This window comes from Miscanthus floridulus, chromosome 2 (genome assembly GCF_019320115.1).
Source record: "Miscanthus floridulus cultivar M001 chromosome 2, ASM1932011v1, whole genome shotgun sequence".
In the NCBI taxonomy this organism is placed as follows: Eukaryota; Viridiplantae; Streptophyta; class Magnoliopsida; order Poales; family Poaceae; genus Miscanthus; species Miscanthus floridulus.
Window position 1 is genome coordinate 175,236,750 of NC_089581.1, and position 69,041 is coordinate 175,305,790.

A 69,041-nucleotide genomic window follows, 5' to 3' on the forward strand; every position below is an offset into this window, starting at 1 on the left:
TGCCCATCGATAGTTTCTCAGATTTGAGATCGAAAATGTTTATGTGCCGAACTGCCGATGTGTCATCCTTATCGTATAGACTAGAAAGTGCTGCGCGGCCTTGCAAGGGCCAAGGGCGGCCACCGGCGAGCCCCTCCCACGCCAGCGTAGCGCCGCGCGTACACTCGGCGCGCGGGAGAGGAAGCCAGAGGAGGCGGCGGAGGTGTCGGTACTGGCCTCGTGGAGGCTACGATTCGCGAGCGCCCGTTTCTCCAGCTGAACAGGCGACGGACGGGTCGGCGTCCGAACCGACCCACAATCGGACGGTCCAGATCGCCTGATTGCTCGATCCGACGGCTCGCGGCTTAACGGGCGACGTGGCACGATGGTTAACCGGCTTTTGGTTCAGGAATCATATCTAGAGATGGGCGGAGGTCGCGATCGTTGCAGAGCTCGCGGGCGGCCATGGCGCGCGGCCTGGGGAACTTGCGAGCGAGGCTCCGGCGCGACCGGGGAGCTCGGCCTCCAGAGCTCGCGGCCGACCATGGGGCGCGGCCTGGGGAGCTCGCAAGCTGGTCTCGGGCAAGGCTCCGGCGCGGCGAGGTGCGGGGATGCGGGAGAGAAGGGGCGCTCAATGACGGTGAATGTGAGTAACAGAGGGGTTGATTGGGTGCACGCAGGAGCCCATCCTAAGGCCCATCCAAGCATCGCTCGGTGCACTTGGCCGTGTTTGGATGCCTGCCTCGCATCCTTTCCCTGCTCCGTCTCATTCATCTTCACCCTTCCGTCCCACATGGATTCGTCTTCTTGATTCCCACTTCTCTCGCGATGTAGGACGACGTGATGCACCCATGATACAGAGGCCCATGTGTCGCACACTCAAAACTCCCATCCATGCATGCAACCAAACAAGATCTCATCTCATACTGGACCAACAATAAAGGCAACCAAACATGGCTGGGTGCACGGTTTAAGCATGCATCTCACCATCATGGACCGGCTCTCCATCCCGGCTTCCCATCACCAAAGCAACCAATCACCCCCTGTGGGGGGTACGACCCTAGATACCCACGGCAGACCACATGGGCTGCGCCCCCAGAGGCGGTTCAGCCCACAAGACGAAGCCTTGCGGGGCACGACGCTGCTCGGCGCCTCCCGCAAGACACCGGAAAGATATCCTAAAGATACTATGAGATCTGTTAGGATATGTATGATCTCATGATTTCTGTAATCTATTATTACTTTACGGTTATCTCCTAGATCTAACCGACTTGTAACATTGTCCCCTGAACTATATAAGGAGGGCAGGGACCCCCCTCCAAACCCACGTAATATCATACGATAGCCAATACAATCCAACAGACCACGGGAGTAGGGTATTACGTTATACTGACGGCCTGAACCTGTCCAACTCGTGTGTCTCTGTTGCCTTCTTATTCTTGATTACATGCATATCTGTCGATCAATCTACCTTCGTGGGATATCCCTTGGAGGACAGTCGATGATATTCTGTCGACAGTTGGCGCGCCAGGTAGGGGTGTGTGTGCTGTTTCTATGTCGAACAAGATGGTACGTTCCGCAAGCTCGTCGTCCCTCCCACAGCCTGGCCAGATCTTCACGGTCAGATCGATCTCATGGATCATCAACGCTGACGGAGTCAGAGAGCTCATCGAGCCAGTGCATATCAATGCTGCACCGATCACCCCAACACCTGAGACTTGCAGATCCGATCTCGGAACCACCTCTGAAGTCGCCTTCGCCCGCCCACTCCCCCGCTACCAGAGGAGGCGAATCAACAACGACGATCTGATCGCATCGATCGATCAGGTCGGCCAGAAGCTCGCCAATTGCCTCTCCATCACAGAATCGGCTCTGACCACTCTAGTCCAGCGTCGATCACCCTCTGATCTAGATCTCTGCTCGGGAAACTCCAGGGGTCACGGACCTACCCTTCGGGCTCACCAACACCGTCGCCGCCTATCAAGATGCCCTCAGGGGCAAATTCGCCGACCAGGTTGGAGATGTCCATCCTCTCGCCGACTAGCTCCCGCCGGCTATCAACATGCTACACGTCGGCCGATGCCCTGGAGCATCCCTCCAAACCATCTTGGAGGAGAATCCAGACTCCGAGTCCTAGGGCTCTACAGAGACTGTCGCCGAGACCACCGCCGAGCAACTTCCTCTCACTCCTTTTCGTGGGGGCGCAATCTTCAACGTCAGCGTCGACAGCCCCCCGTGGGAACGGGAAACCGAGGAGGACCGCGCCGCCCGTGTCAACAGGAACGTCAATCGTGCGTAGCGCCAAGCAAACAAGGCTGCACTTGCGATGGCCGAGGCTCAACTCGACTCGCAAGGAAGGCCACGCCAACTACACCGCAACCTCGATGATGAATTTGTCCGTGTTGACAGCCATGATGTCTACAAGACCCCAAGCACCAACCTAGCCGTGGCCACCAACGAGCTCGCCAGGCTCCCGCAGGCACCGGAGGTCGCCAAGGTTGCCGCCATGCTTAAAGCGGCGCACTGCCAGGTCAACGAGATCCACCAAGATCAGAGGCCTTCATACTCCACAAGCTCAATTCGTCGATCAGCCACGCCAAGATTTGATCGCCGCCCAAGTCATTTCACCGACCAGCACCGCAACGACAAACAACCCCTCTAGGGGGGAGCTAGGGGCAACCGCATCGAACACCTTCGCCAACACGACCAGGAGGTTGACCAGGACGTCTGAGTGCACCTCAATAATCTCTGAGATGCACAACGACGTATCGACGAGCGTCGCTTTGGTCACCATGAAGAAGAAATATGCCACCGCTAAGAGTACGAGCAAGAGTTTGGTAACCCAGACTCAGCTCTCAAGCCGCTCAATGTCGGTAATGCTGCAGACCACGGCACCGACAATCCCAAAGGACCCCCAGCTTTCACGAGAGCACTCCGAACACTCCAGTGGCCCCGTGGTTTCAAAATCACTAGGATCGATTCCTACAAGGGATGGATGAACCCCACACATTGGCTACAGGCATACGCCATTGCTGTTCGCGCCGCTGGAGGAGATACCAGTGTCATGGCGAACTATCTTCCCGTCATGCTCACGCCAACCACGATGAACTGGTTCACAAGCCTTGCCTCGGACTCCATTGGATCCTAGGAAGAGCTAAAAAGGTCTTCACCGATAACTACATGGCTATGTGTACTCGGCCGGGCACCAAGCATGATCTGAACCGCATTTACCAGAAGCCGTCTGAGCTCCTCCATAGCTACATCAGATGCTTTTCGAAGATGATGAATTCTATTCCTAACATCACGGAAGCTGAGGTCATCACCGCCTTCGTCCGAGGACTCCATCACCATGACCTCCGCTCTAAGTTCAATCATAAGCCGCTCTAAGTTCCACCATCTTCGGGGGCCTCGCCTCCGCCAAAAGCAGAAGAGAACGAAAGCTCACCGCTCATCGGGTGCTCACCATCAATGCGGAAGACGTGGCCGCCAACCCCAGCTATCGCCCCTGGTCTAAGGTCCCCATCACTTTTAGCAGGGCCGATTAGTGGGCGGACATCCCTTACATAGGGCGTTTCCCCCCATCCTCGACGCAACCGTCCAGAAAGTGCTTTTCAGAAAAGTACTCATTGACGGCGGGAGCGCTCTGAACCTCCTCTTCGCCGGAGCCCTAAAGGAGCTGGGGCTCGGGATAGGAGATCTCACACCCTCTGACTCCTCCTTCTGGGGTGTGGTACCTGGCAGGGCATCCAAACCGCTTGGAGAGATCACCCTACCAGTACAGTTCGACATGGCAAGCAACTACCGCGTCGAGCACATCAACTTCTACGTCGCCGACTTCAACACCGCCTACCACACCATACTTGGTCAGCCAGCTCTAGCCAAGTTCATGGTTGTACCCCATTATGCCTATCTGGTGCTGAAGATGCCTTCGCCTGCAGGAGTCCTAGCCCTGTGGGCCAACCTCTCCATCGCCTACGCCTGCGAGACAGAGAGTCTTGCCCTCGCCGAAGCCACCGACCTCTCCATCCAAATGGCCAATGTGGTCATCGATGCCAAGACGGTGCTCGCCGACGACCTAGAGATCCCATCGCTGGAGCCTCCTCGCGCCTCCGCCAAGTCCAAGGAAACCAAGGAGGTCGGCCTTAGCCTCGACGACCCCTCCAAGACCGTGAAGATTGGGGCTCACCTCGACCCCAAATAGAAAAGCACGCTCATCTCCTTCCTACATGCCAACGTCGACGTGTTTGCTTGGAAACCTATAGATATGCCGGGGGTACCACGGGAGAAGATTGAGCACTCCTTAAATGTCTCACCGACCGCCAAACCGATCAAGCAAAAACTTCGACGATTCGCGCCAGACAAGAAGGAGGCTATTAGGGTAGAAATAAAATGGCTCCTAGCTACCGGATTCATAAAAGAAGTGTATCATCCTGAGTGGTTAGCAAACCCTGTTCTCGTTTAGAAAAAGAATAAAGAATGAAGAATGTGTGTTGATTACACTGATCTTAACAAATACTGCCCTAAAGACCCCTTTGATCTGCCTCGGATAGACGAGGTTATAGACTCCACCGTCGACTGCGAACTGCTCTCCTTCCTTGACTGCTACTCTGGCTATCACCAGATCTCCCTCAAGGAAGAAGACCAAATCAAGACATCGTTCATCATGCCTTTTGGTGCGTACTACAATACCACCATATCCTTCGGACTCAAGAACACCGAGGTGACCTACCAAAGGGCCATCCAGATGTGCCTTGATCAACAGATAGGCCGCAATGTCGAAGCTTACATCGATGATGTGGTCGTCAAGTCCAAGACCGCCGATAATCTCATCACCAACCTCGAAGAAACGTTCGCCAACCTAAAAAGGTACAGATGGAAGTTGAACCCTTCAAAGTGCATCTTTGGAGTTTCATCCGGCATACTCCTAGGCTACATCGTCAGCGCTCGTGGCATCGAACCCAACCCCGACAAGGTCTCTGCCATCACCAACATGAAACGGCCAACGTGCGTCAAGGACATATAGAAGCTTACATGTTGCATGGCTGCTCTCAGCCGCTTTATATCGCGCCTCAGCGAAAAGGAACTACCATTCTTCAAACTCCTCAAGGCCTCCGAGCGCTTTTCCTGGTTGGAGGAGATAGATACAACTTTCGAGCAACTCAAGTTGTTTTTAACGAAGCCTCCGATCATGACGGTGCCTCAGCCAGACAAAACTCTACTGATCTACATCACCGCCACTTCTCGCGTCGTTACCACAACTATCGTCGTCGAACGCGAGGAGGCCGAGCACGCCTACAAGGTGTAACATCCGGTCTACTTCATCAGCGAGGTCCTTAATGAGCCTAAAACTCGTTATCCTCAAGTCCAAAAGCTGCTATATGCTATTCTGATCACGTCACGCAAGATCCGCCATTACTTTGAGTACTACAAGATCGCCGTGGTCACCGAGTTCCCTCTGAGGGACATTCTCTGCAATAAAGAGACTAATGGTTGCATCATCAAGTGGGCTATTGAGCTCAGCACTTACTCTATTAAATTCAGAAGCAGGCCTACCATCAAGTCATAGGCGCTTGCTGACTTCGTTGCTGAGTGGATCGAGATCCAAGAGCCCATCCCCGCTACTTGCCCCGAGCACTGGGTGATGTACTTCGACGGGGCGCCCTCAACATCAACGGTGCTGGTGCTGGCATTCTGTTTATTACGCCGACCAAGGATAAGCTCCGATATGTTCTTCGAATACATTTTCCAGCCTCCAATAATACCGCCGAATACAAAGCATGTCTCCACGGACTCCGTATAGCCGTTGAGCTTGGCGTCAAACGCCTAATGGTATACGGGTACTCCGCGCTGGTCATCAACTAGCTCAACAAAGACTGGCCCTGCTCTAGTGAGAAGATTGACGCATATTGCGCCAAAATCAGGAAGCTTGAAGGGAATTTCTATGGTATCGAGTACCACCACGTGGTACGAGATCAAAATCAGCTCGTCGACCACCTATCTAAGATAGGCTCTTCTCGCGCCGTGATTCTGCCTAGGGTTTTCATTCAAGACCTCTTTATGTCGTCTATTAAGGAAGAGAAGTGCAAGAAATTTCGCCCGCCGAGCAACTGGCACTTACAGTACCCTCGCCGATCGCCGATTGGAGGGAACAGTTTGTCAAGTACCTCACCAGCGCCGAAGTACCCGCCGACAAGACTGAAACCAAATGCCTAATCCGTCGAAGCAAGCATTACATGCTGGTGAACGAGAACTTGATGAGGAAAAGTGCCAAGGAAGGGATACTGCAGAAATGCATCACCTAAGAAGAGGGAGTGAAACTACTTCTTGAAATTCGCTCTGGTTCCTGTGGCAACCACGCGACCTCGAGAAACCTGGTCGGCAAAGCTTTCTAAGATGGTTTTTACTGGCCGACAGCCATCACCGATGCAGAAGACCTCGTCCGATGTTGTGAAGGATGCCAATTTTTCGCCCAACAAATACACGTGCCGACGCAAGAGCTGCAGACCATCCTAGCTTCATGGTCTTTTGCATGCTAGGGACTGGACATGATCGGGCCTTTCAAGCCAGTGCCAGGTGGTTTTCGGTGCGTGTACGTCACCATCGACAAGTTTTCCAAGTGGATCGAATACAAACTGCTTGTTTTAGCTACTGCAAAGAAGACAGTCGAGCTATTCGAAGATATCATCCACAGATTCGGTCTCCCGAACAGCATTATCACCGACCTCGGAACTATATTTACTGGTCATCATTTTTGGGAGTTCTACAAAGACCGATGCATCTCCATCAAATACGTCTCCGTTGCCCATCCTAGACCGATGCATCTCCAGGTTGAACGGGCGAACGGGATGATCCTTAATGCCCTCAAAAGAGGCTATATTAGAAAGAGGAAAAGCATCTGGGCAGATGGCTCAAAGAGCTACCAGCTATGGTCTGGGGACTGCGCACTCAAGGTAGTCGCCGTACTGATGTGTCTCTATATTTCTTGGTCTATGGCTCAGAAGCCATACTACCAGCGGACATTGCCTTCCGAGCACCTAGGGTGAAAATTTATGATGAAGAGCAAGCTGTAGCTGTTCAGATAGAGGACGTCGATAGGGCCAAGGAAGAACGCTTGATCACTTGTATCCGCACAGCAAAATATCTAGAATGCTCGCGAAGATACTACAACCGCAACATCAAAGGTCGTTCATTTGCTATCGGTGACCTCGTTCTCTGCATAAAACAGAAAACCAAAGAGATGCACAAGCTCTACTCCCCCTAGGAAGGGTCATACGTGGTCAAAGAGGTTACCCGACTAGGGTCATATCGGCTATGTGACTTGGACGGAATCGATATCCCCAATTCATGGCACATCGAGCACCTTATACGTTTCTATCCTTGAAACACTCCAGATATGTATTCTCCACTCTATAATCAATAAAGTTTTGGTCGCCATAATTTGTCTCCATTATTTCTCCATTACGATTTAATCTCCACTTGCGGTCACCAGCTCTCCTTAACGAACTCCAATATGAGATCGCCATAAACGCTCCACCACGTTTCTCCATATCTCCAGTATGTGATCGCCATAAACGCTCCGCTGCGTTTCTCCATATCTCCGAAATGTTTAGCCAATTACCGAGCAGCACGCATTTTGTTCTTTGCTCTATGGAGAAGACCCAGTCTCCGATCTCTCCCTACACGTGGTATGGGCTCCGCGCTCTACGTTATGGGTGGTCGGCTATGATTCCTTGGTGGCACCTGTTTCTCCTACACGTGCACGGGCTCCGCGCTCGATGTTATGGACTATGGGCTAGCCAAGGCCAAGAGTCCTTTAAAGAACTAACTGCTCGAACGCCACTTATACTACGTATATCTCCAAGTTATTTCGCCAACCGCCGAGCAGCACACATTTCGCTCTGTTCTCTATGGAGAAGACCCAGTCTCCGATCTCTCCCTACACATGCTACGGGCTCTACGCTCTGCGTTATGGGTGGTCGGCTGTAGTTCCTTAGTCACGCCTGTTCCTCCTACATATGCACGGGCTCTGCACTCGACGTTATGGACTATGGGCTAGCCAAGGCCAAAGAGTTTAGTGTTGAACTAACTGCTCGGACGCTACTTATACTATGTACAATTATGTTAGGGTTAACACTACAACGATTCTTCAACGAAAAATTGGCAAACTGCATAAACATGCACATGTCATTTTACAACATTTATACATATATATAAATGATTATCTGTGCCCTTGCGCATTTTAACTACCCTACTCAGTTATTACAGCATGTTCTCCGAGCAGATCATCGAGTTTCGTAGCATATTCTTCGAGCAGATCATCGGGCTTCGCCATTGCCGTCCATCTCACCGAACATGTCAACGTCGCCGGCCAGCTTCTTCACCACGTCTTCCACCTCATCTTCCAGCTATTGGTGCTCCATCTCGCTAGTCCCTCTGGCGAATCCGACCCCTATCGCTTGAAGGTCAATGGTAGGATAGTGGGACCGAACCACCGTAAGGGCGTGTGTAACGGCAGTGACAATGGCATCGCGGTTGAAGCTCTTGAAGTTCTCCCACGCCGCCTTGCATCTATCGATGATGGTGTCTGGACACGACAGCCTGCCGTCGGGCTAAGGAGCCACCTCCAGGTCGACGCAGTCGAGCACCGGCTTGACTCCGGCAACTACAGTGTCAAGCTTGCTCCTCTAGGTCCTGGCCTCCTGCTCTAGCACATCGAACTGTGCCTTGACCCTCCAACGATAGTCTGCAGGCATTGCAAGGGTTTGTCAAGCCAAGAAATTACTCCAGCAGTAACTCCGACCATGAAGAACTCACCTTTCAGCTCCTCGGTCAGCTTCTCCGCCTGACCAGCCGTCTTTTTCTCCTCCTCCTGGAGTTGCCCGATGGTTTGGCACAGCTGGCCAAGCTCTACATATTGCTCTATAGGCATAACAGTGGTCAGCAACAATATGATTGTTCAACAATGCAAATTAGAATCGCCGATACGCCATACCTTTTCTCTGCTCGGAGATGATCCTAAGCTGCTCGGACTTCCACTCCAGCTACGCGAAAAGACTCATCACCTGCACAGAGCTTCATTCTAGCTGCTCGGACTTGCCCTGCAGCTGCTCGGATGCGGTCGCCAGCTGTTCGGATAGGACCCCCTTTTGGTATTCCAGATCCCGCGCTTGAGACTCAGCAAGATCTCGCTCGTGCTGGGCCCTCTGGACGTTTTTCTCCATTAACTTCATCGCCTCCTTTAGCTTGGCATTTTCTTCGGCGAGGGGCTCCATCCTCTTGATCAGTTGGCGCCGTTGCTCGACAGTCCGAGCTATCCCCTGCAAACGCACCAAGACTATGAAGCAAAGCCGATCTATAACATCAAAGACGAGCATTGAGGCGTCGTACTAACCTTGATCTGCTTCATTACTCCAAAAAGGGTGGACTCCAGCCTCCTGAGCTCCCTGGTGGTGTCCTCCTCCTCAACGACCACCACTTCGTTGCCCTACTTGTGGAGGATTCGGATAGCTTGAGGTCGTGATTCCTCATGCTCGATCTCTTCCACCTCCTCCTCCTCCTCCATAGTGGGAGGCACCACTAGGGGCTCGGTGGCCGGACAACGGGTCCGACCACGCCTTCCAATGCCTCAGGGAGCGCCGTTTGCTCCTCGAGCGCCACCGGCTTATCCGCCGTAGACTCCGGCGTGGCGTCCGCAACTCTAGCTGCCGCCTTCAAAGACCCAGCAGCTTTTGTCGTTGCCACGGGTATCGCCGTCGACCCGTCCGCCATCGCCGTCAACCGTTCGCCATTGCCAAGTACATGAGCAGCAGCGGCCGACTCCTCCGTAGGCCGCTGAGCACCCGGGGACTTTGGGACGGGGTCTATCGGCATTGCCTCTTCCCTGGGACCAGCCCTCGGTTGCTCGTCAGTCTGGACGGGCGGGGTTAGATCCTCCATACGCCTCGCTCTGCATCAGATCAGCTCGTCAATCACCAAAAAAGATAAGGATATGATAGCAAAATAACTCTAAGGCAAGGATACTTACGTGTCAGCCTACCGGTACACTTTCCTGAATCGGCGCTGCCTACCCGAGCCCCAAGGCATGGCCCTAGGGTTGACTCCCGCGACCTCCACCATCGGCCTCGCCTCCTCTAGTCGCTCCAGGACTCCCGTCGCCTGCTGCTCGGGGACTCCCTCCCCTCCCTTCGGTTGCTCCTTCACGCGTGAGCTGCGCGGGGGCACTCTAGTGCTCGGAGGAGGAGCTACTAGAGCCCTGTCGTCATCCGACCACTTGGACATCGCCGCACTCCGCGTCTGAGTGGTCTGGTCACTGCCAAGCGAGATGTCGCCCGGCTTGCGGGGAACAGCACCCACCGTCTTCCTCTTCTTTTGGGCTGGCTCATCTGCTGCTGCCCTCTTTCCCCGAACTTTCTCCGACACCGGGGGGGGTACTCTCCGTCCGACCAGCGTCTATGCCTTCGGACTCTGATGAGGCGCTGGCCGCATCTTCTTCAGGCCGAGCCAATGGCCGGGCATCTACTGCCTGCGGCCAATCGCCCCTCGGCACGCCCGAGAAGTACACCGCTCTTTCCTACGAATGGATCTTTGCATAAGTGAATCAGTTCACTCCTCGGCAATGGTAATGGATAAAAAGCATCACGAACAAAACAAATGGAATGGTTACCTGAGGAAGCAGATTTATACAGTTGAAGGCCCTCGTTTGCCTTCACACGCTGAATGAGGCATTTGGAGCCACGGCCCGCTCTAGCACGTCATCCTTCGACAGCCTCCCCATGCTCTCCCGGGTGCCGTCGTTGTCGCCCTTGAAGTCAAAGCCCGGGTGGGCCCTCTCCTTGCAGGACTAGACGCGGCGCACTATGAAGCTCGCCGCCACCAGTCTCCTCGCCTTTTATCAGGTCGAGGAGCTCCCTCACCTGCTCCATGTCGGCACTGCTCGGCTTCTCCGACCAGCTCTTTTGGCTCTTCGGGATGTGGTCGAGTCACAGCGGATTACAGGATGGCTCTGTTTCATGTAGAACCACCTAGCGTTCCACCCCTTCAGCGAAGTATTCAACAGTATAGTGATGTACTCGCTCGCCATCCCGTCCTAGAGTTGAAGATATACGCCGCCGACCACCTTGGAACCGCCGCCGCCCTTCTTCAACCAGAACAGGTGTCTGAAGAGGTTGAAGTACGGGAGCACCCCTAGATACGCTTCATAGAAGTGGATAAAGATCGAGATGTGTAAGATGGTGTTTGGGTGGAGATGCATAGACTAATTACCCAGAACTCCAACAGATCCCTCAGGAAATGATGATAAGGAAATTCTAACCCACGCCAGAAATAATTCTCAAACACCACTACTTCATCAGTATGAGGCATTGGGAAGGGCTCACCGCTGGCTGGCCGCCATCCGGCGGTGACTCGGCCAGAAAGAACACCCGCTTCCACCATCCTGTTGATCTCCGCCTCCCCCATCCTCGATGGCACTCATTCCTCGTCATGGCTGGCTATGGCGGCCGCCTTTTTCGGCTTCACAGCTCCCTTCTTCGGTGCCATTTCTCATATCTGATTTGGGATTGGCGGTGGAAGCGCGCATGGATCTGGAAGTGTGAGGGCTGAGGAGGAAGACGAAGTGGCAAAGTAGCAGAGGTGGGAACGTGGGGTGCGGCGGCACATTTATATAGCACTCTCCCCCACTCTTTCGCATTCGAGGGTTTTTAGGAAACCGCTCCATAAATTGCGCCCCTCTGAATTCTCCAAAATCGCATGGTGGGCCGTTACCTGGGCTTCCACGCAACCGCAGCCCGTATTGCCCATTTATCGCCGTAATTTGTTACTGCTCGTCGAATATTCGCCGATTTCTCCGTCATCTGTTACGACTCAGTACTTACTACTATACAACCATTACTCCGGTTTTTTCTCCAGGATTTGTTTTCTCCAAGATTTCCTCTTGTGGCTTAGGGACTGCGTCAGCACTACGACTTGGTTCCTCACCGCACTGGGGACTTTTTTCTATTGACTGCTATTTCTGACCCTGACACCATATGACCACGCCACCTACTGTCAGGCTCAGGGACTAAGTGGGCACACTTCACCTTGCGGTGAACGTGTTTTTCTCATCTTGAGGCTACGACCGGGGACTGGCTGTCTGCTCGGCTGGTTTTCTACTTTTCTTCTACTTTGGACCCTGGCACCACGTGACCATGTCACCTACTGTTAGGCCCGGGGACTAAGTGGGCACACTTCACCTTGCGGTGAGTGTGTTTGCTTTAATCTGGAAGACTCCACGCCTCTTGAAACTGAAGAAGATTATCTCCCTTTCTCGTGGTCGGACTCTAAGTGGGCACACTTGGTCCACTGCGAAGAAATTTTCGATTCTGAACTTGAGGTCCTTACATCCTTATGGAAAGCCATATTTGGGTCACACTGCTTGGCGACGGTTCACGCTGCTCGGCGATGGTTCACGCTGCTCGGCGACGGCTCACAACTGTTCGGGAACTCATCACGGTGGTCGGACCATGAGTTTGACTGCTCGGCTTTGTTCGCACCTGCTCGGACAAGCTCAAGACGATGTTGCACAACGGATACAAGCCACTCGGGGACTAGCTGTGGGGGGTACGACCCTAGATATCCATGGCAGATCACATGGGCTGCGCCCCCAGGGGCGGCCTAGCCCACAAGACGAAGCCTTGCGGGGCACGACGCTGCTCGGCGCCTCCCGCAAGACACCGGGAAGATATCCTAAAGATACTACGAGATCTGTTAGGATACGTATGACCCCCATGATTCCTGTAATCTGTTATTACTTTTCGGTTATCTCCTAGATCTAACCGACTTGTAACCCTGCCCCCGGACTATATAAGGCGGGGGCCCTCTCCAAACTCACGCAATATCATACGATAGCCAATACAATCCAACAGACCACAGGAGTAGGGTATTACGTCATACTGACGATCTGAACCTGTCTAACTCGTGTGTCTCTGTTGCCTTCTTGTTCTCGATTACACGCATCTCTGCCAATCAATCTACCTTCGTGGGATACCCCTCGGAGGACTGCCGACGATATTCTGTCGACACCCCCAGAATGAATCGAATCGTTGCAGTGGTGGGTAATTTTCTTAAGCTCTATCAAAGTTGGATCTGCTGGAGCACCTCTCGAGGAGATCCACCAATTTGGTGAATCTAAGGACAGATTCACCAATTTGGTGGAGCAGATTCAAATCTGAAAATAGTTTGGAGGATGCGGGGAAATAGCTGCTCTAGGTTATAATTGACGGAAATGTTGCTTAAGAAACATTCAAATTGAAGTTGGTAAATAAGATTAGGCCTTTTTAGGACAATTAGTACAATTGGCTTATTGTTTAAATGGTCATCTATCATGTTACATGACGCTGTAGACTAATGGCTTCTATGTGGTTTGATTAGATTGTTTCCTCCAGGAAAAAAAAAAGATATAAATAGAAGTGTTGTCATAATTCAGCCATCCAGAAAACATGACTGCTTGAGACCCTATAGAAAGCAAAATTTGTATCTAGGGCACAGTGATAAATACGATACTTTTCTTGAACAGACAAATCACTTGAGTTCTTGGTTTATATATAAGCTTGTAAATAAGACATAAAGAAAACTGTGCTTCAAGCTATTTTTTCTTTCTCATGTTTTTTTTTATTTAGGAAAAGACCTAACTATATGAAGTTGGGTACAGACCAAACTGATGTTGATCACAATAAGGTGGATTTACCAAAATGTTTTGAATACACATTATATACATATATTTTGGAAGTTTTTTTGACACAGCATGCTTTATATATAGGACTTGCAACGAATATTGCAAACAACTCCCGCATAAGCATTAGCAAAACCAAATTATTTTTGGGCAATCGGTAGCACACCCTGTAAACATTCCTAGTATGCATGAGTGATGACACTTAACACAGCTGGATGACAGATCATGGCGTGTGCACTTCAAACGACACTCCAACTGCCTCTGGTATTGATTAGTGCTACAATCCATCCTCTGCATGGTTATGGGTGTATTGCTTCAAAGATCAGTAAGACGAAATCTTATTTTATAACACTGATCAGACCATTAGCAGTAGGAACCACAAAATGTAAACACATTTGAGTTTGCAAAGGCCTAAGGGATGAATACAGACCTCTGATGCCTGTATTGTCAAGTATCAGAAATTCAGAATACACAAGAGAGCTGAGAAGGCAGATGAAATTGCTGCATATTGCGATGGCACACATCCATCTTTACTGTATCCCAAATTACCATAATTTTTTTATTCAGATTTGCACCAACCTAATAAGTTTGCAAAATGAGCGAGCTGCCAATTTTTGGACATTGCACGGTATGATAGAAAACAAACATCTAAATTCACAGATTGGTAACAAAAGGAGACGGAAACATGGCAATGACTGAACCTGCAGGGCTATATGCAAAAAGGATATTAAGAACAACTCATGCTTTTGTCCAATCGAGTACCTGAGGCTTTGTCAGTATCACTAAACACGAATAGTCGCTATGCAAGAGAAACCTTCTGCAGGAAGGCAAGAATAGAAATCATATGTCCTGAACTATCAACAAAGGATTCATTCTTTGTTAAAAAAATTTAAAGCTTTAACCCTGGATTATCAGGAATCCTAGTTTAATTACAGATTATATGGACTTTTCAATCTTTAACCCATTACCTTGCGACGCAGGAAGCTGTATCTTGTCAAGGGCTTTACTGTTCTCCATGGCGCCACGGGCGGCTCGGTGCTCCGTTGGGTTGCTGAGCTGCGCCGGCGGCCATCCGATTTTCCTGTGCCATTCCTTCGCGGTGGCCCTGCTCTGTTTTTTCTATGGGTTGCAGCGGAGGTTCAGGTCCCTTTGGATGGGTGCCGCCGCCACTTTTGTCGCCGGAGCCGCAAGGCCGACGCACCATGGCACCAGCGCTTGCTGCAATTGACGGCGCGCACGGCGAGGCCGGACCCACGGAGCCAGGCGGCGAGTGGCTAGTGCGGCGAACGGTACGAGGTGGAGCCGAAGCGGCGCTGGTCTGGCGCGGTGGTCATCATGGACGGGGCCCCAGCGGCCCTTGGTACCCTGGCGCGGTCGCCGCCGAGGCCCGCGCGGGCGCGCCACGTCACCTGAGGGCGGCCACCGTCAGGAACCGCCGCGCCGACGCAGCGGGCGGCAGCTACGGCGGCCCCGCCGAGGGCTACTGACAGGAGCCGGCTGTGCCGGGGAGATGCGTCCGCGCCCGTGGCAGGGGCCGGTCACCACGGGGTCCCGCGTCGGGGGAGGCGCCGGCAGCGGCGGATGCGGCGCGCTGGCACATGTGGGGGCACGGCCACGCCGCCGCGCAAGGTTCAAGGGCGGCCACCGGCGAGCCCCTCCCGCGCCGGCATAGCGCCGCGCGTACACTCAGCGCGCGGGAGAGGAAGCCATAAGCGGAGGCGGAGGCGTCGGTACTGGCCTCGAGGAGGCCACGATTCGCGAGCGCCCGTATCCTCCGGCTGAACAGGCGACGGACGGGTCGGCGCCCGAACCGACCCACGATCGGACGGTCCAGATCGCCTGATTGCTCGATCCGACGACTCACGGCTTAACGGGCGACGTGGCACGATGGTTAACCTGCTTTTGGTGCAGGAATCATATCTAAGATGGGCAACCGGCTGGCACAGCCCGGCCCAGCACAGGCCCGACAAGGCATGGCACGACAGGGCCCAGTGTGCCGCCGGCCCGTGCCTCCCTGGGCGTCGTGCCTGGCCAATGGCCCAGGCACGGCCCCATGGGCCGTTTTCTGTGCCGAGCTGGCTCGTAAAGCACGGCCTGTGAAGCCTATCGGGCCAACCCGAGGCCCACTTGCTAGGGAGAGGGGTAGGGGGCAGAGGAGAAGCCAAGCATGTCGAGAACTCGAGGTTGTTGCCCCTATAGGCGCAGCTCCTGTTATCCCGTGGCCGCCCCGCGCTCGCCCTCGAGGCAGATCTGGCTGTAGGCGGTGGCTACGCACCCACTTGTGGTAGGAGAAGTTGGCGGCGGCCGTGCACCCAGGGGAGGGAAGAGGAGGGCAGCGCGGGCATGTCCGTCTCAGGAGCGAGGGAGGGAATGACTCGGTGGCGGGGCAGCGGCTGCTGGTGCTTGAGGCTGGTCGTCTGCGCACTTGAAGCCGCCAAGCTGGTCCCTACGTGGGGTGCGTGGAGGAGCAGGCCAGCAGGGCGAGGAGCAGGGTGACGTGTGGGGGTGCGTTGGGAAGTCGCGACTCGCGACTGTGAGTAGCCGAGCGGGAGGTGTGCGGCGTAGGGGAGGGGAAATGAAGTTAGGGTTACGGTGGAAGAGGGCGCTATGCTGTGGGCTCTTAGCAGGATGTGATGGTTAATGGGCCTCTACCGGGCCTCTCACCAATTTACGGGCCGTGCCGGGCCAGCCCGTGTGCTGGAGGTGCGGCCCAGGCACGGCCCTATGTACCAGGCCATGATAGCCCGGGCCCGCTAGCCACCGAGCCAGGCCGTGCTTGGATCGGGCCAAAAATGCGGGCTTCATGTCGGGCTGTCGTGCCAGGGCTGCATGCCCATATATACCATATCGTTTATATATACTCCCTCTATTCCTAAATAAATAAATAGATTCTGTGAGTTATCTTAAATCTAACTTTTAAAATTTTGACCGAATTTCTAAAGAAAAATCATTAAGACTTATGGTATCAAATTGGTATCATTAGATTAGATTTACCATAGAATATAGGGTTTAGGGTTTATTTTTCGTAAGGTGCTCATTTTATGTCATATATGTTGTTACTATCTTATACAAAGTTAGTCAAACTTAAAAAAGTTTGATTGTCACGGATTCTAGGAATTGATTTATTTGGGTACGGAGGAAGTATGCATGTTACAAAGGGATGTAAGCGAGTTTTGAGAGCCACATGTAAACTCGTATCCATTTTAATCCATGCGTCAGTTGGATGGATTAAAACGGATAATTAATTGGTTTTTATCCCAACCTCCAAGTCCCAACACATATGGAATCTGGTGGATATCAGAACCCACCTAAAACATCGTGTATGTAGTTTTTAGAACCAATCCACTAACATCTCTATTTAGAGTTGGAGAAATTTAAACCTAATTCAGTATTGGACCTTCTCTTTTTTACATATTATATAAGGTTTGTTGCAAGTCAAACATTTATAACTTTCAACATCAATTTGAAAAAAAAAACATATAGTTTGACAACATGTGAACTATATGTTATGACAATATTTCTCATAGTGAATCTTAAAATATACATCTTATGTTATTAACATATACAGATTTTTAAAAAATTAATGGTCAAAGATAGAAATGTTTGACTTAAGACAAAACTAATGACATATAAACAATATCTGGCTTTAATAAAAGCAAAATCAGCTGGCAGAAGGCAGAACGGAATGTTGAGAAAAATAAGGATAAAGTGCAAAGTGCAACAAGTACCAAGCCTACAGCTTATAAATATGGAGATAGATACAGAACATGAAATTTTGCATCAAATCAATTGCCACCACCCATGTAAACTGCAAAGTGGATGGTGGATCCCTTGCCAATGTTGCAATCCGCAATCGTGCTCGAGTCTGGAAGCCTGTTTCCGTACACCAAGTGATACGGATAGCCCGCTGGCAGTTGTAGTCCCACTTTCTCATTGATCTTGTGCTTCACAGTGGCAATGGTGTCATGATTCTCAACATCCCGTGTTATGGTCTTACCCGTGTGCAGCTTCACAAAGATCTGAAAATTGTTTTGCTGGAGCCTCAGCGAAAGTTTGCACTTGTCCTCCAGCTTGCTCTTGAACACGTCCGTCCGGGCCGTCTTGGATGTCAAGGTTGCTCTTAGCAGATCGACAGCCTGCGAGACATCGATGGTGACAGCCAAGTTAGACGTCCACGAGAATAGTGACTGAATGGATAGAATAGAATTATAGAAAGCACGCAGCTTACCTCTTGTTTGCTGATTGCAATGTCCATCTCCAATACCCTATCTTTTCCTCTATTACACCAATGCTTCATAACCAGCATTGCTGAAGCCTGATAGATAAGCAAATCATCATCTACAACGTATGTGCCGTTGTTAACAAACTGCGGACTACAGAAAAAACAGGTGCTGTTCTTATCATAGCTGCACGAATGGCAATACTGAACACGGCACAGGCAGAACCACTTCTGGGTGGATTGTTTAGAGTGAAGATTGAACGGGGAAATGCTGGGGTCCAACAACGTCTTTCTATAGTAGCCACGTTCTGCTAGTAACCCATTCGAGTCTAGATCAACTGCACTGCCGTACAGATTATCCAAACTGCATCCGAGATGAGAAGTTCCTGCAAAGTTCTTGATTACACAGGCCACTGGGTAAACCAAGAAACTGAGGAGCAGGTCCACGAACTCATGGTCGCATTCAGCGTACATGACTTTCTTTTCGTGACTGTCGTAGAACACCTGATGCTAAACTGTGCCCAAGCATCAGTTTCTTCATCGCTCGTATGATCAATGTTTTGACCAATGCTTTTTTTTTCTTCATCGCTCGCTCGAAGGTATCAGTGAATATAGTCTTGGACGAAAAAGAGGCCTTCAGCATAGATACGACCTATTTCAAGCACAAAACACAAGTCAAAATGGAAATTACAAGAGACAATGCATTTTTTTAAGTTAGTCCATACAAATGTGCTTTGCAACTTAAAGTACTTGCTTACTCCTAAAAAACAGTACTTGCTTACCTCTGCCCAGCCTACGCACACTTCGATCTCCTCAAAGCTGCGATCAATTCCACCGGAACTGATCGTCTGAAGCAGCAAGTGTGTATTGGCAGTGGATGCTGGCTTGATCACCAGGTCATCACTGATCACAAACCGCCGTTTCCCCTCGACCAATTTCCATCCGACTTGTTTTTGGTCGAACAGATGCGCCACTCTGGCCATGACTTGCCAACACCTGCAGTCCGAGCCGTGGCCCTGTAGGCTCGGCTCGCTCCTGACGATCGCACCAAGGTAGCAGCAGCAACCATGTTTCCCGTGCAAGGAGCACCGAATCTCCCTTTTTTATGAAGAAAAAAGTACAGATCAGTGCCGGCTCTGTGCCTCTGTGATCAGCAGTGCTGTTAAGGTACTAATGGTATGTATTAGATTCAAAGGCAGCGCGGATGAGATAACATACTTGAACTCCTCTTCATGCCGAGGCCTGAGAAGCATGTCGTGGCACGCGTCGAACCTCAGCAGCTTGCTTTCCCTGAGGCAGCTCACGCCCTGGCAGAGGGTCGAGAGGCAGCCGGGCGACGACGCGCCCGCGACGAGACGCACGGCGGACATTGGGAGCGTCAGAAAGCTCAGTAGCACTTCAACAAAGTCGGAGCCCACGTCGGCGAACAGGACGCGGTTCCGCGCCCTGTCCACGGCGAGTGATACGGACCTGTACCCTTCCTCGGTCGATCTGACGTTGTACGGGTGCGGGGAGGCCGGATGCAGGGCATGGCGGCGGGGCGCCGTGATCGCAAGGGGAAGGAGAAGAACAGGGCAGCGGCTAGGGCAACTCCCGGCTCCCAAAGGAAGCTGAGTAATTAGATTACTCTTGCTTAATTATCCAAGTGTTTTACAATTGATATTTATAGCTAATGAAAATAATAGAAATAATACTATGGGCCTTTAGGCCCCTAACCCATCCGGCTGCTATCAGCCATTAGCCACTAATGGGCCGGCGCCTTTGATACTGGACGCCGGTCATAACATCTCTCCCCGCGTCGACAAACAGCTCGTCCTCGAGCTGTACATCGGGGTAGAGGGCTTTGAAGTCATCGAGAGCTTCCCATGTCGCAGCATCAGTCGGAAGGCCGTGCCACTTGACCAACAGCTTCCAATGGCCGCGGCGCAGCTCAGCGTGCACGACCTGCTCCAGGGCCGGTAGCAGGCGCCCCTCGAAAACGGGTGGTACCACCGCCGGCATCGCCGGAGGAGCACCCCGCCACTGCTTGAGCAACCCGACGTGGAAGACATCATGGAGGCGTGCAGTGTCGGGCAGCTGTAGACGATAGGCCACCCGCCCAATGCGTTCCAGTACGCGGAACGGGCCAGTGTAGCGAGGACGAAGCTTGCCCTTGGCCGGCGTCGCGAGCGTGTGGGTGGGGCGGTGAAGAAGTCAAAGCAGCACCCAATCGCCCACAGCGAAGTCCATAGCCCGGTGGTGCTCGTCGTAGCGCTTGGCGTGTTGTTGCGCCTGGAGGAGGCGCTCCCAGACCTCGACCAAGAACGCGTCGCGGTCCCGGAGCATGGCGTCCGCGTCGTCCATCTCAGCCGCCCCTTCCTGGTGGGGCAGAAGGGAAGGCGGTGGGCGGCCGTAGACAATCTCGAATGGAGTCGCCCGAAGCGCCGTGTGGTACGACGTGTTGTAGCAGTACTCCGCCCATGGTAGCCAGTCGACCCATGAGCGCGGCCTGTCACCAGTCGCACAGCGCAAGTACATGGCGATCACTTTGTTGACGATCTCGGACTGGCCGTCCGTCTGAGGGTGAAAGGCCGTGCTGAGCCGCTGCTTCACACCTGCAAGGCGAAACAAATCCCTCCACAAGTGGCTGGTGAAGACCGGATCGCGGTCGCCGACGATGGAAGTGGGGAAGCCATGAAGCCGCACGATCCCCTCGAAGAAGGCACGAGCCACCGACGCGGCCGTGTAGGGGTGGCTGAGGGCGATGAAGTGCGCATACTTGGAGAAGCGATCCACCACCGTTAGGATCATAGATTTACCATGGACCTTGGGAAGGGCGTCGATGAAATCCATGGAGATGTCGCCCCACACTTGGGAAGGCACATCCAAGGGCTGCAGGAGACTGGCCGGTTGTGTCGTGGGTGTTTTGTTGCGCTGACACACACCACACGTACGGACAGTAGTCTTGTACAAGCTTGCGGTCGCCGGGGATGTAGAAGTCGCTGCGCAGACGCACAAGGGTCTTCTGGACGCCCTCATGCCCCGTGGTATGCGCTAGGGTCACCACCTGATGGCACAAGTCCTGTAGGTCGAGAACATAGACACGTTTGCCATGAAGGAGGAAGCCATCCGCGGTGGTCTAGGGCGCCTCCAGCGTCCCCGTGGCCTGCTGCTGCAGGAGGCCGCGTGCCACTGGGTCCTCCCGGGTGGCTGCCCGGATGTTGTCGTAGAGGGCGAAGGACGGCCCGGACAGGGTGAACGCTGCCACTGCGTCCTCGTCGCAGCGGGACAGCGCATCCGCCACCGAGTTTAGTCGGCCGGGGCGGTATTCCACCGTGAAGTTGAACCCGAGCAGCTTGCTAACCCACTGATGTTGCGGAAGAGTGGAAAGTCGTTGGTCAAGCAGGAACTTCAAACTGTAGTGGTCGGTGCGGATGAGGAAACGGCGTCCCCACAAGTATGGCCGCCAGTGTCGGACCGCCTACACTAGTCCGATGAGCTCGCGCTCGTAGGCCGTGAGCTTGACGTGGCGCGCGACGAAGGGTCTGCTGAAGAACGCCAGGGGGCCCGACCCTTGGTGGAGGCCGGCGTCGAAGCCGGCGCCTGAGGTGTCGCAGTCGACGACGAACTCACGAGTGAAATCTGGCATCTGCAAAACATGGGCTGATGATAAGGCCCTCTTGAGGGCGTCGAAGGCCTCCGCCGTCTCCGACGTCTAGGCGAACGCCTCCTTGCGCAGGAGACGAGTGAGTGGAGCTGCGATGGAGCCGAAGTCGCGGATGAACTTGCGGTAGTAGCCTACAAGCCCGAGGAAGCCTCGGACGCCCCGGGGTGAACGCGGCGTCGGCCACGAGGCGACCGCAGCCACCTTGTCGTTGTCCATAGCGACGCCATCGGTGGAGATGACATGCCCGAGGTAGTTGACGGAGAGCATCCCAAAGGAGCACTTGGACTTCTTTAGGTAGAGGCCGTGAGCCTTCAAGGCGGAGAAGACGAGGCCGACGTGCTAGAGGTGCTCGGACCACGAAGAGCTGTAGATCAAGATGTCATCGAAGAAGACCAGCATGAACCTACGAAGAAAAGGCCGGAGGACATCGTTCATCAGGGCTTGGAAAGTTGATGGGGCGTTGGACAGCCCAAACGGCATCACCAAGAACTCGAAGTGGCCGTGGTGGGTGCGGAAAGCGGTCTTCTCGATGTCCACCGGGTGCATGCGCACTTGGTGATAGCCCAAGCAGAGGTCGAGCTTGGTGAAGAAGCGTGCCCTGCGGAGCTCATCGAGGAGCTCGTCGACCACCGGGATCGGGAACTTGTCCTTGGACGTCTTGTCGTTGAGCGCGCGGTAGTCGATGCAGAAACGCCACGACCCGTCCGACTTCTTGACGAGCAGCATAGGGGCGGAGAATGGTGATGAGCTCGGCCGAATGATTCCCTGCTCCAACATGGCGGTGCATTGCCGCTCCAGCTCATCCTTCTAGAGCTGTGGGTACCGGTAGGGCCGCACTACCACTGGCGTGGTCCCCGGTAGGAGGTGGATGCGGTGGTCATAGGTGCGCATGGGCAGAAGGCCACGCGGCTTGTCGAAGATGGCCCCATGCTGCTATAGGAGCTGATCCAGCAGCGGCCGCTGCTGGTCTGTCGTGGTCACAGCGAGGCGCTGCTGGTGTGTCGAAGCACCCAAGGCGCCCATGCACTGCCATGTGACGCGTTGGTCGCCTCACTGGAAGGAGATGGTGAGGCCCTCGAAGTCCCACAAGAGAGGCCCCAAAGCTCCTAGGAAGTCGACGCCGAGGATGAAGTCGAAGCAACTGAGGGCGAGCCCCACACACGTGACGGGGAAGGACTCGCCACCGATGAGGACGGGCAGATCACGGGCGATCCCCTCGCACGGCAAACGCTCCTCGTTCATGACAGCGACATGGAGGTTGTTGCCGCCATGCGGAACAATCCCCAGGCGGCGCATGACCGTACCCTAGAGGAAAGTGTGTGTGGAGCCGATGTCTAGTAGGGCGAGGAGACATTCCCCGTTGATGGTGAGGGGCAGCAGCATGATGTGGTAGGTGCGGATCCCTGCAAGAGCGTACACGGAGACGACCAGAGCATTAGCAGTAGCTCCATCTAGTGGTGCCATGGGGTCCTCGGCAGCGGTGTCCGCGGCGTCCTCCGCCCCGGTGAAGACATCGTCGTTGATGTAGTCGGAGGACTCCAGGTAGAAGACACATGGGCAGATGTGGCCGCGCACGTACTGCTCATCGCAGTTGTAGCAAAGCCCCTGGTGACGGCGCCCGAGCATCTCCGCCAGTGTCAAGCGATGGAAAGTGCGGGCGGGTGTAGCGGGGCCGGTCGGGTTCGGCGCAGTGGGAGCGGGCGCACCGGCTGGAGTCCCTCCCCTAGCGGTTGAGCGAGCCGAAGGAGTCTACCGCTGGGGAGGGCGAGCGCCACGCTGTGCTGGTGCCGCGAGGGCCATGGCCTTGCGTTTGAAAGTGCGTGCCAGGTACATGGCCATCTGGAGGTCCCCGGGGTCATGCATCTCCACGTCCACGCGGATGTGGTCAGGCAGGCCGCCCACGAAGAGTTCCACCTTCTAGCGGGTGGAGATTTCCCAGGCGTGAGCCAGTACCGCTTGAAAACAGCCTACGAACTCCTCCACCGTGGAGTGGGAGGGCAGCCGGCCTAGCTCGGCCAGGCGAGTGCCGCGAATGGGCGGTCCAAAGCGAAGGCGACACAAGTCCTTGAACCGATCCCATGGTGGCTAGCCCTCGTCCTGCTCGAGGGCATAGTACCACATCTGGGTGTCGCCCGTGAGGTGATAGGACGCCATCCAGGTGCGCTACGATGCCGGCGTGAGTTGGCCTCGGAAGAATTGCTCATAGTGCGTGAGCCAGTTCAGTGGATCGATGGAGCCATCATACGTCGTGAACTCGATCTTGTGGAACTTGGGCGGCTCATTGCCCTGTGCTGATTTAGGGGCACCCCCCCATAGCCGGGCTCATGGTAGGATGGAGCCAGGGGCGGCACGCTACTGCCAGGGATGAGGAGGTCGTCCGTGCCGCCGTAGAGGGTGCCTGACACCGTCGGTGCACCATGATCGGTCATGTGTGACCTGGGGGGCACCGACGTGTAGACCGGCCCGGAGGAGTTCAGCGCCCATGGCGGAATCTAGGACGGCGATGATAGAAAACAGAGCTGATGGATCGGGACGGACGACGAAGTAGGCGATGGTGCCATCGAGAGCCCTGCGTTAGAGGGCATCCCGTAGAGGTAGGATACCGGCGGCGAGTGCTGGAACGCGACCAACGGGGGTGGCGAAGGCAGGAGCGGCTAATTGAAAGGTCCTTGTTTTGTTTTGGTAATTGAGTGACAACTTATGTGGACTAATTATGTTTATGTGAGATACACAGGTGATTAGTCCACAGGTACATGTGTGTGAGCAACATATGCCATGAAGGTGAAAATGGCTTGGAGATGTTGCAAAGCTCACACATGTGATGATGAAGGAGCTTATTGCACATGAGACATGACATTGAGTCATGTGATCAAGGTGGAGAAGATCAAGACAAGACTTGGCTTGATGGACCGGTTGCAAGCGTGAAGGGCAAGCCAAAGGCTTTGGAGTGATGGACCGTGTGGCGGTGAAGCTTGAGCAAGACTTGGCACCGATGGACGATGGCAATGGTGAAGAGCAAGTGAAGTTAAGATCGATGAACCAATATGATCACGTGATGATATGAAGTGGATCATATCATTGTTGATCGTGTTGGTACATGTGTTGCATTGACATTGGAGGAGATGGAATAGAATGCGCAAGGCAAAGATATAACCTAGGGCATTTCATTTCACCGGTCATAGGTGTGTAGAGAAGTTTATGACCGGGTTTAGGATAGATGGCCGTACTATCAAGAGGGGCAAACTTGTTTGCATATTGGTCATCTAGTGCCACTCGAGTGATCTAACTTTGTATTATCGCTAGGATCGAGTGGCATGGCAAGTTGAGTGGCTAACATCCTTTGGGAAATGATTGTGAAAATGCTAACACACTTACACATGGTGGTGTTGGCACATTTACAAAGGAGGTGGCGCTTTCGGGAAAATGGAATGCCTATTTTCTATTGCGCCGGATGCAAATTCTTGGTGGTTAGAACATTGGAGCAAGGGTGAAGAAGTTGGAAGTGAAAACGAGTTGATCGCAAAGATGCTAGCATCGGTCAACTGATCGGACGCTGGATCTGAATGCACCGGACGCTGGCAGGCTGCGTCCGGTCAGGCTGACGTACGGTAACGCAGAAGCTGGAGTGTGACCGGACGCGTCCGGTCGAGGTCAGTACCTTTGAAAGGTCCTTGTTTGGTTTTGGTAATTGAGTGACAACTTAGGTGGACTAATTGTGTTTATGTGAGATACACAGGTGATTAGTCCATAGGTACATGTGTGTGAACAACATATGCCATGAAGGTGAAAATGGCTTGGAGATGTTGAAATGCTTACACATGTGATGATGAAGGAGCTTATTGCACATGAGATATGACATTGAGTCATGTGATCAAGGTGGAGAAGATCAAGACAAGACTTGGCTTGATGGACCGGTTGCAAGCGTGAAGGGCAAGTCGAAGGCTTTGGAGTGATGGACCGCGTGGCGGTGAAGCTTGAGCAAGACTTGGCGCCGATGGACGATGGCAATGGTGAAGAGCAAGTAGAGTCAAGATCGATGAACCAATATGATCATGTGATGATATGAAGTGGACCATATCATTGTTGATCGTGTTGGTGCATGTGTTGCATCGACATTGGAGGAGATGGAATGGAATGCGCAAGGCAAAGGTATAACCTAGGGTATTTCATTTCACCGGTCATAGATGTGTAGAGAAGTTTATGACCGGGTTTAGGATAGATGGTCATACTATCAAGAGAGGCAAACTTGTTTGCATATCGGTCATCTAGTGCCACTCGAGTGATCTAACTTTGCATTGTCGCTAGGATCGAGTAGCGTGGCAAGTTGAGTGGCTAACATCCTTTGGGAAATGATTGTGAAAATGCTAACACACATACACATGGTGGTGTACACTTGGTGGTGTTGGCACATTTACAAAGGAGGTGGTGTTTGCAGGGTTGAGATGGGTTTGGGTCGGCGCTTTCGGGAAAATGGAATGCCTATTTTCTATTGCGCCGGATGTAAATTCTTGTGGTTAGCACACTTGAGCAAGGGTGAAGAGAATGGAGAAGATGCTGGCGTCGGTCAACTGACCGGACGCTGGATCTGCATGCACCAGACGCTGGAAGGCTGCGTCCGGTCAGGCTGACGTACGGTGACGCAGAAGCTGGAGTGTGACCGGACGCTGGCTGCGTCCGATCACGTTCGACCGGACGCATCCGGTCATGCTCAGGAGCTTACTAGAAATGACCGGACGCTAAGGGTCCAGCGTCCGGTCAGTTGAGTGTTGTTGCGTCCGGTCAAGTCAAATGACCGTTGGAACCGGGACACGTGGTCGTCTGTGAGCGACCGGACGCTGAGGTCCAGCGTCCGGTCAACTCGACCGGAGCGTCCGGTCGGCCCGACCGTTGCCCAGTGAAGGGGTAACGGCTAGTTTAGCCCTTGGGGCTATAAATAGAAGTGGCCCTCGGCCATGGCTGGAAAAGAGCACCTCAAGGGACTTAGTGTCCATGCTTGTGAGTGCTTAGGAGCCCTCCATCACACATATACTTGATAGTGATCATTCGATTGTGTGAGTGAGCGATTCTAGTGCGATTGCATCGTGAGGTTGCATCGAGTGGCACTAGGTGATCGAGTTGCAAGCCGGTGGTGCTTGTTACTCTTGGAGGTTGCCACCTCCTAGACGGCTTGGTGGTGGTCTCCATCGAAGCGCGCAAGAAGCTTGTGCGGCGCTCCAGAGAAGTGCTTGTGAGGGGCATTGTGCTCGCCCTGCGGGAGCCGCGAAGAGCAACTCTAGTAAAGCGTGTCATTGAGCTACCCTCACTCAAGGGGTAGGTTCTTGCGGCGCCCGACGTGCGGGCTTAGCGGGTGATGCTAATTAGCCGCCGAACCATCAAGTGAGCGGTCGACACAACAGGGACTAGCGTGTTGGCAAACACGTGAACCTCGGGAGAAAAATCATCGTGTCAACCTTATTCTTCCCGTTGGTTTGCATCCCCATTACACAAGCTTGCGTTTACTTTGATATACATTAAGCTTGTGTTGTTGCTTTTGTAATTAGTTAGCTTGTGTAGCTTGCTAATTACCTTCATGCTTGTGTAGCATAGAAGTAGCTCCCTTGCATGGCTAATTTGGTTTTAGTAACCTTGTTAGTCACATTGCTTAGTTTGTGTAGCTAAGTATTTGCGCTCTCTAATTAGGCATTGGTTGCCTTGTTATTGAGCATTGCTAGTGAGCTTAGTTAGCTTTGTGCTTTTGCTTACTAGCATGTGTAGGAGCTCCCTTGTTGCTTAAAGTACTAGTGGCATAGGTTTGTGTAACCTTGCTCCTAGAATTGTTTAGGAGAGCTCTAGCTAGCCTGGCACCTTTGTTGCATAATTGTTATCCTTACAAGGTGCTAGTGAACATATATAGTGGGGTATAGTCTTGGCTAGACCGATAGTTTTAATTCCGCATTTGTATCGGTTAGCCGACGCGATTAAGTTTTAGAAAAGACTATTCACCCCCCCTCTAGTCGCCATCTCGACCCTTCAACCTTACTGGAAACGACCGGACGCTGGGGGTTCAACGTCTGGTCAGCTGAAAGCTGCTGCGTCCAGTCAAGTCAAGTGACCGTTGGGACCGGGACACGTGGTCGTCTACGAGCGACCGGACGCTGAGGTCCAGCGTCCGGTCAACACGACCGGAGCGTCCGGTCGGCCCGACCGTTGCCCAGTGAAGGGGTAACGGCTAGTTTAGCCCTTAGGGCTATAAATAGAAGTGGCCTTCGGCCATGGCTGGTGTGGAGCACCTTGGGGGACTTTGTGTCCATGCTTGAGAGTGCTTAGGAGCCCTCCATCTCACACATACTTGATAGCGATCATCCGATTGTGTGAGTGGGCGATTCTAGTGCGATTGCATCGTGAGGTTGCATCGAGTGACACTAGGTGATCGAGTTGCAAGCCGGTGGTGCTTGTTACTCTTGGAGGTTGCCACCTCCTAGATGGCTTGGTGGTGGTCTCCGTCAAAGCGCGCAAGAAGCTTGTGCGGCGCTCCGGAGAAGTGCTTGTGAGGGGCATTGTGCTCGCCCCGTGGGAGCCGCGAAGAGCAACTCTAGTAAAACGTGTCATTGAGCTACCCTCACTTCCGGGGTAGGTTCTTGCGGCGCCCGACGTGCGGGCTTAGCGGGTGATGTTAATTAGCCGCTGAACCACCAAGTGAGCGGTCGACACAACAGGGACTAGCGTGTTGGCAAACACGTGAACCTCGGGAGAAAAATCATCGTGTCAACCTTGTTCTTCCCGTTGGTTTGCATCCCCATTACACAAGCTTGCAATTACTTTTATACATATTAAGCTTGTATAGTTGCTCTTGTAATTAGATAGCTTGTGTAGCTTGCTAATTACCTTCTTGCTTGTGTAGCATAGAAGTAGCTCCCTTACGTGGCTAATTTGGTTTTAGTAACCTTGTTAGTCACATTGCTTAGTTTGTGTAGCTAAGTATTTGCGCTCACTAATTAGGCATTGGTTGCCTTGTTATTGAGCATTGCTAGTGAGCATCGTTAGCTTTGTGCTTTTGCTTACTAGCATGTGTAGGAGCTCTCTTGTTGCTTAAAATACTAGTGGCATAGGTTTGTGTAACCTTGCTCTTAGAATTGTTTAGGAGAGCTCTAGCTAGCCCGGCACTTTTGTTGCATAATTGTTATCTTTGCAAGGTGCTAGTGAACATATATAGTGTGGTATAGTCTTGGCTAGACCGATAGTTTTAATTCCGCATTTGTATCGGTTAGCCGACGCGATTAAGTTTTAGAAAAGACTATTCACCCCCCCTCTAGTCGCTATCTCGACCCTTCACTGATGCGGCGGCGCGCCATGCTGCAGCTGCGGTGCGCCATACTGCGGCGGCGAGGTGTTGAAGAGCTGGAGCATGGTGTTCATCATCAGCCGCAGCTCGGCCAAGCCGTGGCTGAGATCGACGATCGCGTCTGTTCGGGCGTGAAGATGGCGCGTGGCACCCTTGGCGCGCCCTGCGCCAGCGGCTGCGAGGAGGTCGGCACCCGGGCCGACGTTGACGCGGCCGCCTAGGGCAGGACGCCGGAGGCGGAAAGCGCCGGTGTGGATGAGGGTGGAACGGCGACTGTGGAGGGTTGGATCGACATGGCTGATACCAGGTTGATACGGACCTGTACCCTTCCCTTGGTCGATCGGAGGTTGTACGTGTGCGGGGAGGCCGGATGCAGGGCACGACGACGGGGCGCCGTGATCACAAGGGGAAGGAGAAGAACAGGGCGGCGGCTAGGGCAACTCCCGGCTCCCAAAGGAAGCCGAGTAATTAGATTACTCTTGCTTAATTATCCAAGTGTATTACAATTGATATTTATAGCTAATGGAAATAATAGAAATAATACTATGGGCCTTTAACCCATCCGGCTGCTATCAGCCATTAGCCACTAATGGGCCGGCGCCTTTGATACTGGACGCCGGTCATAACAGCAAGCTTGATCTTGATGCTGCCGTCGGCCATGGCTTCACTACCCCGGGGAACCCTCCCAAACCCTACTGGTGTTGCAAGATGAGACGGCCGCCCGGGGACCTATATACTAGCAGTATTAACCTGTGACCGGAAGAACTGGCGCATCGGGAAACGACGCCGCCGCCTTGGGAGTTTGATGGTGGGAGCAGAATCCGAGGAGACCTTCCTTCTCTGCATTTGGGCGTGTTTGCTTTGTAACCTGGAAAAGTTGCCTGCGCCAGACAAGGATCTCAGGCGTTCATTTTCCTACGCCTACGGCTAGCGAGCTGCCTGGCCAGGCCTCCCCAGGCCCGTATAGTAACCAAACAAGCCTTTGCTGCACAGGCTGAAAATTCCAACAGTCGCAAAAAAAAAAGGCTGAAAATGCCCACTCCTCCAGTCCTCCTGCAACGGCAACCCATTGGGCTTTTCCTCGTCTGCGGCTTTCCTCCTTGTTGGCCCAGCATTTGCAGGCAGCCCAATCCGCGAAAAAATAGCTCTAATCCCCAGAGCTGGGCCTAGCCCACGCATCGGATGCCACCACCGCTCTCTCTCCTTCGTCCTCACGACGTTTCGTCGGGGTCTCTCGCCGTCGCTCTCTATGCTCTCCTCCACCATTTCCCCCCGGACATTTCCTCCTCATCCTCCTCCTGCTTCCCCGTCCGGACACTCGAAGGCCTCCCTGGTAAGCCCCCGACGACCCGACCCACCCCGCTGCTCCTAACCCGCGAGCCGTTCATCTGATTCCGCCCCCCGTCGTCCTTGCATGTCCCCATGATTCCGCCAAAGGTCTCGTTGTGTTTAATCTTATTATTTAGGTTGAGACGTCGTGATCTTCATGCTACCGCCGTACAAACCCGTGATCCTAATTGGTAGGGTTGTCGATGTCATTATCGTCGCATAATCGTGGCTTAGAATAGATAGACAGGGACAACAAACGTAAAGCGGCGAAACAAGCAGTCATGAGCGCGGTCTTTCTCTATCATTAATTATCTTTTTTTTTTCTCAACTGTTTAGGACCCGGTGGGTCCCGAAATACCCCCTCTAGTCAACTAACACGACTTCAAGTTTTTGTGGTTGCCTTTTTGACAATTCTTAGTTTCTCGACTCCCGGAATTCCAATCATTTCTAGTTGGTTAATTTTGTCTGCTTCTTGCAGTGAATTTGCTAACTCTGCCCCAACTTTGTTGCTAGTGCAGATGGATCCATTGGAAATGCAGGACGGCTCAAAGAAATCCAATAAGCCCAAATGTATTTGCCCCTGCCCCCTTTTTTATTTCGTTTGTCTTGCAAATGTATGCTGTGTTATCCGAGGAAATTTCAGGGTTTAATATTATTTGTATAAAATGGTGAGTGCAACATAATCTGTACATAAGACTCGGCCCCTTCCTATGTGCAGATTCTAAGTTTACGCAGCAGGAGCTTCCAGCATGCAAACCACTGCTAACTCCAGCAATTGTAATTAGCTTGCCCTCTCACCACTATTGTTTTGTTTTCAGATGAATGTTTGCTATATTATCAGTTAGACTTATTAGCACCTTTCATGAGCACAGGTCATTTCTACCTTCTTACTGGTTGGCATCCTATTTGTCCCAATTGGTCTGGCATCGCTTTCTGCGTCACAAGAGGTATATCAAAATATGTTTGTACTATGTTTTAAAAAAATATGTTCGTACTACACTTTGCATTTGTTTTTCTATTATCTGCTGCATTTATTTAGTCTGTCACTTGACTGCAATGTAGATTGTGGAGCTGGTACATAGATATGATACAAGTTGTGTGCCCTTGGTTGATAAAGTTGGGTTCATTCAGGACACTAAGACCGACAAATCATGCACAAGAACTCTAACTGTGAGTATGCCAGCAAAAGTTGCCCTTATTTATTGCTTGTGCTCTTAAGATACAATCCTTCATATTTTTATCCAGCAGAATTTGTAGTGGACTAATTGGTTGGTGTACGTCATCTAGGTGCCTAAGCATATGAAGAACCCAATTCAAATATATTACCAGATCGGTGACTTCTACGGTACATTCTTGAACCAAATGTTCTATCCAAAAAACTTAACTGCTTCAGTTCCTTTTGCATCTAGTACTGCATTAACAAGCATATTGAACCATGATATTGTTGAATTAAATACCATGATTATTTTGTTATGTCTACTGCATTAGAAGGGAGCCACGGACATTGAACTGCTATTAATTGACTTTGATGATGTCAGGTCAGCAGGAATTAATTATGCTGACATTTAGACCTTTTTTTTTTGCATTCTTTTCTAAGGTACGTGAAAAGTCGCAGTGATAAACAATTGCGGTATAAAGATGCTGCACACTTGACAAAAGATTGTGAGCCTGAAGTTTATGGTGCTGATGGTGCTCCAATCGTTCCATGTGGTCTCGTTGCTTGGAGTTTGTTCAATGATACATATACAATTTCGGTCAACAAGAAGGCTATTGAAGTGAATAAAAAGGATATAGCTTGGCCGAGTGACAAAAACAAAAAATTTGGCAGTGATGTTTATCCCAGAAACTTTCAGAACGGAAATCTTATAGGTGGTGCTAAGCTAAATGAGAGCATACCGGTATGTGAGAGTGTTTATGTGTCTTCAACAGTTAATAATTTCACCATCTCCATTTCATCTATTTTCTTCTTGTTTTGATCTAATTTAAATTATTGTCTTTCCATTTTTATCTGTCAATTGTTTAGTTAAGTGAGCAAGAGGATCTCATTGTTTGGATGAGAACTGCTGCCCTCCCAACTTTCAGAAAGCTCTATGGAAGAATTGAGACAGATATTATGGAAAATGATCAACTCACAGTGGTTATACAGAACAACTATAACACATACAGTTTTGGAGGGTCAAAAGCACTGGTCCTTTCAACTACATCTTGGATTGGAGGCAAAAATAATTTTATTGGTGTCGCATATCTGACTGTTGGTGGTTTTTGCCTTTTCCTTGCACTGTTTTTTGTAGTTCTCTACATGATTAAGCCAAGGTATAATGTATTGTTTCTCTCAGATGCAGATGCATTTTCTATTATATTAGATTAAGTTAAAACTGTTCTTAGTTCTGTGAATGTTGAGACGCAAATACTAGGAGGCGCCAAATAGTTTTCCTTGTATTATGAATATTGAGACCTGAATTCTACGGAGTAAAAACCAGCAACTTGAACATGCTATATTCTGTTGTAACTTCTGTTTTTTTTATTAAAACAAGCTGTCAGTTCTAATATTCACAGTGAGAAAATCACACAATTCTTTTCAGGACTCTTGGAGACCCCTCATTCTTGTCATGGAATAGGTGTACCCTGGACTATCCAAACTAATACATCGGAACCTTCTCTTTATAGAAATAGAAGAGCACTCTAATGGTAAGTATATTGCACTTGCATGGGTGTGCTATTGACTCCAGAGCCATAATATGGTGCATGGTGGAAAATATATTTGTACTAATTTTACCTCGCAACGCGATATTTGCTATAACACCTTGACCCCATAAGCTTCAAGAGCTAGACCTAGGTCAGAGTGGGCTGGTTTGATCAGTTGTTTGGTCGGGTTGTTATTTTTATTTCTATTTCCCAGGTGATTGTGTTTTGTCATGTACTGTGCCGCAACCCCTCTGCTTTGCCTAGGTGAGTCAGAGCGGTTGCTTCTAAGGGACATGTTTTCCTTCTCTTTAATACAAAAATAAGCAGCTCTCCTGCATGTTCAAAAAATTCTACTGTAACTTGAATAAAATACAATTATTTACGTCCTATTCTTATTTTCTTATTTTATAGTTCCCCTATTTGTATCACACAAAGATAGTAGCATCCGAGTCCAAGTGGCTTATGTTATTTTTGATGATATGATGTCTTATGAGTTTCAGTTCAACTCTGTTTATCAGTGTTTTATACTTGTAACCTAAAGTACTTGTGACTAATCATGAGTCGAGCTGTGCAAGCAGTTAGTAACTTAGTATCCCATTTTATAAATTTTTAGGACATATCATTCGAGAAAATACAAATTACAGGCAGATATCATATTGAAAACAATTGTTTGAGTTTCATAAGATGATTTATTGAATAATTACATCAAATTCCTTCAACATGGATACAGCGGGCTTGGTTTGTAATCACTTATTAAATGATCAACAGACCAACTAGTTGTTGCTGCTCAATATATTTGAAAGAAAGCTCAATATATCTTTCTCGATTGTGTAATCTAATCTTTGCAAATGCTTCTGTCCAGATCAGTTTGTCAGTAACCTAAATGCTTCCATCAACTGTTGCCACTGTTTGCTAGTACAGTAGCTTGACAACTCGTCGTGTTCATCTGGGTTCATCATTCGCAGGGCAGGATTATAGGCTCCATGGGTGTGGATATGCTCCTAGCGCACATTTCAGGGCCAATCTCTGTGACCCCTTCTTCCTGTGTAATTATAGTTCCACTGATCAACAACCTTGTTCTGGAGACGTCATGAATTAATTAAATGAAAGGAAAAGGTAGCCTAAAGAGAACACAGCTCATGCCTTTGCAAGATTCCTGAAGTAAATTGTTGTGTAGTTCCCTGTTGGGAAGAAAACTTCTATGAGATCTCCAAGAACCAACTGAGGCTGTGAGATAGCTCCGTCGTACCAATCTTAAAGTGGGGAAAAGAGTAAATGTCTATGACACCATTTCTTTGAGATGGAAAAATGCATTAGATCATTACATAGGTAAAATATATGATACTGGAGTTTTAGCAGTAGGATTGCTTCCATTACCAAGTGTCCCAGAAGCTCCTATCCTTTTGTCAAATCTCCATATGCTGCGGTTTGATACAAAACTATAGCCGGAGTCGTGGCTAACATTAACGTTCTCCAAAAAAGTGGATAGTTTGTACTCTGCAGGCTCCAAAGCATATGTCTGATCAATGACCACGTCCACTGTCTGGAATATTCGTGAACCAAGCTAGTTAACTGCTACTGAGTGCGGAGTCACTGAAAAATGTGTCAAGTAATAGCGCATTTGGTGTTTTGCAGGAATTTTTTTATTTGATACAACCAGTCAAGTTATAAATGTTAATTGTGTCAGGATTAACCCCTTTTCTGACCAAAAGAGAATGGGCCTTTTGTACATCACATGCAACAGTGAGCTCGTCAACTATTAGCATTACAGGGTTGTAATATTAGATTCTGAATGGTTGGTACTCACACAAAGAATAGCATGGAAGTTGTCCATGTCCTCTGGATCTGAACTATTAAATCTCTTATTTGTAATAGTTGCATCAACAATTTCTGCCCCTGCATCTGTGACATACTGTTCATGAAAGCAAACATGAACATCGGTGGTCCACTTTTTTTGTTTTTATTTGAGTACTACTCTTTAAGGAGGAGTCTTCAATAGAAAACGAGACCTTACCTGTAAGGTGTAACTTTCTTTAACAAATGTCCACATCCCCTACAACAGTAGATGGAGAACGCTTAATGATTACTAAGCATGAGTTATTCTAAAAGTTACTTTGGATGAGAAAGTTACAATTTTACTGGTTTGCAGTTGCATACCTGTGTGAATTCAATCCACGCTACTATAGGCTTGAATCTTGTGCTAAGGTTTGCAGCTGCTTTGCTTAAGCACAGGTAGTTTGTCTTTATCTGCAATGACGTACTGGAGAAATGAGACAAATAGTTCGCTAGGTGTGGTTTTATGGCACTGTCCAATGCCATAAAACCATACTTTATTACTTATTCATATATCAATTCAAATAAAGATACATGTAGTGGTCTTAACTGCATCATAGACAGCATTAGCCCTGCCTTCAGAGTTTGTGAAAGTTCCCAAGTACTTGATCCACTCAGCCCTCTGGAGAGAACCATTGAATATATAGTATATAAGTTTTAGGTTGTCCATAACTAGACAAGTTTCAGATTGAACTCAGGTTCCTTTTATTGCTTTACCTGCAATGGTGTATCCTCTTCTAAGGGTACATATGCTGCGAAGTTGCAACCTCTATCTTCATCTGTATCGCTTATGAAATGTGCGGTAAACTGCGAGAGTGTCTGTGCATCAGTTCTATTCACAAGCTGGGCATTTCCACTTGTATATGATTGGAGCACACACTGAGAAGCAACTTGGTTTGATGTTATTCCTTTCAAGTTTTCTATCACTCCAAGCAGCTGCATATATGTCAATGTACATATGAGGTCAATAATAATTTATAAGCTTAAAGCATTCACATCTGTTAGTCTCTCTTTGCTTTTCTGTTTCTTTTGCTGCTCTTGTTTCATTGTGTATGCATACTAGTTATTAGTGACAGCTAACTACAATTTTCTTAGCCTTAAGTTCGGAGTAGATGTGGAATCGAATATTCAGATATTTGTCTGAGTTTCTTTTCCCTTGCAGAAGGAGGAACCATTCCCATTGGACTATGCTGCAGAGTTTCAGTTTGTGTCCTGCATTGCTCACCTCAAAGAATGACACTGCAGACAAAGGTGGAAACAATATTACTCCGATCAGTTATGGATGTATGTACATATAGAGAGAGAGAGAAAAAAAAGGGTCAAAAGTACTTGGGCACTTGGCAATAAAATGGAGTTGTCATGAATTAGATTCTCTTGTACTGATAAGTATATTTTAGCTTGCGCTGACTGAACGAACTGATAATGACAAGTGAATGGGTTCAGCTGTGAAAAGTTCAGAAATGTTATTGCCAAGTTTATTCGGAATTTTGGATAACTTACTACAGGTTGGTATGTTCTAGCTGTACGTTACCCATTTTTGCAGCATGTGTGTTCAAGGTGGTGTTTGGACGAAGGAGTTGCACCATTTTCCATTGTTTCTGAGGTAAAAAGTTCAGAGCAGCAGACGGTGAGGAAGTACCTGGAGAAGTCGTGGTGTCGACGGAGAAGTTGGCGAGGGGGATTACGAACGACTTGATCCTCCCCGTGCAATACTTCGTCTTTGATGCCATCTTGGACGTGTTCTGCAGGTATGGTGAGCGCTTCCTTCACAGGAAATTGGCTGACGAAGAATCCGGTGACGCAATAGCTTATTACCTGCATGAGAAGGTAGCTCTTGCCGTCGCCGGAGTTCTTGATGACCTTTAAGCTCTGGCCGTAGTATATCCGAAACATCGTGGCGTCCTCCACCCTGGACATCGGCCCGGTCACCACAGGCGCCGGCGCGGCCTTGAGCTTTGCCGGCACGGCCGCGGCCGCTAAAGCGAGCGCCCACGGTGAGAGCGCCGCCCAGAGCAGCACCGCCGCCTGCAGGCAGCAGCGGCTACGAGCAGCGGTCATCGCCCTCAATGCGCGGCTCACGAGCTCTTCCCAGCTCGTGAAGAACAGTGATGGCTTGCCCCTGACGGGAACTTGGGAAGTGAAGGGAAGTGACAATGTGATATGAAGAAGAGCCCGTGAGCATGCACTCGGCCGTGACAGAGACCTTGGGAAGCTCTTCTTGTCACGGCGCGGAATTGGTAGGATTCCTGTGACTGCGAATCGACTGGATTCGTGAATTGGCAAGGCAATGCATGTGCTGCATGCTGGTGCATTGCGGTGCATGGCTTGCTTTGCGGCTTTCAGCCTCTAGCTTTTGACCTTGCTCGCTCCTTCCATTCCTGAATAGTGTACACCTCAATCAAGAAAAAGAAACATAATGTAAATGTATGATGCTAATGGCTTGTTTGGATATACTCGTATTCAGATTAATTCATATATGTTGGAGTTGATTGAGGTTGAAAATTTGTAAGGTGTGTGGTTATCTTTTTTTCCCTTTGACTATAAACTTTAAGAAATACTCGATTCGAAGGGGAAAAAACTCCCTCTAGTCAATAAAAGAAGGCGTTCTGTCTCAAACGTCTTCTGTTATTGAATATATATCTCACAACTATTGAATGTATCTCACAATTATTTAATCATACATATAATATAATTTGTGAGTTTGCATTAAAATTTTCTGTAAAAAGGAGCATAACAATTTTATATCGAAGTTCTTGTCCATATCCAAACTGTTATATAGTCAAGTATGAACTTATCAATTTGCGAGCAGAAAATAAAAAAAAAACAAAAGAAACAAAAGGGTAAAAAAAATTGTGGAGAAAAGGTGGGTATCACAAATCACGAACTTAACACTCAAGAGTCCACGGCCAATTCTTTCACCTTTCACTCAGTCGATGACTTGATGGTGGAGGCCATGGCAGTAGTGTATATAACGGTCAGAAACTTGCAAATGATATTGGATGCAACAATAATGTCCAAGTTTGAAACTGATGCTATATATGGAAAGTGTAAGGGTGTGTTTGGCAGCAAGAAATGTTTATCTCAGAAACGGTAAGAATCGTTTCTCTGGTTAGAAGCTAGAATCATCCAAATTATCATCATTTCTTTCTCATTTACTCTTCGAGATTCTAAATCCAAACAATCTAAATCCGAAACGTTTCTTGGAAAATCTAGATCTCTACCAATGCGTTGCATATACATGGCAAGATCAGGAACGTAACAAAAGCAGCAACGTTCATGGAGTAATTAGAGATATAATAAAAGCCCATTTTTTTGGTAATTGAACTCTCTCCCAATTTACAGCCAAATAGGAAGCCGGGAATCCTTGTCCTCTCTCCCAATTTACAGCAAAATAGGAAACCGACGGAAGTCAATCAAGGCACATAGGTGGACGGGGTGGCAGACGAGGGCGCGGTGCAGGACGCGCTGGTGGCGGCGCTATTGGAGCTCTGCGAGGCGCGCTGTCGTTCTGCCTCGGAGGATGCCGGCGGGTACTTCCGGAGGCAGCCGCCCGGGCGCTGGTGCGGCGGGCCGGTGGCGGCGATGGCACCCCCGGACGTGATTCTGCTGTCCGTGCGCACCATCACGTACCTCTGCGACGCCATGCCGGGGGCCACGGACGCCGTCGTCCGCCACGGCCTCCTCCCCGTGCTCTGCTCCCGGCTGCTAGGTAACCCAAAAGCTCTTACGACCTGATCGGGCGATCACATTTACCTGAGGCGCTTTATCCGACCATTCTGTTGCGTATGCAGTGCTTGCAAGCATTTGAGAAGATATCGCGGAGGCAGCCTACCCAGTGCTTGCAGTTGCAGGTGGGCATGATCAACGCTGTGCTGGCATTCATTGACTTCTTCGCGGCAAGTATTCAGGTTAGAATCTTAAACAAATCACCTTTGAAACTGAGAATTTAGTACAATTGCTAATTTGATGCCCACTTCTATGGTTCAGAGGGTTGCATTGTTAGCTGTCGCAAATGCCTGCAAAAAGGTCCCGGCAGATTGCTCCCAGTTTTTTCTGGATTCGGTCCCAACTCTGTGTAATCTTCTGCAATCTAAGGACAAATTGGTACTGTTGTTCCCCCATCTAGCTGAGATCATCTTGGCATGTAAAGAGTGCTCTGCTTTTGTTTCTAAGTGATGTCAATTTTCAGATAGTGGAGAAGGTTGCAGCGTGCTTGATAAGCATCGTGGACTCCTTTAGCGCTTCAGTTGATCTTGTCGACCAGCTTTGTTACCAGGGTGTTATAGAAAAAGTCCTACCTTTTATCCACACCGGTGGACTCATGGCCCGTAGTCCATCGACGTGCATTGTACGCTGCTCGATCTACAACTTCTCGCATGTGCTCGCTCGATATGTGTTGCGGGAGCTGACTATTGTGTCTCGTGGTTGCAGAACCTGATTGGGCTTCTTGCTAGGCTAGCCTGTACTTCACTTGTGGCAGTGAAGTCACTATTTGAGCTGGGTGGCTGTGGCCTGTTGGCAGGTTGGCCTTTCACATCTTTACTTCGAGCCAAGTAGTACTAGATGTGCATAGCTGTTGCTCGCTGCTAACAATAAATCTTTTATAGCTATTATGATACGCGCCCTTTTACAATGGTCGGAAATGCTTCCTAACGCTGGCTGATTTTTCTGATGCTTACCCAAAATAGTTATTTTTATTGATTTTATTCGTCCAAGAGCATTATGGTCATTTCGCACATCTCACTTCCGACCAGACTCCAATGCCGCACGGCCTCGTCGTACTCCCCCACCCCACCCCACGCCGAACTCCCCAATCCCGCACGCACCTCACCCTAGCTGCCCTCGCACGACGTCGCGCCGGCGGCCCTGTCCCGCCGCCGCCGCCGCCCCCGCCCCCAGCGCGAGGCCCGTGGTAGTCGCCTCTGTTACCGTCGAACTCCCCAATCCCTCACGCACCTCACCCTAGCTGCCCTCGCACGGCGTCGCGCCGGCGGCCCTGCCCCGCCGCCGCCCCCTCCCCCAGCACGAGGCCCGTGGTAGTCGCCTCCGTCGCCGGTGGCCCTGCCCCGCCGCCGCACTCGCCCCCAGCGCGAGGGCGGCGGTGGTCGCCTCTGTCGCCGCATTCCTTGAGTCTGACGGGTTCCCGCGCACCCTGGTCGCCGGCCTCGAGGTACCCACTCTCATGTACGCTTTTGGTGTTGCCGTTTTGGTGCGCTGTCGCTAAGGCGCCGGATTGGGGAATTTCTTGTTTTTTCATTTGTACTGAATCATCACATGTTATTTGCAGCTGTGTAATCCTTAATTTGTCTTGTGATTTGACATCTTCTATGAATTCATCTTCCATCACTAGTTACTGCCTAAGACTTATGGATGCCTTAAATATTCAAACCATCAAGTTGTACCGGTGCTTTCTGTGAATACACATGAATACATGAGCATGGAATGATCTGTGGTTTGCTTAGCTGTTTGTATTGTATATAAAAATGTGTTTAGACTCTGTAAATTGATCAAAAATTAGGTTAAATATATGAATTCAGTGACAAGTCATGTAAATTCCTATTGACAATATATTGAAGAGAAGTTTATGTTCAAATATACATCCTAGAAAATTGTGCCATGTGAAAATTGACATAATTATCACATTAATGCATTTTTTCTTGCATATATCCTTCCATGCTAGCAATGTGCGTAGAGGGTTTTATCTATTTTTCTAGGTTTTTAGTGAAGTTTCAAATCCATGTTCCTATTTCAAATGGTGGTAATTATTTTTGCACAATACACGTATGGTATGTTTGGGTGAGCTCCGGTGGATCTGGGTGTCTCTAGCTCCATTTTTTCATGGAGCTTGAGCTGTGGGATAGATTGGGGGTATTTGGGTGAGTCACCTGCTTTCTGATTTAGATTAGCTAATGTTAAATGCTTAAACCACTTTATTTCAGCCTGCAAACTCCATAGCCTGAGAATTATGGACCTGGCGCTCTCCCAGATAGGGCTTCACTTGAAAATGATGCAGTGTATTGTTGATATTATTCTTTGTGAACATGCTTTATTTCATTTCGAAAGAATGGTTGCCCTTTTATTTTAGTGTACTATATTTGAGCATTGCTTTGTTATTCTATTGTTTATCTACTTGCTAACATCTGTAGTCCTGAATATTTTTTGACATTGCCGTACGGATGCTTGCTGCTGCTAGTTATAATTTTTTTCCAGTACTTTGTTTGCTATATTTAGGCACTTCACCATCAGCGCTACTAGCTAGAGCAACTAAATGACTTGTATGTGAAAATGTAGCATGGAATCGTGCCTTAATAGAACTATTCCTTCAGACTTTTCTCAAATGTTGCTGATTGATGCAGGAGGAAATGCCAGATCTTGATTCTTTGCTGGAGTACAATGAAATTGTTAGGAAGATATTTGGTAGTGAAACAGAAGGATATCTATTTTATAACAAATACGCTAAGGGAAAAGGATTTAGTGTTAGGAAAAACTATTGTGAGTGGGGCAACAGCCACAGTGAGTGGGGCAACGGCCACAATGAGAGGACCCTTCGGAAGTTTGTTTGCAGTTGTGAAGGTTTCCACGAAGAGAAGGAGCTAAAGAGAGAGATTAAGAAGCGGAAGCCACAGAATATTACTCGTGTTGGATGCCCTGCAAAATTTGTGATTACATGGGATCAGAACACAGGACAGTGGTATGTAAAGGATTTCATCTATGAACACAACCATCCAATGGCAGAACGAGACCTTGCTTGTCTTCTGCGTTCACATAGAAGAATCAACGATGAGCAAAAAACTGATATTGTGGCGATGCAGATTTCTGGGATCCGCAAACACCAGATAAGGGACTTGTATAATTTCTGCCAACGCAATAAGGTGGAGACAGTTGCTGCTGGTGATGCTCAAACAAACATCAGTTACCTGACAGAGTGCAGACGTAGGGATACTGATTTCTTCTTTGACTACAAGACTGATGGGAAAGGGCACCTCAAGAGACTACTCTGGTGTGATAGTCAATGTCGTCTTGATTATGCAGCATTTGGTGATGTCATCGTATTTGAGCTCCGCACCAAGATGAACAAGCCATACTAAAATTAAGATTTGGCTCCACAACATGGGATTCGACATGCAATTGAACTAGCCATCACATGTGCGGGTGTCGTCAACACCCCCAACAGTTTGCTCATGTGAACCTAAATTAATAATGATTGCCAGCATAAAGCTGTCACAATAGCTGAAAGCCTAATCCATGCATCATAGTAATTAAACTAATGCTCGTGATCTACAATTTGTCAAACAATTCAGACCTAGATCTTGCAGTATAAGAACAAGATGCGAGATTTGCTTTGCAAGTCCAGATCGACTAAGAAATCAAGTGAAGCAGAAGGGAACGAGTACCTTCTTGGGGCCAGGTGTGACGCCGCAGAGCGAGAACACGTTGTATCATGCACGGGTGGGCGACCGATGACGACAGCAATTGAGGTGAGGACGGCGAAGGGGACCAATGGCAGAGGTGACCGATGGCAGAGGCGGCCGAGGTAAGGACGGAGGAGGTGGACGAGGTGACGGCGGAGGAGGTGACCGAGACGGCGACAAAGACGACGATGGTGCGTTGGTCGCGGACCGCGAGCCTCGTCCCGCGTCGCACAGGGAAGCGGCCCCCAGATGCGTGGGGTGACCGGGCGGGTGGAGCCCTTCGGTGGATGTGGGTGGGGATGGAGGTGGAGGGCACGTGCAATGACCATATTACCCTTCGACAAATAAAATAAACTAAAATGATTATTTTGCAGAGGCATTGGGAGGCATTGAGAAGCATCCCCAACCACTGTAAAAGGTCTCTAAAAATAACTACGAAAAAGAAATTGCCACTCTTTTATTTGAAGTCCTAATCCTCTCAACTTTGGAGGCGTTGAGAGGCGTTACGGCGTATATGGGCCCACCGACCATAGACACATCCAACGCCTCCCGACGCCTCCCTCATTAACGTCTCTCAACGCCTTCCCTCATATGGGCCCATGAAGGGTCGAGATGGCGACTAGAGGGGGGGTGAATAGTCTTTTCTAAAACTTAATCGTGTCGGCTAATCGATACAAATGCGGAATTAAAACTATCGGTCTAGCCAAGACGGCGGAGGAGGTGACCGAGACGGCGACAAAGACGACGATGGTGCGTTGGTCGCGGCCCGCGAGCCTCGTCCCGCGTCGCACAGGGAAGCGGCCCCCAGATGCGTGGGGTGACCGGGCGGGTGGAGCCCTTCGGTGGACGTGGGTGGGGATGGAGGTGGAGGGCACGCGCAATGACCATATTACCCTTCGACAAATAAAATAAACTAAAATGATTATTTTGCAGAGGCATTGGGAGGCATTGAGAAGCATCCCCAACCACTGTAAAAAGTCTCTAAAAATAACTACGAAAAAGGAATTGCCACTCTTTTATTTGAAGTCCTAATCCTCTCAACTTTGGAGGCGTTGAGAGGCGTTACGGCGTATATGGGCTCACCGACCATAGACACATCCAACGCCTCCCGACGCCTCCCTCATTGACGTCTCTCAACGCCTTCCCTCATATGGGCCCATGAAGGGTCGAGATGGCGACTAGAGGGGGGGTGAATAGTCTTTTCTAAAACTTAATCGCGTCGGCTAACCGATACAAATACGGAATTAAAACTATCGGTCTAGCCAAGACTATACCCTACTATATATGTTCACTAGCACCTTGCAAAGATAACAATTATGCAACAAAGGTGCCGGGCTAGCTAGAGCTCTCCTAAACAATTCTAAGAGTAAGGTTACACAAACCTATGCCACTAGTACTTTAAGCGACAAGGGAGCTCCTACACATGCTAGCAAACAAAAGCACAAAGCTAACGATGCTCACTAGCAATGCTCAATAACAAGGCAACCAATGCCTAATTAGAGAGCACAAATACTTAGCTACACAAACTAAGCAATATGACTAACAAGGTTACTAAAACCAAATTAGCCACGCAAGGGAGCTACTTCCATGCTACACAAGCAAGAAGGTAATTAGCAAGCTATACAAGCTATCTAATTACAAGAGCAACTACACAAGCTTAATATGTATAAAAGTAATAGCAAGCTTGTGTAATGGGGATGCAAACCAACGGGAAGAACAAGGTTGACACGATGATTTTTCTCCTGGGTTCACGTGTTTGCCAACACGTTAGTCCCCGTTGTGTCGACCGCTCACTTGGTGGTTCGATGGCTAATTAGCATCACCCGCTAAGCCCGCACGTCGGGCGCCACAAGAACCTACCCCTTGAGTGAGGGTAGCTCAATGACATGCTTTACTAGTGTTGCTCTTCGTGGCTCCCGCGGGGCGAGCACAATGCCCCTCACAAGCACTTCTCCGGAGCGCCGCACAAGCTTCTTGCGCGCTTCGACGGAGACCACCACCAAGCCATCTAGGAGGTGGCAACCTCCAAGAGTAACAAGCACCACCGGCTTGCAATTCGATCACCTAGTGCCACTCGATGCAACCTCACGATGCAATCGCACTAGAATCGCTCACTCACACAATCGAATGATCACTATCAAGTATATGTGTGATGGAGGGCTCCTAAGCACTCTCAAGCATGGACACAAAGTCCTCCAAGGTGCTTCCAGCCAGCCATGGTCGAGGGCCACTTCTATTTATAGCCCCAAGGGCTAAACTAGCCGTTACCCCTTCACTGGGCAATGGTCGGGCCGACCGGACGCTCCGGTCGTGTTGATCGGACACTAGACCTCAGCGTCCGGTCGCTCGAAGACGACCACGTGTCCCGGTTCCAACGGTCACTTGACTTGACCGGACGCAGTAGCACTCAACTGACCGGACGCTGGACCCTCAGCGTCCGGTCGTTTCCAGTAAGCTCCCGAGCATGACCGGACGCGTTTGGTCAAACGTGATCGGACGCAGCCAGCGTCCGGTCACATTCCAGCTACTGCGTCACCGTACGTCAGCCTGACCGGATGCAGCCTTCCAGCGTCTGGTGCATTCAGATCCAGCGTCCGGTCAGTTGACCGATGCCAGCATCTTCGCGACCAACTCGTTTTCACTTCTAACTTCTTCACCCTTGCTCCAATGAGCTAACCACCAAGAATTTGCATTCGGCGCAATAGAAAATAGGCATTCCATTTTCCCGAAAGCGCCGACCCAAACCCATCTCAACCCTGCAAACACCACCTCCTTTGTAAATGTGCCAACACCACCAAGTGTACACCACCATGTGTATGTGTGTTAGCATTTTCACAATCATTTCCCAAAGGATGTTAGCCACTCAACTTGCCACGCCATTCGATCCTAGCGACAATGCAAAGTTAGATCACTCGAGTGGCACTAGATGACCGATATGCAAACAAGTTTGCCCCTCTTGATAGTACGGCCATCTATCCTAAACCCGGTCAAAAACTTCTCTACACACCTATGACCGGTGAAATAAAATGCCCTAGATTATACTTTTGTCTTGCGCATTCTATTCCATCTCCTTCAATGTCGATGCAACACATGCACCAACACGATCAACAATGATATGATCCACTTCATATCATCACATGATCATATTGGTTCATCGATCTTGACTCTACTTGCTCTTCACCGTTGCCATCGTCCATCGATGCCAAGTCTTGCTCAAGCTTCACCGCCACGCGGTCCATCACTCCAAAGCCTTCGACTTGCCCTTCACGCTTACAACCGGTCCATCAAGCCAAGTCTTGTCTTGATCTTCTCCACCTTGATCACATGACTCAATGTCATGTCTCATGTGCATTTAAGCTCCTTCATCATCACATGTGTGAGCTTTGCAACATCTCCAAGCCATTTTCACCTTCATGGCATATGTTGCTCACACACATGTACCTGTGGACTAATCACTTGTGTATCTCATATAAACACAATTAATCCACCTAAGTTGTCACTCAATTACCAAAACCGAACAAGGACCTTTCAGCCCACCAATCATTGACACAGCTAACACTTCCTGACGCCTCCGCAACCATAGTAAAAAAGTTCTTATCTTAATGCTCATTTTATCCTATATTAGACAAGGGATCAACCAAAAAAGGATTCGACAGACACCAACTATACAGAAGATCTTGAAGATGACACCAACCGGCGCCATGCTCCACGACACAACGATCTTATTCACGCATGGTAGCTAGTGCTTACTCCGTCAGCTCGAGAAGTAACTTTGACTAAATATATATAAAAAATATTAATATTTATGGTATATAATTAATATCATTAGATAGATCGTTGAATCTATTTTCATAATAAATTTATTTAGAGATACAGATGTTGCTAATATTTTCTATAAATCTAGTCAAATTTATCGACACGCAAACCGTAGCGACAAATATTATGGATAGAGGGAGTATGTTTTTATTGCTTGAATAGGTAATATGTTTCAATCATGGTCTGCTCAAACGTCACACAATCAACTAATCATGTGATGGACACATAAAGTAAAGAGCAAAATGATTGTTTAAATAGATAATTGTCCGTACTAAGAGCAATAAACCAATAAAACACTAAAAAGGAACAAGTAAGATCCAAATAACTCTAACTAGAGTACCAATATATAATTATATTTTTAGAAACTTTTTAGAATCAATTTCATATTATTAAATTAAACTATTGAATTTGTAGATATTAAAACCAGTTTTTACTATTTTTATAAAACACATGTACAGATAAAAACATCTTTGGAACGAGGGCCAAATTTGTCAACTTCCATAGTTTGTTGCCAAAGGATATTTGGATGTTTAGTACTATGGTTAAAATTGGACTCTGGTATATCAATAGTAAAAAAATTGAATTTCTTCCACGGGAAAAGAATAATACCCGGCCACTTTAGCTCGGGCCAAGCGGCAGCCAAAGTCAAGATCAATTAACATAAATTAATTCCTTGTCGACTTGAATCAAATGTTAGAATTACATAATTTTATGACTCATCATCCATAATTCAATAGTACTGTAACAATACATGTATATAGTATGAAAACTAAAGTTGTAAGGTATATTTACATGTAAATATTTTTGTGCTTTGCACTGGAGAAAAAATCTTTCAAATTTGTATTTTTTATACAAAGTCATGCATTAATTTGATACAAGTTTAACAAAACATTGTCATATTATTGGCATCATCTTGAAAATAAAACATAAATAGATCTACAACGTTCTTGTTCTCATTTCCTATGAATATTCAATTATTTATTTTTTTCGTTGCAACGCATGAATATATTTGCTAGTAAAATAAAATCGTGGAAAAGTTGTGTTCGACAATTTTTCTAGGAGAAGCAAATGGCGCCGCTTATGATATATCTAGAATTTGTGTTATGCATGAGATCGCTTATAATTGGGTCGATAAACCCTCAGACATTAGTAAGATCTAGGACGATATAAGTGTTTTTTTATAATAATCAATAAAAAAGGCCTGATGCTTGAACATAGTATTATTAGCGATTAGTATACAGCTGGGCCTAGAGACGCCGGTGGATCAGACCATCTGCTCCATGCCCATGTAAATTTGCAAGGTATCCGATCCATACTTTTCAGAGTAGGGCCAAACAGGTTTCCCAGCTCCCGTTTCCCAGCTTGCTCTCCCTCTTTCTCTCTCTCTCTCTCGGCGACGAGCCTGGGCGACCGCCGACGCCGCCGCGCTTAGCCCAGGTCTCCATCGGACGCTTCGCAAGGTCTTGTTCAGTCCCTTCGCCGGCGACGAGCAACACTAGGTACGTCCACTCCTCTTCCCTTCCTGCTGTGCGAAACCGAGCACCCAAACCCTAAACAAATTTGTTTGTATTCGGATGAATCTTGTTGCTATCCTCTTTTTCATGATTCTTTGTTTTTGTGTGATTCTTCTGTTAGATCAGGTGCATGATTTAGCAGCGGCAAATATGGAGTCGGCAAAAGATTACTCCCTCTTTAGGTTGTTTGGTTGGACGATTTGATCCCGTCACCGCTTCACAGTGTGAATGGATTGCGTTGATTGCCGTTCGGACGGACCGGCCCGTAAATAGATGTCAGCGTGAATGGATACAGCGTAGTATATCTCTGTCACCCCTCCTCTCGCAGTGCTATTCGCTCCGTTCCCGGAGTCAGCTCCGCTGCCCCGTCGTCACCACTCACCCCGGTGTGCACATCCAACCAAACAAACCGTGTTAACCCTTGCCTTGTAATGGTTGGTGCTGGTTTCAGTTCCAACTTACGTTGCCGTTGCCTGTGCCGAAACAAAGTTTCTGGGTCGTAAACGGTAATGCAAATGGGATCTATCACGGCGCTAGTGGTTCCAGGTAATGGAAATCGTCGATTTGTTTGTTTCGTGACTGCGCAAGGGAGCCGGGCGACTGGGTCGTTTAGCGCCAGATGGTGAGCGGTATCTGCATTTCATAGGCTCGTTATGGTTCACGGTGTCATACGGTACTAACTAGACAAACCAAACAGGAAGGAGCGTAAATATATTACGCCGTGAACTGGTAAGGGGCCACGAACCCCAACCAAACAGCACTAGCGTATAGCTCTTGGCTTCTTGCAAAACTGTATGTATTTCTTGGCCTTTTATTACTCAGTTATATGCATTCATACCCATGGAACTTCCATTTTTTTATTTCAATAACTTGTCTCAGCATGATTAAATCATTCATCTTTCTGAACCTGATGCACTAAAATTTAAGTTTAAGAAAATGTTTTTTTGGTTGTTACTGAAAATTTAACATAGGCAAATAGAAAAACACAGAGATTAGCATGAGTTGGGTACTTTGCAACGCCTTCTCAGTTTGATTATGTATTTGGTTTAGTTGTAGAAACTTGCTCTCCTACACCAAATGAGATAACCTTACGTGACTTTCGGATTATAATTTTTTTTTCATAGCACTCTTTTGATTTCAGTTATTGGATCCCGCATTGTGGGATGCTTGCCAAAGGGAGGAAGGTAGCTGGAAGGGGTGAAGAAATGTCTGCACATTATGCGTTTGGACCACAGGATGATGATGCAATTATTAAACACAGGCTTCTGACTAGGACGACGACCACCAGGGGTGAACCGCCACTAAAGAAGCTTCAGAAGAAGTTCATGTCCTTTGCCACTGAGATCGAGAAGGACACAGATAACGTAAGTGACTGCGAAAGACTGTACAAGGCCTTTCTACAGGAAATTAACACCTTTGAGCTACCTCTTTTGAAAAGCAAGGCTGTGGTTGATGCAAACATTAGGGAGAAGGAAAGCTTTAATGAGCTGCAGGTTGAGATTGAGCGACAGATCTTGCAAGCTAAGACTGATATTGAGGACCTTAAGAAGCAACTTGAGCAGAGCAAGATCGAAAGACAGCACAAAGAAGAGTGTGAAGCCATCCGGAAGCTGATTTCTTTGCAGCCTCCACGGTCAGAAACTGAAAAACTCATTGCAGATCTTGAGAAGGAGATAGCTGATTTGGAGGCTGAGAATGTAGCATGCATAAGGACTTTGGAACTGAGGAAGAAGCAGTTTGCCCTTCTTTTACATGTGGTAAGTTTACACATAATGTATTTTTTTTTTTTATTTCAGTTTGTGTTCTCATTTATGTAATAGTGGCACATAGGTATAGAATGCTCAATTAAAATAATATACTCCCTCCATTCCTACTAAGTGAAGGGCGGGCCTGGTGCAAGCGGTAGAGTCTTACCGCCTGTGACCGGAAGGTCCCGGGTTCGAGTCGCGGTCTCCTCGCATTGCACATGCGAGGGTAAGGCTTGCCACTGACACCCTTCCCCAGACCCCGCACAGAGCGGGAGCTCTCTGCACTGGGTACGCCCTCCATTCCTACTAAGTATATAGAAAAATGCATGACTATCTACAACATCAAATTTGTTTTGTTAAATCCACCATGAAATGCCTTGATGGTGCATTTATTTGGTATTGTAGATATTAATATCTTTATATAAATTTGGTCAAACTTATTGAAGTTTTTTTAGGACAAAACTGTACTATCTTGGAATGGAGGGAGTATAAATCTGATGCTTTATGAATTTCTGGTTCTGATATCAACAACACATATAGTTTTGTTACGAAGTAGCAATCAGATTAGGATTATGATTATATAAGATTGATCTCTAAAATTTACACAAACGGCCACCTAATCTTGTGAAAATTTAATTTTCTACTCATGTCTCATTGGACTGTTTGACTGGCACATATAAATAGTAAGTGTACATTTATTTTCTTTGAAACCATAATAGGAAGTGTACAATTATTTTCTTTGAAACCATAATTCTCATGCAGTTCACTTCTGCAAGAAACCTCCTTGTATAGCATAATCTAATAACTAATTCAACCTTGTGGATTGATCTACGAATGTTTGTTCATGTGTTTTGTACCTTTTGCAGGTTGAGGAATTGCAGATCTCGGTTGAAGATGAGCAAAAGAGTATAGCAGATGAGCTGAGAGCCATTGCCGGAGAGCAGAAGATGAGCATAGAAGAAGAAGGGAGCATCGGTGCTTCAGATTCCATGGTTGACTGATCGAGATACATTCACATATGTTGCAGACCTACTTGCAAAAATCCATCACATGGTTTTTGGACAATATGGAATCCTAACGAGTTGGCAGGAGATGTCTTTTGCTGTGTCTTTGTACCTCATGTAAATCGAGCTGTATGCTAGTATGAATTTAAATTAAAGTACACATTGTTGTGCAACAAAGTCAGTTCTTACTATGTTATGCTCTCCAACTTCGTTTGTGCACTGAATAATGCTGCACCGTCGTTCTGGTTGAAGTGGAATGACCTCACACTCCTAGTAAGAGTTGGTAGGAGATGTCTTTTGCAGTATCTTTGTACCTTATGTAAATTGAGCTGTATGCTAGTATGAATTGAAATTAAAGTACACATTGTTGTGCAACAAAGTCAGTTCTCACTATGTTATGCTCTCCAACTTCTTATGTGTGCTGAATAATGCTGCACTGTCGTCTTGGCTGAACTGGAATGACCTCACACTCCTAATAGTTACAAGATTGACGAATCCATCTATATTATCTCTTACTGTAGCTCCTGGCCATGTCTCAAGGTGCATGGGACAAAGAGAGGGCCACAGGGCCCCTGGCCGCTGCTGTTGTTCCATCGGTCGAAGACTCCCTTACCCCTGTAATCAACAGCACTGTGCCAGCCGCTGGTATATGATTGTCATGGGGATGCTTAGAGAAAAACAATAAGGACCAACAGATCGATATAGTACCTCAGATATATAGATGAACTCAGCAAGTACACAATCCACCTCATTTGGATGGTCAACGAGCTACCTAACTGTACACTGGAGGTATTGAAGAAGAAAACGGCAGCCACTTTTTTTTTGTGTGTGCTCTAGAGTTCCTTGTCCTCGTGCTGATATGCTCGATGCTGCGAATGCTCCGCATTGATTGGCTGAAATTTGAGGATCTTTTGAACGCTGGCGAGATGGTTCACCTCCTTCGAGGGTGCTTCCTTACTGCTGCTAGCTGGTTTGTCTGTGTTTTCTTCAGAAGGTGCCATCTCATCACTTGTAGGTTTTGGTTCAGCTTCTGATAACAAAAGGAGAGCAAACATTGAATGAATCTACTATAAAGAACTGTATTATGTCAAAAAATAAAGTTTTTCCGACTGCACAAATGAGTTTCCCAATGAACCTACGAGTTGACAATGATTATAGCATGACTGACAAAGCCAGTACATACTCATGAAAATTATATTCACTAGTTCAATCATAACCTTGTGACAGGATCAGGACTGAGAGTTTTATGTGCAAATGCTGCCATCTCATATGAAATGAACATCTGAAATTCTCAGGAGACAGAAGTGGCATAATAACAATGCATCATATTCTGGGAAATTTAACAAGCCATGAAGAAATATTTGTCAAACACAAGGGCAGGGAGGGAGGGTAGTTTCAGAGTTCCTTACCACTTTCAGAGAATAGATAGCAGGTGCCAATAGTTTCTTCATATTCTCCGATCTGTCATTAAACAAGGCATTAGCATTAGGACTAGCGCGCTTGGTAAGCAGGTTAGACCCTGAAACTCTAATAAACGAATTGGAAATTTCAAAGCTTTTTTCATTTTGTAAAGAAGAAAATCATTAACATCTTGTTTTCATCGGCAACAAAATAGCTAATCAGTAGTAAATGCATGCTTGGTACTTTAAGGAATTATAAGTAACTTATGGGCTCCAAATACATCTTGTTTCCATCTTGTCCTGTTACAGCATTCAACGGCACAAGCTACAGTTATGACGAATATGTACTCCGTACTCTGATAGTCACCAAGAAGTGAACTCAAACTAGTAGTTGATTTTGATCCGGAAGACTGGCAATACAAGTACATGAAGGTATGTGAGACTTGATCTAAAGTTTGAAACACAGTAAATTAGATAGTATGTTCATGAAAATGCAAGAACTTACTAGCATCCTGTGCAGCTAAGCACAAAGTACCTACAGCAGTACAAGACCTGCTACAGTCCACAACCCAAAGGCACAGTACAGAGTACAGAAAACAATACCAGAACATGACTTACCATCTTCAGACTGTCACCTACTATCAAGGTAGGTGTCAATGTATCCAAACCCTGACAAACATGATTTTCACAACTTAGTAATCTAATGTAAAGGCAAATGAACAAAAAAAAATCCAGAGATAGTTGTTAGCTAAGTTATCAATGACTAAAGGATATAACAAGTTAATCCCATAGAGTAGTAGATCCGGAGAAAAACTAACTTACAGAGAGTACGAACGGAGCGGTCTCCTCACATTGCACAGGCGAGGGTAAGGCTTGCCACTAACACCCTTCCCCAGACCCCGCACAGAGCGGGAGCTCTCTGCACTGGGTACGCCCTTTTTAGAGAGTACGAACGGAGCACCTGGCGATATGTCTGAATAAAGACAATTGTCCAACTCTAGCAATACATACTCCTCTTCCTCCTCTTCCTCTTCACCAATTTCCTTATCTTTCTCAAGTGCTTTTGACATCTTAAACTGCACGGCAAACAAGACTGTTCAGTCCTATTCAGCACACAGGAGACGAGGCCAACCTATGTTATATACAACAATATGTCAGTACCGTACAAGTATTGTAGCCAATCTAGCGTTGATAGCAACTCAGTAAGATCTTCAACAATGTTCCCCAAAATACCATTTGCGATACAGTGGCAGATCATGTGTATTAATTTATGATAAATCAAAACAATGGCTAATTTTCATTTGCAATGAAACAGAATCAAACCAAAGCTAGATTGCAATGGAGCAATGATTGTACCTAGCAAGACAGCAACAAATAAGAATATCACCCTAACTCATGTCACTTGACCCAAGAATTTTGTAGCCAAGCACACAAAAAGGCGGCGAAAGTCCAAATTCATGACCAGATTTAGTTTCAACCTATTCAGCACAACATTATATGACACGTGACAAAACATTTAGCTTCTATATGGCTTACAAAATCCCAAATTGCTACTGTATTAGTTGATTTCAATAGTAACATGAAACCAATGCCAAAACCCTTCGAAACTAACAGTAACAGCAAGACCATGTTTGTAGCAACAGGTGAGATACTAGCATAGAATGATAACAACACTTCATCCTAAAAATCTATATCTGCTAATTTCATCGCCCGCGACATGCGGGATTGAACCCAGCGTCTAAAAGCCCTCCTCCTTACGTTCCTTTCCGGTCGAGGAACTTGAGCAGGTCGAGCGGGACGGTCGTAGACGGGAACGAAGACGGCCTTGACGGCGCCCTCGACGTGGTCGGTGGTCCACGCCCCCGGCGGAACGGCCCCGTGCTCTGCTTGGCGTACGCGTACGCCGCCGCCGCCGCCGCCGCCGCCACCGCCGCCAAGGAACTTGCGCGGCTCGTGACTGAACTGACTAGTTCGTGTGGCGGGCTCGTGACTGAACTGACTAGTTCGTGTGACGGTGAACTGAAGTGCGAGCCCAAATTATGCCAGCCCAGTAGACTTTTTAGCCCGTTTCGACCCAACCTAAACCAGCCCAAGATACCCATCCGGTTTGAGTCCAAACCATTCCCAGCCAGCCTTACCACTAGCAAGGCCACAGCAGTCATGAGCTCACGGGGTGAGGTGAGGGCAAAAGGATGCAACTTAATAAAGTTTTCTTTGGCACGGCTTGTTAAAAGTGCATCAAGGCCTTTAGTGGTTTTTGGAGGATTAAATAATAACGTGATTAAAGATCTAACATATTTGCTAAGTGTTGGACAAGAAATATGTTATCTCACAGGTAATTGATGAAAGCCAAAATGATGTGTTGTTGTATAAACAATCTAGTTCAAACACAAGACAACGATACAAATGTAATTCATGCAAGGCTTATTCATTGTGGGATTTCGGTGATTCATATGAAAACAAGCTCGTTGACAAATAATTAATGAGACACGAGGAATTGCATATTGAATGGTCTCACATTCTAAGGCTTGCTACATTGAAAGACATCTACACAAATGGTCTAAATGAATAATTCAACACCAGGTGTGATTTAATGGCTTGAGATGGTGCAAATAGCAAGGAAAGGTTTTGAGATACTAAGCAAGGGTAAAGGGCAAGCGACGGTTTGACGACCGAGGAACCTAACTAAGGTGAAGAAGGAAGTACTTGCATTTAGTTGATACCAATCAAATCATGACGGACACATGAAAGTGGAGAATCAAATCTTAAATGTGTTAGTGGAAAGTGACTTACATTTGGAGTCAACTCACATTTATTGAATGCAACCAAGTCACATGCTCAAGATGGCTATGCTCAAGGAGAAAATCAAGATCGACATGATTGACACCCTCACTTGATGATCATTGAAGTATATGGCATTTCAGTTCAAGGGAAATCAACTCAAGCGCTTCAAATTTTGTTTTTCATTTGATCTTCGAGTTTATAGGTATGTCGTACTATTAAGAGGGATGTATCATGTTAATAGATATTTATTCATAAGTGCTCAAGCCACCCCATGTAAGATTTGAGTGAAAGAGAGAGCCAAGTGCTAACCCGCTGTGCTGTAGGTCCAAATATCGGACGTGTCCGGTATTAGCCTGGTCACAGCATCTTCTCTGGTTTTCTCAGGTTGGTTTGTCGGGAGTTCTGACATGAGTCGGGAGTTTCGGGGATCGAAAGTTCTGGCAATCGTCGGGAGTTCCGATGCCTCACTGCACCACTGACTTAGTGATCGTTGGTGCTGTGGAGGCGGACGTGTCCGGTATTCCCCAACGGTCATATAACAGCTAGTTTTTCAAAAAGGGCTATAAATACCCGTTAGCCTCCACCTTTTGGAGGCTGCTGATTGTACTAACTTTCAGACATGTTCTTGAGCCTTGAGAACACTATCCAACCCTCTCTTAGTGAGTGATTGATTCAAACTTATAAAATCCATCTTGTGGGTTGAGTGAGATTCAAAATTGAGAGCAAGCCACCCTTGAGCACTTGTGCATATTTGTCGATCTCGTGATTTGCATTTGTTACTCTTGGACTCTTCGGTCCTACACGGCTAGGCGTCGTCAGAGAGCACCCAAGAGATTGTGACGTGCCTCAGAAAATTTGTAACAGTTCGATTCCACCGCCGCAAGGGAAGGGATCATCTAGTGGAAGGAGAAAAAGAGTTGAAAAAGACTCTGGCTGGAGTGGCCTTCGTGGTCCTTTAGAGCTGACCTTTGTTGGGTCGCTTGCAGCCCCCTCAACGGAGAGTAGGTCTTGACGGAGGCCGAACTTCGGTAAAACAATTCTTGTGTCTCGATCTCTCTTTTCACTTGGCATTAGTGATCTATGTGTGTTGCTTGAGCTTGTTGACAGGTCACTAGTAGGTGCCAGCAACGTGGTTTGAAAAGAGAAGTCGATCGGAACTAACTGAGGGTTGATCCGGCTAGCCCGTGAATACCAAACATGTCCGGTATTTGGACCCTGCTGAAAGCTCTAGTTTGGTTTTGGTGAATTGATGAAACCCTTAGTTCTAACCTAGTTTATCAAAGTGATTATGAGATAGGTAGCACATTCCAAGTGGTGAAACAAATGAAGATCATGACATGATGATGGTGATGCCATGGTGATAATCAAGTGCTTGGACTTGAAAAGAAGAAAGAGAAAATCAAAAGGCTCAAGGCAAAGGTATAAGTGGTAGGAGCCTTTTTGGTTTAGTAATCGAGACACTTAGAGAGTGTGATCACATTTAGGATTGATAGCCGTACTATTAAGAGGGGTGAAACTCGTATCAAAATGTGGTTATCAAAGTGCCACTAGATGCTCTAACTCATTGCATATGCATTTAGGATCTAGTGGAGTGCTAACACCCTTGAAAATGTTTGTGAAAATATGCTAACACATGTGCACAAGGTGATACACTTGGTGATTGGCATATTTGAGCAAGGGTTCAAAACTTCACCGACGGAGTGTCCACCCGTAGAGTGCGGACAGTCCGACGGTGCCACCGGCGCCCTGTACAAAAAAGATAGGGTTTCACAGAATGCACCGGACGCTGGCCTCAACTGGACCAGCACATCTGGTCAGTGGAAGCAGTGAAGACGCTGGCGTCGGTCTTCGACCAGACGCTGGCGGGGTGCGTCCGGTCATGCTGATGTGGCAGCACAGAGAAGAGGAGAAAGGACCGGACGCTGATGCTGTGTCCTATCGTGACCGATTAGACGCGTCCAGTTGTGAATTTCCACCTCTACAAGCTTACTGGAAGTGACCGGATGCTGGGGTCCTGCGTTCGGTCAGTCATGACCGGACGCATTCGGTCACGACTGGAACCTTACTAGAAATGACTAGACGCTGGGGTCATGCGTCCGATGACTTTGAGCAGCATGTTCGGTCACAACTTAAGTGCACTGATGACTATTGAGATTAGACGATCAGCATTTGAAGCAGGGGTCACATGGCGTGCATCACGCGATCAGACACTGGGGTCCTACATTTGGTCGATCTGACAGGAGCGTCCGGTCACCTCAAGCAATGCCCAGTGAAGGGGTACAATGGCTCTATTGCATGAGGGCTTCTATTTAAGCTCCATTGCCGGCTCTAGCTCACTCTCTTGGCTATTTGCATTGACATAGCAACCTTGTGAGCTTAACCAAAGCCCTCCCACTCATCTCCATCATTGATTCATCATCTTTGTGAGATTGGGAGAGAATCCAAGTGTATTGCTTGAGTGTTTGCATCTAGAGGCACTTGGTGTTCGTGTTTCGCTACGGGATTCGTTTGTTACTCTTGGTGGTTGCCGCCACCTAGACGGCTTAGAGTAGTGAGGATCATTGAACAGAGGTTGGTGATTTTCTTCGTCTCCGATCATGGTGATTGTGAGGAGTTCTTGACCTTTCCCCGATGGAGAGCCAAAAGATACTCTAGTAAATTGCTCGTGGCTCGTGTGATCCTCATCTTGTGTTGGTTGTGCGGCACCCTATTGAGGGTTTGGTGGGTGATGTTAGTCAGCTCGTGAACCTCTAAGTGAGTGAATCGCCACAATGAGGACTAGCTTGCCGGCAAGCAAGTGAACCTCGGTAAAAAATCATTGTGTCATCATTTGATTCCAAGGTGATTGGTCTTTATTGGTATTCATTCTTGTGATTGATTGGTTCATTCCTCAACTCAACGGTATAACCATCTTGCTCACTTTCTCTTTACATTACCACAAACTAGTTGTCAAGCACTTTAGTGAAGCTAGTCGTGAGAGCTTGTAGTTTGATTAGTGTGGCTCTTTAGTTAGCCTTTGAGAGCACACTAACTTAGTGTAGGGACATAGTCATTATGTGGATAGAGACTATATAAACTAGAATTGTGGTAGGTGGCTTGTATTTTTAGTAGGCTAGTGCAACACTCGCTTCGCCTCATATTTGTCTAACCGGTTTGCTAAGTGTTGTTGTAGAAATTTTTAATAGGCTATTCACCCTCCTCTAGCCATTATGACCTTTCACCTGTGCTGAATTCATTCACTTGATGCACTAACTTGTTTGTTGCAGGGTTCTAGCTCTTAGATTTATTCTCTATACCTTGTATTCTCTATTGACAAACTCGTGAGGGGTTTATTTCTCTGATTTAGAATTTCTAAGTATCCAACACTAATTGTTTCCGTATTTTAAAGGGTTAAGTTTTAGAAACGCCTATTTTCCCCCCTCTAGACGGCATTTTCGATCCTTTCACTTCTAGAGGGGCTGTATCAATAGTTTATATGGCTTCAGAAAAGCACTACCAAACATTTACATGAGAAAACAGCTTGTCAGGTTAAAATTAAGCAAAAAAGTGACGAAGCCAAAGCCATTTTGGCTTAGAAATTGAAGCCACAAAAAATGTGTTTTTTCTAGTTTCACAATGTTTTGAGAAGCCAAAGCCTTACAAGAGAGGGTCTAAGTGTTTAACGACCGTGCAAAAAGAAAGCTAAACCAACATCCTACCTGCACAAATACACAATCTAGTTGTAGAGTGTCGTTGCAATAACCCACGAAGAGTCTGTTGCAATCGTTGCAATAAGTCAGCCGAGAGCACCTCATGAGCACTGACTGAGCATTGGGATTTCTCCAAGCCACAGTTTATCACCAACAGTAGTTGTTCATGACATTTCCTAATTTTTAGCCATGAGACTCATAAATAGTTTGCAGTATGATGAACAAGATACATACACAAGACTACGTAACAAGCACCAGCCATGAAGGGTTACACTAAATATAATATCGTGTATGGATGATGTCATCACATCATAGAAGTACTAGGTGGAGGACGAGAGCCCCCACGTCGCCCCGCACAGGCGACTCGAGCGGTGGCCAACCCTAGCCGCCACCGCTGACCCTCCTCTCGAGCCCCCTCCCCTCCCTCCCTCTTCATCGTCGACAATGGCGGCTTGGGCGGCCGACAGGGCAGATCTGGGCCTCTAGGGGTCTCGATATGTCATCTCTGTGGCGGATGCCGCCCTGGTTGGCTGGCTCCTAGGGGGCTCACTCGTTTGTGCCCCTAGGGAGCTTGGCCTGTGCGGCAGTGGCCGGCCACCCTGGCCGGCGGGAAGCCGGTGCGGTGCTCTGCCACCCGACGCAAGCACGTGCTGCTGCAAGCTTCCCCTGGCGCGACCCTCACGATGCGGTGTTCTCGAGTAGTGGATTCCCTCTAGATCTGGTGGAGCTGCTCTATGGCATGGCATCTCTTCTTCTTGTGCGTGTGCAGAGTCCCTAGGCACGCGGTTTGGCCATGGGCATGCCGACGGCAGGGCTACGTGTCCGTGGGTGTCTCCTTCACTAGGTTCGCGGCCTTGCGTCTGAATCAGCTAGAGCTGCTACGCCCTCTTACGCTCGAAGCATAGATAGTGCTCTAGCAGCGGTGCGGCTCTTCTACACATGCGTGCGCGGTGCATGCGGTTTGGCCACGGGCAAGCCAGCGGTTTGGCCACGGGCAAGCCAGCGGTGGGGCCGTGCGTCCGCGGGTGCCCTCCCCTATGCCTCTTATTGAGGAGGGTAGAGCGCCGATTCAACAGTGTGGTGGCATCGTCCATGCCTATTTCTGTGGTGGCGGGGCGTCAGCTCTAGAGACCTGACGAGGTGACCGATTTTTTTATATTTTAGCCCCTTTTTTGAAAGTTTCTCACAAATAGACCCCTAGCGAAAAGAATTCAGAAAATGGACCCTTAGCTCAGCGCCACTGATGCTGGCACCGAGCTAACATGTCTCAGCACCAGCGTCTCTGGCGCCGAGCTCCTGGGTACGTTAGATGACATGGCAGTGAGCTCGGCGCCAGTCACTCTAGCGCCAAGCTCGACGCCGTAGATCTTGGCGTCGAGCTCGGCACCAGAGTGACTGGCGCTGAGCCTTTAATACCTATGGGCCCCGTGCCTCTCTTCCTCTCCCTCTCTCACCCTAGCAGAGCTGAGCTCCGCTACCGCCGCCGCCCATGCCCTTGCCTCCAACGGCGGCCCTCGCCCGCGCCCTTGCCTCCAATGGTGGCCCTCGCCCGCACCATGCCCGCGCTGCTCCACGCCACATCGTGCCCGCGCCCGCTCACACGCCCTGAGCCCCGCGGGCGCCCCGTGCTGCACCCCAGTGGATGGCCCGTGCCCCGCATCCAGCGGCCTTCCTCCGCCCTCCACCGCCATCCTCACCTTAGCCTCACCTTAGTCTCCACCACCGGCCTCGCCCCACCTTGCCGCCCTCGATCGCGGCCGCCGTGCCTCCTATGCCCATCGAGCTAGACTCGCCACGCGGAGCCCCAGGCATCCCACGCCCGCCATGCGCCACTGCTGTCATCGGTCGTGCCACCGTCGACCCCGCCACCTGCAGTGGCTGACCGTGCCACCGCCGGCCCGGATCATCGGCCTGACCCACGCCCATCGTCCGCTGCGACTCCGTCGACGTCCATGGATCTATCGTTGGAAAGATAATTTTTTTTGTGAATTTAGAAAGATAAAAATTATGAATATGCAATGTACGTACTTAGTTGGCATTTGTTATTTACTAGTTAGAGTGATGACTCAGGTAGTTGATTTAGTTAGTGATCTAGTGAGATATATATGTCGATAGATAGAAACATAGATACATAGGTACATAGATATAGTTAGATAGCTATTTAGATATGTAGTTACATATTTGGTTAACTACATATGATCTAGCTATTTAGTGAGTACACTATATATATACGTAGTTATTATCTTATTTACTTAGTTTGTAGTTAGAAAATACTTGTTAGGTACTATCTATCATCTAATTTGGACTAAATGACTTGTGTTTCGTTACGTGTTTGAACTAGATGGACAACCTAGTGACCATATATCATGGAGGCACCGTTGAAAGCGATCGCTATGGATATATTGAGTTTGTTGACATGCAAAGCATGCCTGTGCTATTCAATGATAGGCCTTCATTTAGTGAGATGGTTGCATGGGCTTGAGAGGAGCTGCATTGCCTTGGAGATGATGGCATTGCAGTTGATGGTGTACTGCACCTAGGTTCTCCTCTCAACATATTCAGGCGAATGATCTTAATTAGTTGTGCGGATCAGTGGGAGAACTATGTGAGATCGGCTATGAAGAGCCAGCTGCAATGTTTGGACGTGGTTGTGCATCGGGTGTTAGTTGATCCCATCCCTCATGGGTTTACCCCAGCAATGGATCATCAGGCACACATCGACCCTCCTATTCCGGAACCTTATCTACATGTGCAGATTGCACCTATGGTTCCTGATGCTCAATTTGCTCCCAATGCGGTAGTTGGAGATGGTTGTCAGACTCATGTTTCCATGGTAGATCCTCCTTATGAGATCCCTTTGACACAGAATCATCCGAGTAAGTGTCTTAACCGCATGGTTTTTGGGAGCTTACCCTATTCCTTACATATATTTCTTTCATTCTTTCCTTATTTCTCTACTGATGTTGCAGGATACATTCCTGAGAATGTGGATGTGCCCCCTGTTGCTGTGCAAGTGCACTTTGGAGATGGATTTCGTGGCTCCAATAGTGTTGAAATTATGCATGATTCAGAGCCATATGAGATGGCTAGGGCTCTTGATTCTGATGATGATCGCCCTATTGGAGAGCTGATGGAGAGTGATGTTGAGATGATGAGGCGTATCTTTCCTGGTCGCCATGATCCTAGAGTTCATAAGTTCAGCGATCTTGCTCATTCTGATCAAGCATTTGCAGAAGGATGTGATTATGAGCTCCTAGAAGCTCCTGAGGACGATCGTAATATGGTAATTGAGAATAGGAGGGTGTTCAATGACCTCACTACTTTGAAAAGGTGGTTGCAGGCTTTTGCAGTGATATGAAAGAGGCCTTATAAGGTATTGCATTCATATGCGGAGCACCATTAAACATTTGTGTGTGACAAGGAACGCTGCCCATGGAGGGGTTCGTGCAAGGAAGCAACAGGTAACCGGAAAATAGAAGATCACAAAAGTTGTTGGGCCACACAATTATGCTGACCATGAGCTGACACTGAGGCATCAGCAGTTGACATCTACCCTCATTTCTAAGTGGTTGATGGGAATTTTGCAGGGAGAACCCAACATGAAGGTGAGGACAATTATCAGGACTGTTGAGGCGTTGTATGGAGGATATGTGATAACTTATGATAAAGCATGGAGGGCTAAGCAGCGAACGTGGAAGATGATATATGGGGACTGGGAGGATGGGTATGAGCAGCTGCTAGTTCTTTTCAATGCAATCAAAGCAGTGAATCCAGGCATGCATTATGAGTATATCCCAAAACCTAATGCATGGAAGGATAGGAGGCAGATATTCTTCTGTGCCTTTTGGTGCTTCCCTCAGTGTGTTGAGGCCTTTAGGCACTGTCGTCCTGTCTTCTTCATTGATGGTACATTTTTTATTGACAAATACCAGGGCACACTTCTTATAGCCATATCCTGTGACGCAAACAATAAGTTGGTTCCTTTGGCATTTGCTTTGGTTAAGAAGGAGAACAATGACAGTTGGGGATGGTTCTTGAGGCTAGTCTAGATACACGTGGTTGGGCCTAGCAGGGAGGTTGGCATTATATCTGATAGGCACTAGGGCATACTTAATGCCATGCAAAAGTAGATAGAGGGGTATGCACCTTTGCACCATCGTTGGTGTACTCGGCACCTTGCCGAGAATCTACTCCGGAAAGATGGTGTGAAGGGTAACTTTGATTTGTTCTAGGAGGCTGCTCGATAGCTTGAGGACAAGTACTTTCAGGAAAAATTGGAGTAGGTCAGAACCGCATCAAATGCAAAAGGTAGACAATGGATCACATGTTTGATGAGGGATTTGGAGAAATGGACGAGAGCTCACGACGCTGGTGGATGGAGGTACGAGTTTCAGTGCAGCAACATGGCAGAGTCATTTAATAAGTTGTTATTGGAGATATGTGGTATGCCCATGAATGCAATTGTTCAATTCACCTTCTATAAGCTTGTTGCCTGGTTCAACGATAGACACGCTCATGCATTGCAGTTGTGGAGTGATGGAGAGATATGGGCTCCAAAACCAAAGGCACACCTAGAGAAGGCAAGAGAAAGGGCTGGCACATGAGGTTATATGATTTGACCACGCCATAGGGACTTATTAGGTCGAGCATAGGGGCGGTACAACATCCGACGGCGAGGTCCGAGAGTCGAGGATACATGTGGTTGTCCTCTAAGATTTCAAGTGCACTTGTGGTAAACCAAGACAGTACCACTTTCTATGTTCTCATTTGGTGGCAGTAGCTAGGCATCATAACTATAATATCGAGAGGAGGATACCTCACGAGTTTAGTATCGATACACTTGTGCACACATGGAGCCCCGCTTTGTGCCTTTATGGGACCCTAGAGAGTGGCCTCCATATGATGGGTCAAAGTACATTACGGATCTAGCTTACCATTGGAACAAGCGTGGATCAAGGCAGAGGACGAGGCATAGGATGATTATGGATCAGATACCCAGAAGAACGAGGCATGGGAGAGGAACTCCATTTGTTACTGACCCCGAGCAGTATGAGTGCGGCAAGTGCGGTAGATTTGGCCACAATTCACAAAGTTGACATTGGTAAATTAGTGAGGTGGGACTATTGGTTGATTTTATTATTTTATATTTGTCATATTCATTTAATTAATTATGCATGTCTCAATTTATGCTTGTATTTGTGTCAATTACTTATACATTTCTAAGTTCATGCTTCATTGTATATTGAAATTCTAATTCATTCACTTTTTTTTCTAGGATGGAGCAATTTCACCTGCTTGACCCAACGTATGAGGTGACCCACCGAGAACGTCTCATAGCGCTGGGGTAGGTAATAATCTATAAGTTTTGTTCAAAATTTGGTGAGCGTACATGTGTTTGTGAAGTAACAGGAGACTATGTTTTATTTGATACAGGACCTTCCGCTCCTTCGTCCTAGAACCCACAATGGGTTCTTGGACATGCGGTACGACGATAAGTACACTCCTTTCCTGCAAAGAGCTGGCCTGGATGTCATCTCTTTTTAGGTCCATCGTGGGTTGCCCAAATTCAACTCAGCGGCCATAACTTTACAGGTATTAAATTGAATCATTACCTCCATTCATGGTCATTTGTTCATGCGATTGACTTTTTTGACAAGTAATCTTGCTTTGTCTTTAATATAGGTGGTGGCCGGAGACTCATAGCTTCCACCTACCTTTCAGGGAGATGACAGTCATGCTCTAGAACTGTCAGAAGATGCTAGGCCTAAGGATTATGGCAACCTAGTCATCGGGCAATGCAGGTCAGAGGGCTAGAGAGATGAGTGGAGGCCTTCCTTGGGCGTGAGCTTGGCAAGCAAGGGGCTCACACTTCTGGAGTTCCCATCTCCTGGCTACGGGAAGAGTTTGCATAGTGCCCCAAGGAGGCAGATGAGGAGACAGTTGGGTACTACTGCATGGCGTGGATCCTACACATGTTTGCTTGTGTTCTCTTCCCCAATGCCATGGGTGACAATGTGTCCTGGATGTGGATCCACTGCCTCAGTGACTAGGACCAGGCGGGTCACTACAGCTAGGGCTCTGCAGTCTTGTGTTTTCTATACCGGTAGCTGTGCGAGGGGTGTCGTTGGTCTTTGTCCAACCCATCACTTGGTGGATGCATGTACCTATTATAGCTGTAGATGTGGGCTCGTCTTCTAGTTGGTCGTCTAGAGGTTCTGGCTCATCGTGAGTGGTTCCAAGGTTAGCTTCCAAGTCGGCAGCCGACATGGGCATACCTTTGGGACCAGGTCAGGGTTCCGTACACAAGGTTAGACCGGGTGTACATTGAGTTCACGAACGAGCTAGACACACTGACAACGTCTAGTGTAAGTAAATTTTATTTTCCATGTTGCTTTGAAAAGGATTAGTATATCATCTAACATCTTGTTTAGACATGTTGTAGGTGGAGTGGGAGCCATATGGTGGAGAGGGTGCACTTCCTTTTCAGTTGAGCAATGTTTGTGGGTTCAACGACGACTTCTATAGGATGAGGTGCCCTCTAATCTACTTCTATGCTGTCGAGTTTCACCTACCAGATAGGGTTGCACGCCAATTTGGAGTGAGACAGCTTTGGCCTATGGCTCTATTCTCGACTGGCGTTGACTTACACAAGTAAGTGTTTTGATATTTCAAATGTCTCATGATGGTCCATTTCTATTAATATGATGACATGTATATGAATTCAAGTAACGATGGCATACGTGCAGGTTGGATCGTCAGAAGAACAAGAAGATTTTTGACTGGGAGAGACACCACCAGTCCTTCATTGAGCAATGGGAGGAGATGCACGACAACATGGATGGCAACAACAAGCCACACATGAACCATGAGTTCAGGCGGTACCAAGCTTGGTACCAGCGTGCGACACGTTGTAGGCTGAGGGTACAGTGGACAGAAGATGACTATGCCGACATCGAGTCCTTTGATGATGAAGACACGGCGTACGACCAATCGACTCATGCAGGAAGGCAGGTGGAGGCAGGATTGATCTTGGACAGAGTGGTAAGCCAATTGCCTTATTTTTCTACATTAAGTTGCACAACAGTACATTAGGCGTTCTTGGACCGACATTAGGAGTTATCTATTTTAGTTAGTGCCACCTTCAAGCCGTATCACCCTTATAATACGTTAGATTCTTGTACAAAAGAAAACCAAACCTATTGCTATCTATTCAAAAGTATTATTACTGAGAACTTTGTTGTAGGGCAATACACTCAAATACTTAGTTGAAGAGATTGAGCGCATTCGGCCGAGAGTCAGTGACGACTACATACTTGGCTTCCTGGACGTAAGATTAAAAATATTCTTTCAGGCTTCCTGGACGTAAGATTAAAAATATTCTTTCAAACTTATCATTAATACGTTAGATTATTTCAGTTAACATAGTTTTATACAACAGAGGCTGTCACATCGTCTACGCCGTGCGGCTGGTCATTGTGGTTGCAGGACAGATATGACGTAAGACATGTATGTTCCTTCTGTAGGCAGAGGAGGCTTGGGTTCCTCTAGCCAACCAGCTACAGGTGATGGGGACGAGGATGAGGAAGACAACAACGACGACGACGATGTAGACAAGAGGCACGAGGAGCTTGGCCCCTCTCAGCTCCATGACGCTCCCTCAACTCATCCTACACTACCGCTAGGCACTAGGCGACGCCATCCACATGACCCTTACACTCTAGGTACGAGTGCTCTGGGTCACAAGGGTAAGGGCAAGAGTAGGAGGCAGTGAGGAATTTGGTAGCTGTTAGTATGCACTATTATAGATTTTGTATTTACTTTTCTGTAACTATTTAGAACCATATGGACATTGTGGACTATTTGGACTATGCAGGACATATTATGTTGGTTGTGATGTTCGTTGTGGTTGCATTTTGCTCCTTGGATGATTAAATGTTTGGAATATATAATGATGTCTCTGTTTGTAACTGTAGATGCTCCTAAAACAAGGGAAACTCTTACGAATTTTTTCCGTGAAACATTAATCATACTACACTGCTATAAAGGCACAAATGTAGTACACAGATTAACTATAAATTTATTAGAACATGTATAATCCAAATGTATTGTACATATGCTTTGTAGATGAATCTAGGGTTACCAAGCAACAGTGAATGAATCTATGTTTTTCAGACAATAAAAATAGACTTTTCAGATACAAGGACAACATCGATTTATCACATCACTGACATTGTACTGCCATGCAAGGAAGCACAACTCCACTCTATCTCCACCATCCATCTTATGACTGTTTGATCCAAGGGCCGAGGTGAAGAGGCATACGGATCGCTGACATGGCACATTGAGAGGCCTCCATTCCTCGTCTAAACCTATAAATAACCACTCACTCCCTCTTATTCACACACACAATAAGGAAGAACACTCAGCATTTTCTTTTGTTGCAGTACCAATGTCTGGAGGATTGTCTAGAGGAAGAAGAAAGGGGAAGGGAACTACCATTAGGTGGGAGGGTCCTCTTGGTCCCGATTTCTTTAAGGAAGCTCTTTATGAGAGGTTCCCAGTTGAGAGCAAAAGTGATTTCTCCAAAGAGGCACCACTGAGAGGATACGATGAAAGGAAAGAAGAGTGGCCAAAATGCATGCATGGTGAGGACTGCCTAGTGCAGATGTTCACCGAGGAAATAGATGGAGATCGTCATTTCTTCAAATGCCCACGAGCATGGGTAATTGCTATTACTATTTGTTTCTTCAATATGTTCCTCCTGTATATAACTTACACGATATACTTATTGTAGTCTTCCTTGGCCGAAGACAACTGTGGGTTCAGTAGGTGGGTCGATCCTCGACCTATTTATCCACATGTGGAGTACATCTACTACCTGCAGGACCATATCTTCGATCTAGAAAGGGAAGTTAGCAGCGGTTACAAGGACGACGAACAGGACGACAACAACAATGGTGCCGATTCACACAAGGCACTCTGCAATGATCCATATTGCACCTGCCCTAACCACAAGAACAAGGGGCCTCCCTCGTCACCCCCGCCACGACCAACAACAACAATGGGAGGCTACTATAGAGAAGGTACAACACAATTTGCTATGTGGCCACACTACTAGGACGACTTTATGTTATTCACATGTCACATCTATGTGTTTGTTGTTTGGTTTAATAACCCAAGGCTTGTTAGGTTTAGTCGAAGGAAACTCTATACCTAGGTTCGGTACATGTTCTCACATGCCATTTCATTTGTTTTGTGTGTTGAATTATATAATATCGTACGTCGTTAGGTTTTATTTGCAGCACGTGTTCAAATTTCAATACGTCTGTATCATTAAGCAGAATATTAAGACCATAAATAATGAAAACAACCACATAATAAGAAGATCAATACTATGCCACATTACACAACATATTAATACTAGAAGTACGTGCCGACAGTAGACATAGGGGCAAATGCACTTCTAAATCCTCAGTCTGAAACGTACTGAGTAAGCAACTCATCATCCGAGCACCAGTCCTCTACTACAACCCTATTGTCGTGGCTAGGCTCACCTGCATTTCTCTAACCTGCCTATCGCCTGTAGTAAGCGACCTTCGCTTCATCTACGGCTGCTGCAGCCTGAGTGAAGAACGCGTCATCATTCTCCCCCGCCTGTAAGCCTGTCTCTGCTAGACCGATAAGCTCGTTCAGTCTGCCAGTGTCTTCCTCTGCCTGCTCTGCCTGCAACCCCACCTCTGCTAGAGTGATGAGCTCGCTCAATCTACCAGTATCATCCTTAGCCTCCTACGCCTGCAAGCCCACGTCTACTAGAGCAATGAGCTCACTCAGTCTGCCAGTGCCGTCCTCATCCTTGTCCCCTCATCAGACAACACAATCGGTGAATGAACGGTGTGACCAACTCAAGATCTATGCTCATCTAACTTCTTCTCCTTATACCTTGCATGAGCCAGCTCCACGGCATGTTCCTCGCTGCAACCAATCCCTTCATATATAAAATGCAATCAGTTTGCAACACGATTATATTTCATTTAAAATCATGCAACGAAAAAATGCTTTCAAGCACTCACTGCCACATAATGCAACAACATGCTCGTTCAAGACCTGCATCTGTACTCTTGTCTCATCTCTTGCCTTATTCCTTGCCCTCTTCTCCTCTAACGTCATCCGCCTCTCCAATCCCTATTTGTTAAGCCCAACATCGATCGGGTTACATATACCACGCTGTCTAGCAAACTCACGTATCTTTTCTTTGTGATATTTAACGAATAGGTTGACATAGTCAGGTGCATATCCCCTCTTCTGTGCAATTACTTGCCTCTTCTTCAGTTCATCCAAGAACTTAGCTCGACCATCATAACATTCCCACCTGCATTTCCTAGTGCTCTGTTCAAACGATAAATTCTATCATATATGTCTTAGCAAAAGAAACAAAATACGATTTCATGTTTACCACAAAAATAACCAACCTCATCATACTCAACCATATGGCTCAATAGTGGCCTATTCCAAGCTCCGAAGGGACTAGGCCATAGTTGGATTTAACACCACATTCGCACATGACAGGAGGTGCTTTGTAAATTACCATTTCTTTCTTCTTTTCCTTAACCTTTTGCGGTTCTTCCAGCCATTAGTTCTTAGGACCATACAACCACTCCTTGAAATGACACTTCGCCATTGAAAACACCTAAATAAGTAGACATTAGTACATGAACACATATAGTTCAACATTTCAACACATACACTTTGCACTTACTTCATGCTTGTTTGGACACACAAACTCCAATGTATTCTCAGGGTTTATCATAGCTCGATCTCCATAATCGCGCAGAGGAGGTTCCTCGAGTCATCTAACTACAGCTAGGTGCTTCTGCTTAGCTATCATTGGCGGAGGGTTAGGGGGGGTAGAACCCACTGCTTGAAGTGCTCACGTGGATGTCTCCCTCTAAACCAA

At 48.0% G+C, this 69,041-nt stretch overlaps 6 protein-coding genes and 1 pseudogene across 12 annotated transcripts; 2 read left to right on the forward strand and 5 right to left on the reverse strand.

Moving 5' to 3' along the window:
- Window positions 1–8,663: 8,663 nt before the first annotated feature.
- On the reverse strand, window positions 8,664–9,747 carry LOC136537488 (uncharacterized). Its single transcript, XM_066529444.1, has 5 exons — window positions 9,589–9,747; window positions 9,371–9,463; window positions 9,077–9,296; window positions 8,794–8,898; window positions 8,664–8,722 (listed from the first exon to the last, which is right to left on the reverse strand). Exons 1-5 carry the CDS (start codon window positions 9,745–9,747, stop codon window positions 8,664–8,666), a joined length of 636 nt encoding a protein of 211 aa, XP_066385541.1.
- A 7,725-nt stretch (window positions 9,748–17,472) lies between these two features.
- Window positions 17,473–18,889, reverse strand: LOC136537489 (uncharacterized). The gene is made up of 4 exons (XM_066529445.1): window positions 18,689–18,889; window positions 18,100–18,416; window positions 17,916–18,060; window positions 17,473–17,823 (listed from the first exon to the last, which is right to left on the reverse strand). Exons 1-4 carry the CDS (start codon window positions 18,887–18,889, stop codon window positions 17,473–17,475), a joined length of 1,014 nt encoding a protein of 337 aa, XP_066385542.1.
- A 3,968-nt stretch (window positions 18,890–22,857) lies between these two features.
- Window positions 22,858–23,971, reverse strand: LOC136537490 (uncharacterized; annotated as a pseudogene).
- A 6,097-nt stretch (window positions 23,972–30,068) lies between these two features.
- On the forward strand, window positions 30,069–32,890 carry LOC136535788 (ALA-interacting subunit 1-like). The gene is made up of 9 exons (XM_066528192.1): window positions 30,069–30,206; window positions 30,721–30,772; window positions 30,921–30,979; window positions 31,075–31,149; window positions 31,265–31,372; window positions 31,490–31,547; window positions 31,772–32,100; window positions 32,226–32,515; window positions 32,785–32,890. The coding sequence occupies exons 1-9, from the start codon at window positions 30,123–30,125 to the stop codon at window positions 32,843–32,845; spliced, it is 1,116 nt and encodes a 371-aa protein (XP_066384289.1). The 5' UTR covers window positions 30,069–30,122; the 3' UTR covers window positions 32,846–32,890.
- Window positions 32,891–33,794: 904 nt separating this feature from the next.
- Window positions 33,795–37,142, reverse strand: LOC136535786 (uncharacterized). 6 transcript variants are annotated; one of them, XM_066528187.1, is made up of 11 exons: window positions 36,536–37,142; window positions 36,360–36,450; window positions 35,946–35,959; window positions 35,438–35,656; window positions 35,271–35,342; window positions 35,045–35,134; window positions 34,902–34,940; window positions 34,695–34,799; window positions 34,265–34,430; window positions 34,031–34,140; window positions 33,795–33,929 (listed from the first exon to the last, which is right to left on the reverse strand). In XM_066528187.1, the coding sequence occupies exons 1-11, from the start codon at window positions 37,040–37,042 to the stop codon at window positions 33,843–33,845; spliced, it is 1,500 nt and encodes a 499-aa protein (XP_066384284.1). In that variant the 5' UTR covers window positions 37,043–37,142; the 3' UTR covers window positions 33,795–33,842. The 6 variants fall into 6 exon arrangements, with proteins under 6 accessions (XP_066384284.1, XP_066384285.1, XP_066384283.1 ...); XM_066528188.1 differs by having other exon boundaries at window positions 34,031–34,068; window positions 36,360–36,462; XM_066528186.1 differs by having other exon boundaries at window positions 36,360–36,462.
- A 10,115-nt stretch (window positions 37,143–47,257) lies between these two features.
- LOC136535789 (THO complex subunit 7B-like) lies at window positions 47,258–50,607 on the forward strand. Of its 2 annotated transcripts, none has more exons than XM_066528194.1 (3): window positions 47,258–47,447; window positions 48,587–49,219; window positions 50,077–50,607. In XM_066528194.1, the coding sequence occupies exons 2-3, from the start codon at window positions 48,626–48,628 to the stop codon at window positions 50,209–50,211; spliced, it is 729 nt and encodes a 242-aa protein (XP_066384291.1). In that variant the 5' UTR covers window positions 47,258–47,447; window positions 48,587–48,625; the 3' UTR covers window positions 50,212–50,607. The 2 variants fall into 2 exon arrangements, with proteins under 2 accessions (XP_066384291.1, XP_066384290.1); XM_066528193.1 differs by having other exon boundaries at window positions 48,604–49,219.
- Window positions 50,366–53,555, reverse strand: LOC136535790 (uncharacterized). Its single transcript, XM_066528196.1, has 6 exons — window positions 53,373–53,555; window positions 52,547–52,690; window positions 52,233–52,283; window positions 51,624–51,675; window positions 50,923–51,244; window positions 50,366–50,844 (listed from the first exon to the last, which is right to left on the reverse strand). The coding sequence occupies exons 2-5, from the start codon at window positions 52,682–52,684 to the stop codon at window positions 51,048–51,050; spliced, it is 438 nt and encodes a 145-aa protein (XP_066384293.1). The 5' UTR covers window positions 52,685–52,690; window positions 53,373–53,555; the 3' UTR covers window positions 50,366–50,844; window positions 50,923–51,047.
- Window positions 53,556–69,041: the final 15,486 nt, after the last annotated feature.

What these genes read in the sequence shown, in the direction of transcription:
- LOC136537488 (XM_066529444.1), bottom strand. Translation starts at nt 9,747, where the DNA reads ATGGCGGACGGGTCGACGGCGATACCCGTGGCAACGACAAAAGCTGCT. An exon ending in CTGAGGCATTGGAAGGCGTG is followed by an intron (nt 9,464 to 9,588) that starts GTCGGACCCGTT and finishes CTCCACAAGTAG; the next exon opens with GGCAACGAAGTGGTGGTCGT. An exon ending in CGCATCCGAGCAGCTGCAGG is followed by an intron (nt 8,899 to 9,076) that starts GCAAGTCCGAGC and finishes TTATGCCTATAG; the next exon opens with AGCAATATGTAGAGCTTGGC.
- LOC136537489 (XM_066529445.1), bottom strand. Translation starts at nt 18,889, where the DNA reads ATGGCCAGAGTGGCGCATCTGTTCGACCAAAAACAAGTCGGATGGAAA. An exon ending in CGTGTTCAGTATTGCCATTC is followed by an intron (nt 18,061 to 18,099) that starts GTGCAGCTATGA and finishes TTTTTTCTGTAG; the next exon opens with TCCGCAGTTTGTTAACAACG. An exon ending in TTGCAATCAGCAAACAAGAG is followed by an intron (nt 17,824 to 17,915) that starts GTAAGCTGCGTG and finishes GATGTCTCGCAG; the next exon opens with GCTGTCGATCTGCTAAGAGC.
- LOC136535788 (XM_066528192.1), top strand. Translation starts at nt 30,123, where the DNA reads ATGCTCTCCTCCACCATTTCCCCCCGGACATTTCCTCCTCATCCTCCT. An exon ending in CGCTTTCTGCGTCACAAGAG is followed by an intron (nt 31,150 to 31,264) that starts GTATATCAAAAT and finishes ACTGCAATGTAG; the next exon opens with ATTGTGGAGCTGGTACATAG. An exon ending in CATGCACAAGAACTCTAACT is followed by an intron (nt 31,373 to 31,489) that starts GTGAGTATGCCA and finishes TACGTCATCTAG; the next exon opens with GTGCCTAAGCATATGAAGAA.
- LOC136535786 (XM_066528186.1), bottom strand. Translation starts at nt 37,042, where the DNA reads ATGCACCGCAATGCACCAGCATGCAGCACATGCATTGCCTTGCCAATT. An exon ending in AAGAAAGTTACACCTTACAG is followed by an intron (nt 34,800 to 34,901) that starts GTAAGGTCTCGT and finishes TTTCATGAACAG; the next exon opens with TATGTCACAGATGCAGGGGC. An exon ending in ACTTCAGGAATCTTGCAAAG is followed by an intron (nt 33,930 to 34,030) that starts GCATGAGCTGTG and finishes ATAATTACACAG; the next exon opens with GAAGAAGGGGTCACAGAGAT.
- LOC136535789 (XM_066528194.1), top strand. Translation starts at nt 48,626, where the DNA reads ATGCTTGCCAAAGGGAGGAAGGTAGCTGGAAGGGGTGAAGAAATGTCT. An exon ending in TTGCCCTTCTTTTACATGTG is followed by an intron (nt 49,220 to 50,076) that starts GTAAGTTTACAC and finishes TACCTTTTGCAG; the next exon opens with GTTGAGGAATTGCAGATCTC.
- LOC136535790 (XM_066528196.1), bottom strand. Translation starts at nt 52,684, where the DNA reads ATGTCAAAAGCACTTGAGAAAGATAAGGAAATTGGTGAAGAGGAAGAG. An exon ending in TCGTACTCTCTAAAAAGGGC is followed by an intron (nt 52,284 to 52,546) that starts GTACCCAGTGCA and finishes CATGTTTGTCAG; the next exon opens with GGTTTGGATACATTGACACC. An exon ending in CTATCTATTCTCTGAAAGTG is followed by an intron (nt 51,245 to 51,623) that starts GTAAGGAACTCT and finishes TTTTGTTATCAG; the next exon opens with AAGCTGAACCAAAACCTACA.